This window comes from Vombatus ursinus, unplaced genomic scaffold (genome assembly GCF_900497805.2).
Source record: "Vombatus ursinus unplaced genomic scaffold, bare-nosed wombat genome assembly UNPS02011572.1, whole genome shotgun sequence".
Classification (NCBI taxonomy): Eukaryota; Metazoa; Chordata; class Mammalia; order Diprotodontia; family Vombatidae; genus Vombatus; species Vombatus ursinus.
This window is the reverse complement of record NW_020951350.1, coordinates 2,953,023-3,025,111: the sequence shown is the minus strand read 5'-3', so window position 1 is coordinate 3,025,111 and position 72,089 is coordinate 2,953,023. Positions and strand designations below refer to the sequence as shown.

The window sequence follows — 72,089 nt, the reverse complement described above, 5'->3', positions numbered from 1 at the left end:
ATTTTCATGATGTAAGTCACCTTTCACTCTTTGTTTTTCTTTATCTCCACTGTATTGTTTCTTGTCCTTATTCTACTACTGTAACTTAGATCCTCTTAGTGTTGTTTTTTAAAGCCTTAAGTATATGGAATGTACCTCTGCTCGAGAGAATCCTTAACTTCCTTCAAGACTTAGCAGCATGGGGGCAGCTAGGTGGTGCAGTAGATAGAGCTTCGGCCTTGGAGTCAGGAGGATCTGAGTTCAAATATGACCTCAGACACATGACACTTACTAACTGTGTGACCCTGGGCAAGTCACTTAATGCCAATTGCCTCACCAAAAAAAAACCCTCAGCAGCATAGTACAGGTGAAAGAGCACTCGATTTGGAGTAATAGGGCCTGGTCTTGAATTCTGTTTCTTGCCACATATTACTTGAATGGTAACCAAGGGACCTTCTAGGCTTCAGTTTCCTATTTAAAATTGTGGGGTTGGACTAGATGACATTTAAGGTCCCTTTCTGTTCTGTGTGTAATCCTGTGTTCTGTGTCTGTGCCACCTCTGGTCTGTTTTTTATTCCTTAGTTATTAGTGTTCATTCCCTTTTCAAATTATCTTCTCCTTAACAGTTTTAGTGTTAGATTCTGTAGTTGAGTTTAAATTTCTTGAGGTCAAGGACTATATTTTTCATTTTGCTTTTTTATCATCCATTCTTAACACAGTGCTTAATAAATATTTGAGTCAAATTTATTTGCAAATTGCTACTCAGAACACAAAAAATCCTGAGAATTGTTTGGGTAGATATTGTCTTAAAGGGTCAACTAACTCTAAAACAGTGCCGATCCAAATGGTTGTCATCTATAAAAGCTGTTTCAGAAATGATACGTGTCTAGATTGTCTTTATTTTTATCTTTGCTATGTATTTTGATTTTAAAAATTTGGCTAGGGCTCTATGTACTCCTAGATCATATGAATAACATTTAATTACATATGTAGGAAAAATAGTAGATTTGTATCTGTTAATCAACTGTCTACTGGGCTATATACACTTCATAAGTAGTATTTACATCTAGGTGGACCTTCCCCCAAATGTTAAAATAGCAGTTTCTTTAGGGAGTAGTGGATAAGTCTTATGAGATCTTGACAGTGCAGTGTCTTGAATTTTGCCCTTTTAGGCACAGATGATTAGTTCTTTTGAAGTCTGTTTTAAGTCTGTGTTAATTTTAAGAGAATTAGCAAGTTTTCTCAGTTAAACACAAATTCTTGTGTCTTTCAGTAAAAATGTTCCTTTCAAAATTATCCGTTCTTCCAATGGTGATGCCTGGGTAGAAGCCCATGGGAAGTTATATTCTCCAAGTCAGATAGGTGCATTTGTGTTGATGAAGATGAAGGAGACCGCAGGTAGGTAGTTGGTCCTGATTTAAAAACAAACAAAAAACAAAGTCACAGAAAGCCTCATTGTGTTTATCCTTTTTAACTTGGCTAAAATATGAATAACTAGTATTTGTTAGGCTTTATTGTGTAGATTGCTGTTGATTTTATTTTCTACTTATTAATAAAATATACTTTAAATCAAAATCATAAGTATATAACATCAGTCCTGTTAGTAACATCATACCTACATTCTGTACTTAATTCATAGCCTCTACAAATTAAAAGAATTGTCGGTTTGCTGATTTTGATATCTAGTTTAAGTCGGAGCTAGTCAGCTTTTATTTCCTTTCCTCCTTTCTCCCAGTAGGTGGGGTTGTTAGAAAAAAAAAAGAAAAGTCCTAACAATAACATCTCTGAGACCTTGTTCATGAGTCTTTGGAACGAAGGTTGAGGAAGAGAATTTCCCATTTTAAGAAATTTGTATTAACTCTAAAAGAAATTAAATATTTGTGGTTGAACTGGTCTTATATTTTGGCCTGGGAACCCATAAAAAGATATCAAAAAGAATTAAATTCAAAATAAAGAAGAAATTTTAGGACTAATGTTATATCTAATTAACTAAACAAAATAATGAACTTTGGTTCTTCACATTTTTATAGTCACATATTTCATTATATTAATATACTTCTAAATCTCAAACCATAGCTGTTAATGTATCCTTTGAATAGATAGGTCTTTAAATCTTTTTCATTGTATTTCAAGGATAATGTTATAGCAATGGATCAAAGAATCAGTCTTGTGACTTACAAACAAAAGCTTTAAAGTAATTCGAAGTCTTCACTGTTTTAATTGGCTCAGAGAGTCACATAGGAGTGATTGTTTAGTCTGAGTATATCTTGTGTAAATTGTTGTGTAGCTCAAATAAAACGCTGCCATTGATTTCAGTTCTTTGATTCTTTTCCAGAAAACTATCTTGGACATTCAGCAAAAAATGCTGTTATCACTGTGCCTGCTTATTTCAACGATTCTCAGCGACAGGTGAGGTCACACAGACTTCTCTTCCTAAAAATCAGTGATACTTTAAAATGAAGAATATAGAATTTTTTTTTCCTTTCTAGGCCACCAAAGATGCTGGGCAAATATCTGGCCTGAATGTACTTCGAGTGATTAACGAGCCTACAGCTGCTGCCTTGGCTTATGGCTTAGACAAATCTGAAGACAAAATGTAAGCAAGTTTTCCCCATCCCCAAAAAGCTTGAGTTGTCTGACCTATGGGAACAGTTATATATATAGACACACACACACTCATTTGTGTTCCTTTGGTGTTTTGAGATTTGCAGTTAGACTAAAAATTTGCCCTTTCCCTAGTACATATGAGATCTCAGTGCACATGTGTGTACATACTTTTATCTTAAGAAAATTGGATCTTTCAGAAGCAGCAGGAGATAATTTATAAATCTTGTAAATAGAATTGGTACATGTTGGGTATCTAAAAGTGTGATTAGATATTGTCAACTTTCGTTTGCTCTTAATATAATGGATTTCAATTAATTTTTTTATTGAACACCTGTTAAAACTACCAGAGTCAGAAATAAATAAATCAATATTAAAGTAATATTTTATTAACAAACATTTTGACATTTTATGCCCAGTAAAATAGCTTCACGTTCACCCATTTACTGGCAATCCACTTGCCTTGTCCAGTCTTCCTAAAATGTCTTTTTCTCTTTTCTTGCCTTTCCTTAAAGCATTGCTGTGTATGACTTAGGTGGTGGAACTTTTGATATTTCTATCCTGGAAATTCAGAAAGGTGTCTTTGAGGTGAAATCTACCAATGGGGATACTTTCCTAGGGGGTGAAGACTTTGACCAGGCCTTGCTCCAGCACATTGTGAAGGAGTTCAAGAGAGAGGTTGGTGACCAGTTTGACTAATGTTGTTACTTTAAAGAGTCTTGCACATTTTAGAGTACTACTTAGTAAAATTGGTTGGTTTGTGAACAAGAGCTGAAAAAATGTTGTACTGGCTCCCCACCCACCTTTAGGCTCAGTGAAGCTGGAAGGGACCTGGGAGGTGACCTGGTCCAATCCTTTTTACCTCCTTCAGTTTCACAAGTCAGGAAATTGAGGCATAGAAATAAAAAAAATTATACTTGCTCAGTATGACAATAATAAAAGTGTGAGGCGGTCTTTTTTTTTTCCCCCTTAAATTCTTTGTTGTAAGGGATGGTGTTTGGGAGGGGAAGGGATATGGAATATTGAAGTCCAAGGCAGAGTCTCCTTAATCAAACTGAAATATGTTGTATGATTCATCTTTTAGACAGGACTTGACCTGACCAAAGACAATATGGCTCTTCAGCGAGTACGGGAGGCCTCTGAGAAGGCCAAGTGTGAGCTTTCTTCTTCCGTGCAGGTGAGAGAAATGAATCACAGCTCACTTTGATGAACTGATTATTTGAATTTTTTTAAATATCTAGATCAGGAGTTTTGTTTATTGGAAGTGATATAGCCACTGAATTATGTCCAAAACAGCAGTGAGCTCAGGTATTGCTGATGTGTGACTGTGAGTAATGATTTTCAGCAGTACTGGCCTTTGTGAAGAGAGAATCAGAATATGTAAAATAAGCTCCTTCCCATAACTTTTGTGTCTAACGATATCATTGTACCTTGAGTAAAATGTTATCACCATCTTCAACAGAATTTTAATTTTCATATTTTAGAAACAGAATGTAGGTCAAAGGCATGCCCTCTTTGCCATTTCTGCCTGCGTGAAATAATTTATTTTAAGTCACTGGAACCCACTCTGCCTGTCCCAGGCATGAGGGCTGAGACTTACTTCCTTAACTTTTAGATATTACTTGAAAAAATAGTTCCTTTTTTAATACTGTAAGAACTACACTGTGATAGAATACTAATTGTCCAAAGTGCTATATAAAATGTACTAGATGTGGCTGCCTTGTCAGCTTTCACTCTTAACTATTCTTATTTCACTCTTAACTATTCACCCCTCAGGGTGAATGATAGTTGTTTATAGGAGAACAGTCAGTGACTACAAAAAAATAGTCATCAGTTTCTATTGTAGATCATCCTTAGAGCAAAGTGGACAAAGGCAGGTTGGTGATGTGTTTCAAAATTCTTTGCATGTAGAAATAGTGTTCAGTAATTTTGAATGTTTTTCCTTGTACTGCCTTTTTTCTTGTGACCAGTGGCATGATGTATGTATATGAAATGATGGTCAGGTTTAGAGATATCGTTGTCATAGAAGCTAACTATCTCATAGAGGATTCTAGCTCTTTTAGTACCTCCCTAGCGTTTAGGCTAATGAGCAATAGGAAAGGAAAAAAAAAGAGATTGAGAGGGGACATCATTTCTAAAAGGTTAAAGATGTTTTTGGTGTATTTGTGCTATGATGTATTTGTTTAATCCCTCATTCTGGGGGAAAAATAATTACTAGAACTGATCAAAAAATACACTTTTTTTATAAATTGTTTTCTTTGAAGGACTTCTAGTATTTTCCTAAAAATGGACAGTACTGATAAGAACCTCTGGTCTAGAAGGACCCAAGGTGCCATTCCTATAGAGAAGTAGGAAAGTCTGGTGCTTTCCTAACTGCAACTGCTTTCAGGGTGTGATCAACTGTGCCGTTTTACAATAAATTAGTAATGATAGCTAAGGCAGTTTGCACAGCACTTCATCTGTATCTTAGTTGATCTTTAGTACAACCCTGTGTAGTAAGGTATTACTACCCCCATTTTGCAGACAGAGAAACTGAGTTGTGACTAGCCCAGGATCACCACTAGTAATTGACTGAGGAAGGATTCAGTTGTTTTAAGTTTGTCAGACATGTTCTCTTGCATATTCTTGACATTAAATTCATACTGGGTTGTAATCCATTCAGTATTGATATTTTGGGAGGGAAGGATAGAGAGACAGCAGCCATAATACACAGCCCAGAATATAAGTATATATAATTGTGGCCATGCAGTTTTAATGTTGCCTGCTATTGGGATGAATGTAGCATTCTTGAGGCATTTCTATGCTGAAAGAACCAAGGACAATTGGAAATTACATCTCTGGAATCACTGCCTTAAACAGTTCAATGGAAATTATATTCCAACTTTATAGGATCTATGTGACTTTTTAAATAATCCTATTCTACTAAGCACTTTACCATTGGCTTTCTCTGCTCACATTGAATGTTAATTTTGCAGACTGACATCAACTTACCGTATTTGACTATGGATGCTTCTGGGCCCAAGCACTTGAACATGAAGCTCACTCGAGCTCAGTTTGAGGGCATTGTCACAGATCTCATCAGGAGGACTATTGCCCCATGCCAGAAGGCCATGCAAGATGCTGAAGTCAGCAAGAGTGACATTGGAGAAGTCATCCTAGTTGGTGGAATGAGCAGAATGCCCAAGGTAGCACAGAGTAAAGGGAGGGCTGGTGGTCCTTTGGGTAGGGGATATTGTAGCAATCCTAGTAAACCTTGGAATCTTCTCTAAGGTTAGGAGGGCAGTGTCTTCCATCAAGGCAGGTTCAAGAAAGAATAAGTCTTTTAAATGGGAAAAAAAATCAAGGATTTAAATCTTGTGGGATTCCCAGGGGTCTTGTTCTCCATGCTAGAGTTCCTACATATTGAGCCAAAGTAAAATTGACCCTTTCAAATTGGGATGACTATTAGGATGCTTTACACCCTCTGAGATCTAGTGTGCTTCCATCACATGGGGGAGGAGATGGAACTTGTTGTTCTCTTTAGCAGGAGTATCTGTCTGTACAGGGATGTATTTTGTCATCAGTGCCTCATTCTGAACAGACCGTTGTAGAGAACACCAGCTACCTGTTGGAGCTATGGTGTTCTTTGAGGGCTTAGCAGCAGAGCTTGATCTGTGAAGGTTAATTTTTCTTTGGAAAACGAGGAATCAGAAAAATTGTAAAGTAAAACTAAAAACTCAATCACAACCTGAAAACTTCTAAGTAAAGGCTTGTGTTAGAAGTAGCCCCTCCCACTTGGGAAGTATTTGAGGGAAATTGAAATACTGGTATGACTTCCTTTTTCCTCCCTGGAGAATTTCCTAATTCTCCAGAGGTGGATAGGTTCTGATGCAAGATGAATGACTCCCGGAGTGACCAGACTTTTTCCTTGATCCCTAGGTTCAGCAGACAGTACAAGAACTCTTTGGCCGGGCCCCTAGTAAAGCTGTGAATCCTGATGAAGCTGTGGCTATTGGAGCAGCCATTCAGGGAGGTGTGTTAGCTGGTGATGTCACCGATGTGCTACTTCTGGATGTCACTCCCCTTTCTCTGGGCATTGAGACATTAGGAGGCGTCTTCACCAAACTAATCAATAGGAACACAACTATTCCAACTAAGAAGAGCCAGGTAAGAACATTTCCAGCCTATGTTAAGGCTTTGTGGAAGAAGGTAGCTTTAGAGTGTTTTGTTTTCCCAGACAGCCCTAAGCAGTTAGACTTAGTCTGTTCTTCCCATTACAGTTTTCCTATTCCTGAACTTTTCCTGAGGTAGCCTGGCCTTGCCTAGAAATTCTTCCCTTCTTGATGACTGGCAGCAGTGGATGTTGCTTTCTGGTGATAGGGAGGAATAAGTGCCTTAGCCTACCCAGATCTTGATTTCAAAAAAAGAGATCAAGAGCTAGGCTAATTGACCAATAGTTCTTATATGCTTTGGGAAGAAAGTTATGGAGGCTGTGTCAGTGTGCTTGTTTGTTTGGCCTTTGATAGGGGTAGAGTATGAAGGAATTTTCTAAGAAACTAAAACTTCTGTTTGTGCTGTGATGTTTTTGTCAACCCTTCATTCTGAAGAAAAAAAAGTATGTGGTAACTTTTAAAACTGAGCACAAAATATAATTTTTTAAAATAAATCCTCTAAAAGTATTTCTCTAGGTCCTTGACTAAAAATTGATAGCGTGTATGTTTCCATGGTTTTTCCGTTAGTTTGACTCACATCTTGCATTTTACCCGCTTCTTCCACAATGGTTTTTGGCTGGCTCCTAAATGCTGAAGTAGCTGCTGCTTGTCTTAATGCATTCCTAAACACTTCCATTCACAATAGGGAAGAAACTGGTATATACACAGTTACTTTTGGACTTTTTGTGAAAAATAGGGGAGAAAGGGGAGCCTTAGAGCTCCTCCCTGTCATTGACTTGTATTCTTTCCACATAGGTGTTTTCTACAGCTGCTGATGGTCAGACACAAGTGGAAATTAAAGTGTGCCAAGGAGAGAGAGAAATGGCTGCAGACAACAAGCTTCTTGGACAATTTACTTTGGTGTGTAGTCCTGAAAATAGAAAAGCCTTGTATTCCACAAAGAGTAAATTCTCTCCTGAGTAAACTTAGACTGCTACCTATAAAATCTAGGTGATGTGAGGCTTCACCCAGGAGTTTGTAAGTAACAGAATCAGACATGTAAATTGGAGAAAATGGCGATATTTGTGATTAACTGGCAAACCATTTTTGGTTTCCCCAGTTTAAATTTCTTGGAGGGGGTTTGAGAATTGGCAATGGAATGGACCCCCACCATCTAAACATCCTAATCTTTTGGAAACATTCTCATTGTCTCTGACTGGATTAGTTATTTAAAGAACAATGAGTACAATTGAGAGAGGAAGACATGGGTCTCTTGCTGTTATGAGCTTACTCTAAGGTCTTGGTTATATTTCAGATTGGAATTCCACCAGCCCCACGTGGAGTTCCACAGATTGAAGTCACGTTTGACATTGATGCTAATGGAATTGTACATGTTTCTGCAAAGGATAAAGGCACAGGACGTGAACAACAAAGTGAGTCTACTTGTCTTCATATTATAAAAAGTAGAGTAAGTAAAAAGAAATTTGGCCTAGACCTGTTAGGCTGGAGTTTTCCTCTGGCCTCAGAGGCTAGTGAGTGAGTTTTGTTCTCTCCTCCAGTTACCTCATTGATGCTAAGAAGAGGTAAGGATGTGCTCCAGACCTGCCTGGTAGTGGCTTGGCCATGAAGTAGTTAAATCTGCAGGCTTTTTGATCCTAACCGAACCAAGTATCCGGCATCGAACTTTAGAGCCACTTCTAACTTCCTTTCTGATATAAAAGTTTAGGGTTAGTTTACCTGAAAGGCAAAACTTGTTTGGACCACAATATATTGCTGGTTTGTTTGTTCAATTGTTTTAGTTGTGTCCAACTCTTCTTCACTCCATTTGGGGTTTTCTTAGCAAAGATTCTAGAGTAGTTTGCCATTTCTTTCTCCATTTACCAGTGATTGATCACCTACACTGGATGTTGGTGTTGATTTCAAATTGGACTACAAATTACTACTACTTGAAGTCCATGAACAATACCACATACCTTTTGATATACTGTGTGAGGAAGAGGAAAATTAACCACTTAATGTGTTAATATGCTTTTAAACTAATATTTTTATCCTTTTTTCTTACTATAGTTGTGATTCAGTCTTCTGGTGGGTTAAGCAAAGATGACATTGAGAATATGGTTAAGAATGCAGAGAAGTATGCTGAGGAAGACAGGCGGAAGAAAGTAATTGCTTTCAACTTATTCTTGTTTTCTTGTTGGTTTTGTCTATTTCCCCTTCCTCTTTGCCAATCCATTATGCTACCTATCCTTGTAATCCTCCCTCCTGAAGTCATTTCAGACTTCTGTAATCCATTTTATCTCCTGTAGTTTATTGTCTGTACTTTGCTGGTGGGGGAAGGAGGAGGGTGATCTTGCCTAAAAATAAACACTTTTTAATAATAATATGGAACCAAAAAGGCAGCTTATCATGGTAGATAGAGAGCTGGCCTGGAAGCTTCAGTGTTTTTGGCAATTCTAAAGACAATAAATTGCATAGAAGTAGGGCTCTGCAAATTATACTGATGAAATCATGGAACTGGTATTTGTCTTTAATATTTTCTGCTGTCTTCTCAGAACCTGTTTTCTACTACTTATATTTGCTAGAGTGATTGGGAGACTATGCGTTAACATCCCCTTCTAATACTGGGACTTAATATCTCACTCAGGAACGTGTAGAAGCTGTCAATATGGCAGAAGGAATTATTCATGATACTGAAACAAAGATGGAAGAATTCAAAGACCAGCTTCCAGCAGATGAGGTGAGTTGTGTTTTTAAACCAGCGTCAGTTCAAAAAGTACTGTTTTGGTAATTACAAGAAGCCAGGAGAAAGTGAGAATGTATATAGACCAATAATTACATGTGTGTTTGCAATTTTTTTTTCCTTCAGTGCAATAAACTAAAAGAAGAAATCTCTAGAATGAGAGAGCTCTTGGCTCGCAAAGATAGTGAAACAGGAGAAAACATCAGGCAGGCAGCGTCTACTCTCCAACAAGCATCATTAAAGCTCTTTGAAATGGCATATAAAAAGGTATGGAGGTTTGGTTTGTTTTTTGAGCTTTGCTAAGGATGGTGATGAGTGGGGAGCCCCATAGGCAAAGCAGGTGATGTGATTTCTCATGGTTGAATTTAGCTAAGGTAGAAGACCCTACCAGCTATTATAGCTTTATTTATTATAACTAGCTCTTCTTGGGGAATAAATGTAAGATGATATAAATGGGGTACTAGAAGGGTGGGGAGAAGAATGTGAAATTGAAGCTATATTAGCTAAAACAAAGTAACAATGCAGATAGGACTAGGGCTTTAGTTTTAACAATTTTACAAATATTTTCTTTGTAGATGGCATCTGAGAGAGAAGGATCTGGAAGTTCTACTTCTGGGGAACAGAAGGAAGATCAGAAAGAGGAGAAGCAGTAATGTCACCAGTTAACCTTGACTGGAGCAGAAATTGGGAAAACATTTGTGAAGCTTGGGAACAAAGGGGCACAAGGACCTTCCTGAGCAGAAATGGGCAAACTTCAGTCTTACTGTGTTTTTGCAGTATTCTATATATAATTTCCTTAATGTATAAATCTAGTGAGTGTATTAGCTAATTATCATTTGACAGGTAATTCAGATGATAGAGTTCTAAATGTTCACCCCCACCTTATCTTTATTTTCCAGCTGCATGTAAGGGGCAGGGGGGATTAACTGATCATTATAAAGGCTTGACACAGTTGTCTGCAACAGTGACTGTGATTCCAAGGAGTGAAACAAAACCATGTCACAAAATCAATGGTAGGGGACCATAATCCTTAAAAGACTCAGTAGGGACAGGTCCTTCTAGTTAGCCAAGTACTGATCACCCGTGACTGATGGACTCCTTATCCATAGCCCATGCAGAGCCAGCTGCATTGCCAGAAAAGGGAGAAACTAGATTGAAAGAGATGGGGTCTACTTTGTTTGATCTAGAACTATTCTTTTGAAACAAGGTGATTAATGAGGCTCTTCAACTCACCCAAAGCATTGTTTTCTCCACCTTCTAGCTTTTGCTTTGGGTACCTACTTCCTTGATAATTGTTCTTTTGATCCATTCTGGATTTTTTAAGAAAAATAAATGTGAAAAGAACATTGTTTCATGTTTTTTTTGTGAGGAGACCCTAACCAGCCAACTAGCATCTAAGTAACTTACAGAAAACTCAGTATGGTTAGTGTGAAATAATTAAAAGTGAATGTTTTCTAGGGACCACAAAAATAGTTTTTCTTAGTGACAACTTTCAGCCTTGGGATCAGCTTGAACACTTTGTCTAACCTTTTTTTTTTTTATCACTGCACCATCATCACGTGTTGGGAAACTTATCCACTAAGATTTTTGTGGAATGTTAGAAGTGAAGATCCTAGGTGATTCTAGCAGGTAGTGTGGTCCAGATACCCTCTTCACCAGTCTGCCAGGGATCAGAGTTCAGACCTCATTGCATTCACATTTGGGAAGTTGTTTATTTCCTTAGGATTGGGCTTTGTATCCATGAGAAGATGGAATGAAGTCACAACATAGCTAGGGAAGACTCAGTGCTATGTGAATACAAACATGAAAAATAGACCCTGACCTCAAGGAACTAAAATTCAACAGGGGATAGAAAGGGGATGATTTGAAGAAGGGAGCACCAGTACAAAAAGATTTCCTGTAGAGAGTGGCAATTGATGCAGCCTTGAAGGAAGCTAAGAAGAGGTAAGGGCAGATCAGGAATGCCTATGTAAAGGGAGAGGGATTCATGTATGAGTTGGTTACTGAATAAGGGTGATGGGGGTGGGAAGTTTGGGGATAATTTTGTTTTTATATAATGAGTTTAAGATCCTCACAGAGCATATAAAATCAGGGCAGTCAGTGATCTAATCCTGCAATTTAGGATATGGAGATAAACATATATATGTATATATATTTATATATATATAGTAATTATTTGCATAGAGATATTTCATCTCATGGAACAGACAGGAATGCTTATTCCCTGGAAATGATGGGATCTTTGGGGAAAAGGGACCACTCCCTAGTATTTGTAGATGAGATGTTGACATCTATCCCAAGTTTGAGGAAGAGTAGATAGAAGCAAAGGAAGGATCCAATGAAATTAAATTCTGTAGAGGAACCTTTTAGTCCAGGTAGGACAGGAAATAAGGAAATTCTGAAGGCACAAAGGGAAACAATTCTAATGGAAAATGGGGGAATTGTGCCCACATGCAGGGAACTCAACAACTTAAGTTTTTAAAAAAGATGGAGATAAAGACAGGTAAGAAGATGAATGTAAGCATGGCAGTTCTATACAAATAACTTGGGGTACTTAAACTCAGAATGAGTTGAAACTAGTGAGGGAAGGTAAAGATTACTAATGGGTGGTTTTCATTTCAGCTGTTTTGGAAATGCCAAATATGAAAGGGGCACTGTTTGGGTTGACAACCCATGACAGGCTCCTCAATTATTTTGCTTCTGTTTTGTACGGTAGAAAAAATGTCCATAACAGTGGAAATGACAACAAAAATGGCTAACTGGGAGTTGGTAAGATAAATAAGGAGTAAATAAAAGTGCCTAGTTGTCCTTGATTGAAATAACCTTATAACAAGGAGATAAGATAGCTAAGCCCCTGATAATGATGTCAGACTAACTTTATTTCCTTTAATGCTAGTTACGAAATACATCAGGGAAATAGTATAGGTATAGCTTACCTAGAATCTTACTGTTCTGGGAAAAGAGATGCAAACTACACAAAAAAAATATAGATGCCAAATTGTTTGAAGGACTGGGCTCAAAGGCTAGTAAGAGTTCGTTGTCAGCGTGGCAGCAGATCTCCAGTCAAGTGCCATGGAGTTCAGTGTTTGGCCCTGTACTTTTTAATGTTTTTATCAGTGACTTGCATAAAGGCATAGGAGAATGTTAATTAAATATGCAGATGATAAAGTTGGGATAGCTAATAATGGATCACAGGTTCCAAAAATCTTGACAGTTGAAATTTAATAAGGTGAAATTCAATAGGGATAAATACAAGGTCTTATAATGGAGTTCAGATAATTTAAGTACATGACTGTGCAAGTATTAACAACTGAAAAAGATGTAGGGGTTACTGAGCCAGGTGTGATGGGGCAACCAAAAAATCTAATGGCTGCATTGAGAGGCAGGCTTAGTGTTCAGGAAGATGATGGTTTCTCTGTTTGGTCAGACCACAGCTGGAGTGCCCACAGTGAGCCAGAAAGCATCCAAAGGACTGAAATTAAGATGTTGAAAGGCTTTGATTCCATGTTACACAAGGACTACTTGAAGGAAGTGAGGCACTCAAGAGGGTTGACTATTTTGTTACATATTTTCTAGTTACACTTTTATCTGGTTCTGGCTATACTTGAGAGTGTTGTGAGGTGCATTCAGCCACGGACTGGATGTTTGACACCCAGATATGGAATAGCTGTTGTAGAGGTGCTGATCTTGATGAAGAGTAAACATGCTGGTGTGTAGAAATTAAAGAGCCAGTTGAGGTTGGCTCAAAGATTAAAAAAACTGAAAGGGAGGTGACACAGTGGACAGAGCACTGGCTGGCCCTGAAGTCAGGAGTACTCGAGTTCAAATCCAGCTGCAGATGCTCACTAGCTGTGTGATGCTGCCTCCAGTAATAAGACTGAAAGGGATCCTTCAGCTCCTTTATTTTACAATGAATCTGAGGCCTAGGAAGGAAGGCTGTAAACTCAAGGTCTCATAAATAGCAAGTGGCAGAACCAGAATTCAAACCATGATCCTTTGATTCCAGAGTCAGCTTATTCCTCTGCACCACACTAATCTTTCTGATCCAATTATTTACTCATGATTCAGTTTCTTTCAATGTTTATTAGAATGTCCTCACCCTTGTGGACGTAAATGAGGGTAAGACCTGTTTTAGCAAACTTGTATGCACTGTAATCACTACAGACTGCTCTGCTCATAACAGATGCTTGATAAAATGTTTACTGAAGTGATTAATAGAATCCTCAAAATGGGGAAGGACCCTAGTGATCATTTGGTCCAATTTCCTTTTATTACAGATAAGGAAACTAGGATTCAGAGAGGAAAGCAATCTGCCCAAGGTCACAACTAAGGGCAAGTAGATGGGAACCTCACCTCTCCGGACTCCCAATCAAGTGGCTGGCTGTAGTTCACTCTGTCTACATTGGTTTAGTCCTTGATCATGAATAGAATCCTTGCAAGGGGAGCTGTGAAATCTGCATTTCTCCTGTCTTGGAACCAAAAGGACTGTCCACTGGAGTGGGCAACAGTCTTCTAATAACTGAATTACCCGACCAATAGTCATGCCACTTTCCTTATCGATCACTGGAGCCTGCAGCATTGGAGAACAGTAGGAGAGAAAAGTTTGAGTGGCTTTGCTTTTTGCTGCACGTGATAGGGCATTGACTCATTCTGAAGGATAAGTATAGTGGAAACCACTGACAATAATGATATGGCCTTTACGCTACTAATGACCCAGCAACAGCCTTAGAGCCTACCACACTGAAAAAGCTAGGGGACAGTAAGAGCACCTAGAGCAGGCCTGCACAACATATGGCCCACCTCCTACACCTAAGATTGACGTTCAGTGGTGGACCTGAGACTGTAGGAAGAACGTGATGAGAAGCAGTGCTTTGTGGTTCTGACCCCAGGAGCTGAGCAGGGTTTCATTTCTAGGCTCCAGCCTAGTCTGACGCTTGCAGTAGAATAACCAGGGCAGGAATCCCAGACTAAAGGTGAGCCTACAGTTCTGTCACTCAACCTGAAGAGCTTTCCATTTGGCTGATACTAGCTGAGTTAGGAACTTACAGTTGAACAAACACTCAGTGGACACTACTGAATTTACAAAGCACTACGACAGATAACTGGGGATACAAAGGTAAAAAATGAAACTCCAGTCTACTCTCACTTCCAACCAGAGGAATGTCAAAAAGAGTGTTGCACTGGCCCAAACCCAGGTCAGGAACTTAACAGAGCTAACACCAGGATGGTAGTTGAAAAGACTTTTCTCTGAAATTAAGCTACTTTGGGAGCCATAAAAGATTTCAGGTCCCTCACCTGAGCTGTCCCTGAGATCCTGCAATAACAATACTCAATACCCCAAGAAAGCAGCAAAAGGATCCAAGAGAGAACTGATGCAAAGTGAAGTGAGTAGAACCAGGAAAAAGTTGTACACAGTTACAATACTGCACAATGAGGAACTGTGAATGACTGAGCTATTCTCAGCAATACAATGATCCCAGACAGTCCCAAAGGACTCATGATGAAGTGTCCTATCTGCCTCCAGAGAAAGAACTTATACTGTCTGAATACAGATTGAACCATGCTATTTTTCACTTTCATTCTTTTCTTTTAATTCAAGTCTTGTACAAAATGACTAATATGGAAGTGTTTTACATGATTATACAGTATTATAAGTATAACCTATATCGTAAGGAGGGAAGGGAGGGATTTGGAACTCAAAACTTTAAAACGAGCAAAAGTCCAGTCCGAACATTCTGCCTAGAACTGCGCAAAACAAAGTCTGAAGTCAGGAAGTAGGTTAGAAGAATGAGTAAACAAATCGAAAAAGAATCCTACAACAAAGAAATACTGTGGTGACAGGAACACTCGGGACACAAACCCAGAAGAAAATTACTCTGGAACAACCAATATCCAAATTTTAAAACATCTAGATTCATACTCATGACAGTAGAAGGTACATAGGAGAGTATAGGTTATAGAACTTATAACAAGATGCATATTTAGCATGCCTTGCTTTCATCTGAGTCAGGGGTTGGCATTATTATCAGATGACCTTCATGTCAACAATAATCAGTTACCAGAGAGAGTGGCTTGGTAATTGTAGATAAAAATCATGTTGGGGAAGCAAGGAAAGAAAAGCAACACATTGCTGTACATTATACTTACTCAGGTCTAAGACTCTCCATTCTTAGTTGTCGTAGGGCCTGAAGTGAGGTATAGCACAAAATCCCATTAGACAGTTAATCTGTGCTCAAATTAGGCAGCAAAGTCATAGCAACTGAATGAACTGTTGGTGAGCCATTGTGTAACTGTGAAATATATACATAGGGGAAATAGGGACTAATCATTTATACAATGTAGAAGTCCCCAAACTTACTTGGCCTACTGCCCCCTTTTCAAAACCAAAAAAAATTACTCAGTGCCCCCCTGGAAATCTACTTTCTTTTAGCCCTTTAACTTTTTTATTTTTTGAAATCTGCATCATTTCAAAAATATATAGATATATACATATATCTATATATTAAATGATACATCTTAAATTTAATATTTTATTGTAAATTTGTGGGGTTTTTCCTGCAAATTTCCTGAAATTTTGATGACGCAGTATTACATCATATAACTAGTACTGTATTGTAAACAAGTCATTACATGCACACATTCCTGCTTATGCATGCTGGACTTCGTGACAATGCACAACATGCTTGTTAAGACCTGTTGGTGGGCCAGTGTCTCTGATAAGGGCCTCATTTCTAAAATACATAGAGAATTAAGTCAAATGTGTAAGAATGCAAATCATTCCCCAATTGATAAAACAGTCAAAGGATATGAACTGGCAGTTCTCAGATGAAGAAATTAAAGTCATCTATAGTCATATGAAAAAATGCTCTAAATCACTATTGATTAGAAATGCAAATCAAAACAACTCTGGGGTATCACATCACACCTATCAGATTGGCCAACAGGACAAAACAGGAAAATGGTAAATGTTGGAGAAGACGTGGGAAAATTGGAACACTAATGCATTGTTGGTGGAATCATGAAATGATCCAACCATTTTGGAGAGCAATTTGGAACTATGCCCAAAGGGCTATAAAAATGTGACTACCCTTTGACCCATCAATAGCACTTCTAGGGCTGTATCCAAAAGAGATCATACAAATAGGAAAAGGACCCACATGTACAAAAATACTTATAGCAGCTCTTTTTGTAGTGGCAAAGAATTGGAAATTGAGAGGATGCCCATCAATTGGGGAATGACTGAACAAGTTGTGGTATATGAAAGTAATGATAAATACTACTGTGCTGTAAGAAATGATGAGCAGGCGGACTTCAGAAAAACCTGGAAAGACTTGTTTGGTCTGATGCTAAGTGAAGTGAGCAGAACCAGGAGAACATTGTACACATCAACAACCACATTGTGCAATGACTAACATTGATAGACTTAGCTCTTCTCAGCAATGCAAGGATCTAAGACATCTCCAAAGGTCTCATGATGGAAAAAGCTATCCACATCCAAAGAAAGAATTATGGAGTTTGAATGCAGATGGAAGCATACTATTTGCTATTTTTTTTCTTCTGTTTTGTTTTATTTCCTCTTTCTGGTGGTTCCTCCTATTTGTTCTAATTCTTCCTTACAACATGACTAATGTGAAAATATATTTAATAGGAATGTATATGTATAGCCTATATCAGATTGAGCACCGTCTTTGGGAGGGGGAGAAAATTTAAAACTCAGATGCCTATGGAAGCGATTGTTGATAAATCAAAACAAATTAAAAAAAAAAAAGACCTGTTGGTGGGGCAGCTAGGTGGTAGAGTGGATAAAGCACTGGCCCTGGAATCAGGAGGACATGAGTTCAAATCTGGTCTCAGACTCCTGACACTCGCTAGCTGTGTGACCCTGGGCAAGTCACTTAACCCCGATTCCCTCACCAAAAAAAAACAAAAAACCTGTTGTTGGACTTGACCACTGATAGGTTTGTATTTTGCGTGTTTATTTGGAAAATAATGTAATCACTACGACTTTAACAAACTTAATCTGTTACACAACAGATTAAACATGTACGGTTTTTCAGAATTTTCTTCTCTTCTTTCTTTATACTTCCACTGCCCCCTTATTTTTATTCGAAGCCCCCCAATTGCACCGGAGGCTACTATTGACTCCCTGGATCATTCCAGTATTCCTCAGGGGGCGGTACTGTCCACTTTGGGAACCTCGGTGCCTACTATATGTGAGGTACCATGCTAAGCACTTTACAAATGTTATCAATTTGGTCAATATTGTGAAAGCATTGAAGAATCAGTTTGAACATCAACAACTGCTACTATACGTGCCTATTTTCCCATCTACATAAAATCTTTGAGACTCATCAAGATGTGAACCAAGGGCATCCGCAATGGAGACAATAACCAGGAATTAGTAGGAACCTCTTCAATGAATTACACCATTACGATTTCACAAGTGACTAAAAAAGGAATATAAGGAATACAAAATCTCACTGTTTATTATTTGTTGATTATGAAAACATTTTATTTGATAAAGCAAAATGCTGTTTTAAAGGCTCTCTTCCAACAAGGTGTTTCCCACCCAAGATGTCCACATCATTCAAAGATTGCTTCATAACAGATCCTTAAGTAACAGAGATAATTGTTACATGGTCCTCTGACCATAAAACATCAAGCAAGGTCCAAATAAGAGAGGTGTGTTTGCCAAAAGTGTTCACAGCACTGTAATACAGATCCAATGTAGAATCCAAGCTGAAGAGGGATTCCCTGTGAATGGCCAAGTCCTCCAGATTCTCCTGTTTGCAGATGACAGACATACTCATGTCAAGCCCAGGAACAACACAGAGCATAAGAGATCTGTAACCACTCATTTTTGTGGGTTTTTTTGTTTGTTTGTGTTGACTAGGCAATGGGGTTAGGTGGCTTGCCCAGGGTCACACTGCTAGTAAGTGTTATGTGTCTGAGGCTGCATTTGAACTCAGGTCCTCCTGACTCCAGGGCCAATGCTCTATCCACCGCGCCACCTAACCACCCCTAACCACTCATTTTTGGCCTGACCATCCTCAGGATATCATGTGCATGTTCAGACAGACATGCAGTTGAACAACCTATAGGGTTTGTCTATCAGTATGCATGTCTGGAACAAACAGTGCAGATAGACAAGTTGGACCAGGAGTTGAACAGGAAGAGGAGACTGGGCTAGACTGCCTTCAAGAAACTTTAAGTCCTCTTTAAGGATGTTAGTCTTCTTAAAACAAAAGTCATCCTTTTAATATCAATACCTAATAGTGTTGTATGGCTGCATAATTGGGAACAGAACAGTCTCCAAAGAATTGAAAATATCACATAAAAGGCAATGATTCGAACAGGTATACTATGAGTATGAAAAGGCTGCAATACATAACCAATGAGGAACTTTGAAGAACAAGAGTAAAAAATGATGTCAGGAAAAGAAGAATTAATCACATGGCAAAGTCAAAGAATGTTGACAGGTGAACAGTATCCTCACAACATCAGGAAAACACGAGAAAGGCTCCGGCAAGGTGGGTAGACCTGCTGTGGTAAATAAACTTATGGGAGAACAGGGACGAGAGCTAGCTACACAGAATGGATGGGTAGGCATGGATGTGCTGAGGTCTGCATCACTGAAGAGAGCATCCAAGCAATGAGGTCCATTTGAGAATGGGAGTATTAAAAACATAACATTAAACACCAATACAAACAGCTATACTTAATGATTTATATTTAATTTCAATGTATAAAATGTAATACTTTCAGGTCCTTCCTCTAAGTTGTCCTCACAATTCTTTGCCTATTTGCATTCATTTTTTGCTCATGATTGTAGCTGAAGATGTAAATCTATTCTCCTGGATTTTCTTTTTCACTTTGCATTACTTCAAAAACGCCTAAACAAAAATTTTTTGGTAGTCTTCAAATGTCTTAGTTGCTTTAATGCTACCCTACAAGTTTGCAATTCTATTACCAATGAGTACTTATTTCTCCATAACCATGAAAGCACTAAATTTTGCTGCTTTTAACTATTTTTGCCAATTTAATAAATATGAGGTATCACTCCAAAATTGCCAATTTTTATCTCTTGATTAGTGAAGATGAACATTTTTTCAAGTGGCTATGAACAATCTGTTTCCTATTTTGAAAATTGTTTATTCATATTTTTTGACTATTTATCTATTGTGGACTTGGGAGTTCCTGTTAAATATTTAATAGTTCTTTATACATTTTATGCCTAGTGTCTGCCATACTATTTTTCAGTTTTCCCAGCAGTTTGTGTTAAATAGTGAGTTCTTATCCTAGAAGTTGGAGTCTTTGGATTTATCAAATAGTAGGTTACTATAGTCATTGACTGTTGTGTCTTGCATACCTAACCTATTCCACCACTCTATTTCTTAGCCAGTACCAAGTAGTTTTGATGATTGCTGCTGCATAATACAATTTAAGATTTGGTACAGCTAGGCCTCCCTCCTTCCCTTGCATTTCTTTTCATTAGTTCCCTTGATGTTCTGGACCTTTTGTTCTTCCAGATGAATTCTGTTATTTTTTCTAGCTCTATAAAATGATCTTTTGGTAGTTAGATTGGTATGGCACTGAATAAGCAAATTAATTTAGGCAGAATTGTCATTTTCATTATACTAGCTCAGCCTACCCATAAGCAATTGATATTTTTCCAGTTATTAGATCTGACTTTGTGCGAAAAGTGTTTTATAATTGTGTTCATAAAGTTCCTGAGTTTGTTTTGGCAGGTAGATGCCCAAATATTTTATAACATATACAGTAACTTTAAATGGAATTTCTCTTTCTATCTCTTGCTGCTGGGCTTTGTTAGTGATATATAGAAATGCCGATGATTTATGCAGGTTTATTTTATATCCTACAACTTTGCCAAATTTGTTTATTATTTCAAATAATTTTTTACTTGATTCTCCAGGATTCTCTAAGTATACCATCCTATCATCTGCAAAGAGTGATGGCTTTGTTTCTTCTTTGCCTATTCTAATTCCTTCAATTTCTTTTTCTTCTCTTACTGCTAAAGCTAACATTTCTAGTACAATATTGAATAACAGTGGTGATAATGGACATCCTTGGTTCACCCCTGATCTTACTGGAAATGCTTCTTGCTTATCCCCATTACATATAATGCTTGCTGATGATTTTAGATAGATACTATCTATTATTTTAAGGGAGACTCCATTTATTCCTATGTTCTCTAGTGTTTTTAATAGGAATGGGTATTACATTTTGTCAAATGCTTTTTCTGCATCTATTGAGATAATCATATGATTTGTTAGTTTTGTTGTTGATATGGTCAATTATACTGATAGTTTTCCTAATATTGAACCAGTCCTGCATTCCTGGTATAAATTTTACCTGGTCATAGTATATTATACTCCAGATAAGTTGTAATCTCTTTGCTAATATTTTATTTAGAATGTTTGCGTCTATATTCATTAGGGAAACTGCTCTATAATTTTCTTTCTCTGTTTTGGCTCTTTCTGGCTTAGGTATCAGCACCATATTTGTATCATAAAAAGAATTTGGTAGGACTCCTTCTTCACCTATTTTCCCAAATAGTTTATATAGTTTTGGAATTAGGTGTTCTTTAAATGTTTGATAGGATTCATTTGTAAATCCATCTGGCCTTGGAGATTTTTTCTTAGGAAGTTCATTGATGGCTTGTTCAATTTCTTTTTCTGAAATAGGGTTATTTAAGTATTTTATTTCCTCCTCCATTAATGTGGGCAATTTATATTCTTGAAAATATTCGACCATTTCACAAAGATTGTCAAATTTATTACTATACAGTTGGGCAAAATAGCTCCTAATTACTGTTTTGATTTCCTCTTCATTGGTGGTGAATTCACCCTTTTAATTTTTGATGCTGGTAATTTGGTTTTTTTTTTAATCAAATTAACTGAAGGTTTATTTATTTTATTGTTTTGTTGTTTTTTTTTTCCATAAAACCAGCTCTTAATTCTATTTATTAGTTCAATAGTTTTCTTAATTTCAATTTTATTAATCTCTCTTTTGGTTTTCAGAATTTCTAATTTGGTATTTAATTGGGGGTTTTTAATTTGTTCTTTTTCTAGCATTTTTAGTTGCCTACCCAATTAATTGATCTCTTCTTTCTCTATTTTATTCATGCAAGCACTGAGAGAGATAAAACTTCCCTTAAGAACTGTTTTCACTGCATCCCATAAGTTTTGGTATGTTGTCTCTTTATTGCCATTCTTTTGGATGAAGTTATTGATTGTTTCTATGATTTGTTGTTTGACCCACCCATTCTTTAGGATTAGATTATTTAGTTTCCAATTAATTTTTAGTCTATCTTTCCATGGCCCTTAATTAATGTCATTTTTATTGCATCATGATCTGAAAAGAATGCATTTAATATTTCTGCCTTTCTGCATTTGATTGTGAAGTTTTTATGGTCAATTTTTGTGTAGGTGTCATGTACCACCGAGAAAAAGGTATATTCCTTTCTATCCCCATTCAATTTTCTCCAGAGGTCAACCATATCTAACTTTTCTAAAATCCTATTCATCTCCTTCCTCGTTTATTTTACGGTTAGATTCTTTATACATTTTAGTTGTCAAGTGTTATTGTATCAGATTTTTCCAAATCTGCTACTTTTTTAAAGTTTTTAGGGATTTTTTTTTGTACATAAGTTTTTTGACTAAGCAGGTGTAATCTTCCTTTCTACATTTTCCCATAGCTGCTTTTAGCCAACTGATAAGACTCATTACTTTGGATAAAGGAGAGAATCAGTATATTCTAGAGCAGTGGTCTCCAAAGTCAGGAAGAGAGGGTATCCTGTATCACAGGGGGGGATGGAAACTTATCCACTGGGGTGTAAGAAGAACACATTCGATTTGAGGAGTAACACAGTTGTCGGGCATCTTCAGTTGCTACCTATCCTGATACCCACCTTATCTTTCTCTGCCTACTCCCAATTTAAGCTTTGATTGACAGTCTGCTACCCTCTACTCCAGGCCTGCACACTATATGGCCCAAGGGCCTCTTTCTGCCCACCAAAGGATTCTGGGCAGCCTTCTACTGTGCAGTTTCTCTCTCTTGTTTGTCTCGTGCCCCAAGGTAACCAACCACTATCAGACTGTCTCTAGTTAACTTTACTTAGTAAGTGAACCACTAAAAACTACCCACAGCCCGAAGATTAGCCTGTTTTAATTTTGGCCCCTGCCTACTGCCAAGTTGTGCAGGTCTGCTCTACTCTATACCCCAGGCAAGTACCAAGGGCAGTTGATTGTTCCTTGCCACCCTGAGGGGCCCCTGCACTCACTCCTTCCACCCTCACTGAAACACAACTATGTTCCATAGCCCAAGTTGTACACGGGTCTTAGACCTTTTCTCTCCCCAGACCCAAGTGAATAAGGGTGGCTGCTTCAGCCTGGGAGATGTTGTGATAGAAAGTCTGAGAAAAGGCAGGATATCAGTAGCAAGACCAAGAGCAAAAGCAAGCAACACCTAGCAAGAGGCAAGAGTGACTCCTATTGTTGCCTGGAGGTTTGAGGTTCAAATAGCCAAGTGTAGAGCTCTTAGAACTGTGATCCTCATCCTAAAACCCCCTCAAACACAACAGAGAGTCTGGAAGCAAAAGAAGGCCATTCACTACCAGAAAATCAGGGCCTACCTGGGCATCTTTCCATTTGCAAGAGGGTATCTAATCTCCAAAAACTGTGCCACCCAACTTCCTACATCAGAGAAGGTGGACACTTACTAGCCAGATTTCAACAATCTTTGTGTAATTAGTGGATGAAATTAAAAATGAGTATCATGATTTATTAAAAGAAGTCAACAAAGACTTCTTCCATTTGGTCTATGTACCTTAGGTGATACCTTATTCAGTTATGAATAAAAATAGTATGAAAATATATTGAATTTAGAATCAGACTTTCAAATCATCTAGAGTAAGAAAGGACCCAAAAGTCATTTATTCCAACCCCCCCCAAACCATTTTGCAGATGAGGAAACTGAGACCTTAAAGAGGTTAAAATGACTTGCTCAAGTCATTCAGGCAGCATGCATCAGAAAGGGTTTTTGAACCTGATTGTCTGACTCCAGAGCCAGTGCTTTTTTCAATGGAACAAATTGCTATATCACAAAGGAATAAACCAAGATTTTAAAAAATAATGAAGCATATTAAATTGTGATGTCACTAAAATATTTAGTGACAACAAAAATATTTTTGTACTGTCAATAATAAAATTATTTAAAAATATTTAATCTTGATCACATCCTTTTTAATTTCTATCATATTGCATATTATCACAGTAGTACATCAACATAATTTATAACATTTATGGGTTTTTTCAAACTGATCATGATCAGTAAAAAAAGTTCGTGATCGAAGAGACTTGGTCTATTCAGGACATTAAAGAAATTGTGCTTCACCATTGCCACTGTCTCTACTGTACAGACTTCCTAGGCCAGAAAAAGGGAATAATGTAGCAAAATAAAAGGAGGGAATTCAGTCTTTCGCACTCCTGAATTTCTTGTCTGGTTCTGTCATCAACAATAATTTTGAGAAAGGGTTTACTTACATGTTGCCACTTGCAGCAAGGTTTAACGAATGTCTGTCAAAGTACAGCTTCTTTGGCAAGAAAGGATAGTACCAAAAATAAATATTTATAGAATATGCTAGGTAGACAGATAGCACCTGTCTCATAGGATGGAAAAGGAAATGCAAATGGTGGTACACCCAATATCACATGAGTTTTAGCCAGGTACTGTTCTAACTCCACTCTAGCTATCTTCTTTTTTTGTCCTTAAACTTCTTCAAACTCACCTGGCCCCATATTATGAAAAGTCTCTTTCCCCCTTCTAGACCCTCCAGTTCAACAATGGCAGAAGGTATAAAAAAAAATCCAAAAACTCTCCCCAATTTTCAAATAGTAGGCCTAACATAGATCGATATTAAAAAAAAATAACAACAACAACAAACCATTTTATAAGGGAGGTTAGGAGTTTTGCATTATTAGTTATGTAGAACAGCATGAAGCAGCTTTTACTGTAGCAACTACAGGAAACAGAAGTGCGCATTTACCACTATTGAGCTATCTTTGCTACCACAGTTCAGAAAGCAATTGTCTATGTAACTTCAACCTAAAGGGTAATACATTCAGAGGATATGAAAAAGGTATTAACCTTTTGGAATTGAAAAGTAGATGTGGGTACTAGTTAGTTCATTCTATGACCTAACAATATAAGCCATGCCAATTCAAGGAAGAGAGCCTTACTGTCACTGTTAATGATTTTGTTGGTTGGAGCACTTCCTCAACCAAGGCAGATCATTTAGCTTATAATTCAATGTCTTTCTAGCACAGTACAATATGACAATTTACATTCTGTTGGCACTGTGTTGAAGAATTAAGTTACCTTCACTAATAATGAGGCACTGGAATGGGGCTTTTGTGGAAAAATAATGTTAAAATGTAATAGAAAATAAAATGCCAAATCCTGGTTACTACATTTTTTTCAAGCAACTGATTGACCTTTCTTAACTTTTTTGTGTCATAGACCCCTTTTGGCAATCTGGTGAAGTCTATGGGTCTCTTCTCAGAATAATGTTTTTTTTTCAATGCATAAAATAAATAGCATTACAAAGAAGATCAATTATATTGAAATAAAGGTATAATTTGTCTCCCATCCACATTCACAAACCCTTCAAAATCTAACCATGGATGTGAAATGAAGTTAATATCCTTTGCTCTAGACTTAGCATTAAAATGACACTTCAGAGAGTTGAAAATTATACAGTTAAGCAAGTATGTCTGAAGCTGTGTGTTTGTGCCAAAGTAACCAAAAAAGGAAAATCCATTATATCTGAATAACATATTCAGAATCTAACTCCTAAGAACTTCAGACATCAAAAAGAACTGCCAACCAACTAATTCACCTGGTCAAAAGACTACTTTACTTCAATTCTCAGCATGCAGGGGGGGGAAAAAAAAATAAAAAACAAAGACAAACTTGAAGTTTAGTGGCACCATCTCTCTCAGCACAAGAAAAAAAAAACAGTTCAATAATAAATGCATATTGGGGCAGCTAGGTGGCGCAGTGGATAGAGCACAGGCCCTGGAGTCAAGAGGACCTGAGTTCAAATTAGCCTCAGATACTTGACACTAGCTGTGTGACCCTAGGCAAGTCACTTAACTCCAGTTTCCTCACCAAAATAATAATAATAATGATCACGATAAATGTGTATTAAGTACCTACTATGTGCCAGTTGCTATGGAAAAAGTAAAACAAAAAGCAAGAGTCCTTACCTCAAGGAATTTTACATCCTAATGGGCAAACTATAGGCAAAGAGAAAAGTAAACAAAATAATTAAGGGTGAAGGACAGCATTAAACAATTAGGAGAGATTAGTTAAAACTTAGGATCTGACACTTGAGCATCATGATTCTCAAAGAAGTTTCTATGAGGCAGAGGTGAGAAAGGAGAACATTCCAAGTACGGTGGCAAAAGTGTATTCAAACCAAGGAAGCAGGAGATGAACATATTGGGAGTATATTATATATGGGGAATAGTAAGGAGGCCAGTTTGGCTAGCGCACAATAGGCCAGTTTGTTGTATATGAGGATTAATAATGAATAATCAGCCTGTGTGGCAGATGGATTAGAAAGGAGAACTAGATACAGGGAAACCAATTAGGTTTCCAAATAGCCCAGGAGAAAGGTATAAGGCACTGTATGCACTATATAGGCTGGTCGTGTTATGAGTAGAAAGGAGAAGAAACATGATACATATTGAGGTGGTGTTAACAAGACTTGGCAACTCACTGAATATGGAGAGTAAAAGAGGATGAACATCTAAGTGGCCTCCTCTCTACAATGGGAAAGCAGAAAAAGGAATGCATCATCCCCCAAGTAATAGATGGTCAAAGGATATGAAAAGGCAGTTTCTTAAGGAAGAAATCCAAGTTATCAACAAATATATGAAAAAATGCTCCAAATTACTATTAACTAGAGAAATAAAAAACTGAAGTAATCCTAAAGTTTTGCCTCATATCCATCTGAATGACAAGCTGACAAAAAGGAAAATGCCAAATGCTAAAGGAACACTGGAAACAGGAATACTGACACACTTTTGATGGAACTGTGAATACTGATCCAGTTCATTCTGAAAAGCAATTGGGAACTATGTCCAAAAAGTTATTGCTAAATTGATCTTTGACATAGATATTTTTACTTTATTCAAGGGTTTAAGTGAACAGGCTCACAGGTATTTTGATAACATAAGGCATTTGATACATTTTATAAAGATAATCAAATACCCAATAATAAGAGTATAATATAAAACCCAAAGAGATGAACTTTACAAATGTACAAAAGAATAAAACAGATCACAAGGAAACACTAAGGAACACTGTATAAAATTAATAAGTACATATAGTCACTTCTCATTATATTCTTAACTCAAGTTCATTCTGCATACTGCCCAAACTCCAAAAACATGCTCTCTCTATACATGTCTCTGCTCCATCTGATAGAGGCTCCCCATCAACTCTGTCATCATGCTAGCATACCAGGGGCAGATTTTAATTCAGATAATACAATGTCATTAACTAGACTGCACCCTCCTATCAGCATATTACACTATGCCCTATTGCCGCCATTCCGGGCCAGATGTTGACAAAGTATTTGATATTTCTCAATTTTGCCAGCTTTGGCTGATCGGAAGGTACAATATCTGTTTTCAAAGGATAAAGTATTATCTAGCATAGCAGCAGTATAATTCTTATTGTCCAAGATCACTAAATCTAGTCTTAAGGCCTCTCCCAGTCCTGGAACTGTTTATTTGACAGTTTAACAAAAACAAATCTAAGCTTTTTTTTTCTGGTGCTTTGATGGCTTTAACCAGTAAATTTAAAACCGCATCATGCCATTGGATAACAGGCCCATTCTGTTCAGGACCACAGTGGTGGAGCATATGTGGAGTATTTAATTTCATGCTCTACTCAATGACAAAGCACATGTCTTCAGGCCAGATTTCCTGATCCCATTCAATGGGACACAATCCAGTCTGGCTCTGTGAATTTATCTTCAGTCTGAAAATTAAATAATGGATCCCCACTCCCTCATTAAAAAAAAAAAAGTGAGGCTGCAGCCATCAAAGTCACAGAATATACTTTACCTAAGTTGGGTTTGCAGACTAGCTCTGTTTAAAATAATATCTCAGTACTTGTTCCTCGCCACTACTTCTACAGCCAGTAAGACTAGACTGTCATTCATTCAGCCATAGAGCCAAGACGCCATTATTTGCTCTTCACTCAACTGTAATTTTAGCTGACAATTGTCTACTAGGCCTAGACAACAAGAAGCCCAAATAAAGAAGGTACCCCTATGTACAAAAAATATTTACAGTAGCTCTTTTTATTTTCTGGTGGCAAAAAACTGGAAACAAAAAATGTGCTCATCAATCAGGGATTGGCTGAACAAATTCTTGTATATGAATTTAATATAATAAAAAAGGTAATTGTGTACATTTTGAAAAAGGGATTAGTAGCCAGGATGTGACAAGGGGTCAAAGGATTAGAAGATAGAAACCACTCCTAAGACTGACTTCTTGGCTTCTTGACCTTTGTTTCTTTGTACTTGTAGAATGGATGAAAGAGGGGGTGAGATGGAAAATGTGTTTTTTTGGGGAAGAGTGATAAAGAAAATAAAGGAACCAATAGCAGCTTTGATATTTTTTTTTCTTCTGCTAGGTAATGGGGTTAAGTGACTTGCACAGGGTCACACTGCTAGTAAGTGTTATGTGTCTGAGGCTGGATTTGAATTCAGGTCCTCCTGACTCCAGGGATGGTGCTATATCCACTGTGCCACCTAGTTGTCCCCAGCTTTAATATTTCAGAAAGGCTTCTCATATACTTCTCTGGCTTCCCAGACTGCTACATTATTCCTTAACTAATTTCTTTGCCTTAGTCTACTGGCTTCTAATCCCATCCCTTTTTATTGAAGTTAATTCAAACAGGAATATTTTAAAAAATATTTTCATAATCCTTTCCTTTCTTGGTTTGGTTGAGACCTTCATCCCCTATAGAAAAAGCATGTTAAAAAAAAATCTCCCTTTTAGTTCAACTAAAATTATTTTTCTAGTGTGAAGTCCTTGAGGGTATGTACCTTATTTTTGTCTTTCATAATATTCTCCCTTCACTCCCTCCTTAGCACAGTTCTTGGCACATAGTATGGGCATTATTAAATTGACAGGCTGACAATGATTTTTCCAGACTTTTAGGAGAGTGTAGAAAAGGTCAAGAACAAATGCTAAGGCCTAGAAAACAAATTAAGAGTGGGAACCAAACATAAAACAAATACTTCTTGTTTAATAAATATCTCTGGTTTCTTCCACTTCCTGGTATGAGTTAAGAGCCACCTAGCTTTGTAGGTACTTACTAGACACTCTCTTCTTTCCCATTCAGGATGGATTAGGGAAGATCACTAGGAGAAAGGCTGACTCAATCTCTTCAGGAAGCCAAGGAAGGAACTGAGTAGTTTTAGGGGGAAATGACTGTTAATCTACTACTAAGTCAGAACCCTATTATAACATATTGAGACCTCTTTTACTTCCCATAAATGCTACTCTCAAATTGCCAGAGGGCACGCTAGGGGGATAGGTAGAAAGACTGTATCAGTTTGGACATTTCTCTAAACTGGAAATGCTTGGCTTTGGAAATAATGTTAAATTAATAAAATTGTTTCTTACAGGCTTGTACTTAAAACTCAAGTTTTATTTTTTCTTTGACAACTCAACCACACACACACAAGTATAATTTTTGCAAACAGATAAGCTAGAGTAGACCACCAAGGTTCATGGAGTACTCTAACTATCTGAAGACAAAATAGGCCTGCTTTCCCTCATGTGCTTAAATAGCCTTGCTCAGCTGAGAAGGCACATTCAAGATCTCTATTTTAATCTTCCCACATTTTTTCTTCCCTTGTGTGCTTCTGTCAGAGTTTGTGGCTTTATCATTTCATCAAATTACAATTGTGTATGAATATATTTTCAGAGTGTCATCAGCCAAAATTCCACTGCATGGATCAAAGATGTTCTTAGGGAGTTCCTATCAAAAAGATATTGGAACTACTAAAGAAAATGTTAACTGTTTTTAAAAACCTCAAACTCAAGCAAGATAGTCCTTTGGGAAAGGAGCTTGCATGAGTAGGATGAACATTACTGCTGGTCCTAGTAAGCAGATTCTTAAGTCATTTTTACTGAGCACCTACTGTGTGTATAAATATATATATGTAAACACAAAAATACATGCATTATATAAGTATTATGCACACAGTATATATATATATATACACATATATGTATGTGTGTGTATATGTAATATATGTTTAGCAAACAAAAAACATTTCCTTGTCCCTCCTCGCTTCAAAAAAAAAATCCCTAGGGGACATTTATAATCTAGCTGAGATGATTATGTAATCTCCTATTACATGCCAGGTATTAGTGATGCAAAGACGAAAATTTAAGCTTCCCGGTCTTCCAGCTTACATTCTATCAATATCATGTATTACATTCTATCATAGCTTTGCTAAGGTCATACAAGTTACAGTAACAATTGACAACTTACATAGATAGCACTTTCAAGAGTTTTTAAGACTTTCCACATATATTTTACTAAAACATCATAATGCTATAAAGTAGGTCCTATAAATATTTTCCCCACTAGGGAAGAGGAAATTAAGACCCAGAGAGGTTTGAGAGACTTATCCATGATCATATACAAGTCATATTAGAATTGTATCTTTATACAAGAGTCCTGCTTCCCAAGTCTAGAGCTCTACAACACTAATCCGAAAGTCAGTATTAGAAAGTAGATACAAAGGACTTGGAGAAGTCAAGGAGTGTGTAGAGGTAGTCACTTTCACTTACGGAATACGGAAGGCTTAAAGATAGAAGCAGCATTTGAGCTCTACATAAAGTGGATGTGGAACAGTAATGTATTATACCTACCACTTATATAGCACTTGAAGGTTTTCAAAGCGTTTTATACTCAATATTGTAACATAAGCACCACAATCACCCTTTGAACTATTATACATACTACCTCAAATTTACAGATGAATGAACTGAGATTTAGCGATGACCTGCTTAGCTAATACAAGTCAGAGACGGGATCAAACCCAAGCCTCCTGATCTGAAATCTCAACACTTTCATCCATCCCACCACACAAGTCTCTCAAATATCTTCATCCTCTTCTATTTCCTTCCACGCACGCCTGGGAAGGCAGTGGAGAGAACAGCCACCCATCACAGGTCAGGACCGCACAACCTCCCCAACCCTGGGGCACCCTGACCCCAGCACTTCCCATTTGCCTGACCTATGAGGTCCCAGACCCAAATTCCACCAGTCCCTCACTCTAGAGCCAGAGGCCGTGACGTCACGGAGCCCGGGGGCGACGTCACCGAGGCGGCCAGAAGCGCTTTCGTCCCAGGCCTGCAAGGCGCCATTCCCGGCGCGCAAGGCGGCGCCCGTAGCCTAATGGCTCAGCCGGGGAGCGAGCTGCGGCCAACCAACCCCGTCGATCCCCGGAGGACGCTCGAGCCGTGCCATGGGGATCCCACTCCCTGGAAATCCGGAGAGAAGCAGACGCTGCCACCTAGGACCACCATGCATTGCCCTCTAAGTACCAACTCCTCCCTGTCCTGACGCGGCACTGATCGAAAGCTCGCGAGAGTCTCAGACACAGATTCTTTTTCACTCCGGCTTCCACGCCCCGGAAGAGGTGGTAGCTCTCTCCCCTCGCCTCAACCCCCAAGACCTACCTCACAAGGCAGCGCGGCCCCGACTGCGACCAATCACCAGGCCCGTTGTTAGCGGCCGCGCGATGAGCCAATGGAGCGCAGCAGCGCGCGCCCGAGTTCCTCCAACCCCTCCCCCTTTCCTCTTGCCGCTGCCCCCCTCCGCACCCAGTCTCTTGCTGCGGAAGTGATGTCACAGGCCCCATGTGAGCGGATTGCAACACATGCAGCTGCCTGGAGAGAGGGAGCCGGTGTCCTACGTCAGAGCCGCCGCCGCTGCCGCCGCCGCCGCCGCGGAGCCGCCGCCGCCGCCGGGGAGGAGCCGCTGCCACCCGGGACTGGGCCCTTAGGTGAGGGCTGGGGGGGGCGGGAAGAGGAACCGGAGTGACTGGGGCCGCGGGGTACAGGCGGCTTTGGGGGGGGGGCCGGGGGAACAGAAGGGCCGCTCGGGGGCAGCGGGGAAGGGGGCCGCTCTGCCCCGGCGGCGGCGCTAACTCTGTGGTCTTGGTGTCTCCGGGCCCCGCCGGGCCACTCTAGGGAGGAGGAGGCGAGAAGATGGCTGACGATCCCAGCGCTGCCGACAGGAACGTAGAGATCTGGAAGATCAAGAAGCTCATCAAGAGCCTGGAAGCGGCCCGCGGGTGAGCGCCGCGCCGCGCCGCGCCCGGGGATCCCGGGACCCTCCCCCCACCCCCCGCCCGCCTCGCTCTGAGACCCCCCTTGAGAGAGCCGGCCTAGTCTTCCCCGCGCCGCATGGCCGGCTGCGGGGAGCCCGGCCCAAAAGGACTTGGCCGGCCCCGGGGGCCGCCTCTGGGTGGGGCCCCCAGCGTGGGCCTCTCCACGGCCCGGCCGCCCCGGCGTCCACCTCTTCCCTCCTTCCGGCCCGTCCGGGGCGCCGACCCCCCCATTTCCTGCCCTACCAACCTGGGCCCCCTCCTTGCCTCCCTCGGCCCCCAGAACTCGGCCGGCCTCGGGGATGGGGGCCCTGACGGCCCCCCGGGGGGTGGGGGGAGCGCCTCCCTGCCTTCGCCTTTCCTCCACTCTCACCCCATCTCCCCTTTTCCCTTCACGCTCTGAAGCCTCGGGAGCCCAGATGGGGAGGCCATTTTGACGAGACCTGGGAGAAAAGTGAAGTTGGGTCGGGGCTGTAAGGAGCAGCTAACTCCGGGGGGAGCCTCAGGCCTCCCCCTGCCCCCCATCCCCTGCCGGGGGGCTGCCGACCTTGGGCGACCTGGCAGGGGCTGAAGTTGCAATAGTGTTTGGGGGAAGGCTTTCCCCACCCCCCACCCCGGGAAGCTTTGAGGTGCTGCTTCCAGCTGCTTCGCAGGAGCTCCTAGGTGGTAGAAAGAAAGATGGAAAAAGACCAAAAAAAGGGGGGGGTTTGGCGAATATGTTTTTAAAGGGGCTCAGAGATTTTGTTAGACGCTGTGTCTAATGAAAATACCGTACAGTTGGGTCCTACTAAAACTATCCCTGTAGAGTTTGGGGTTGGCATTGGTAACAGAATGGATGTAACCAACTTCAGAATGCTCTTGTTTTAAAACAGATTGAATATAGGTTTGAGTGGGTTTTGAACGTTTACTTCGTGAAATTTGGTAGGAAGAAGAGAGTTGTTGAGTTTTCCTGGGAGAATGGGAATAGGAGTGTATTTGATTTAAAAGCTGGTATCCTTTTTTTCAGAGCACAATTTGTAAAGGTTTCTTCAGTGTCTCATTTCTTTCTTAGTTGTAAAAGAACTTTTGCAAGGGGTGAAGGTGATAATTCTTTGAAGCATGTTACGTATTTTTATGTACGTATCCAGTGTTATATGTATCAACATTTTTGGAATAGTAGCTTGACCACAGACATATGGAAAGATAGTTTTGGAGCAGGAATTAAAAGTTGTGGTTCCCAGCACTGCTCCAGTGCTGTCTGTATTCTCTAGGCATTCTGTCTTGTGTCCACATTTTCCCTTCTTGGTGGTCTTTTATGAAGTAGGAACATACTAAGGACCCAAGGCCTGCAAAAATATCTTTGTGTTAAACTTTGTTTTTAGTTTCGGCAAAAACCTATGGTCATGTCAGAATGAAGCTTTTGAAATTTAGTCCTGATAAAGTGGTTAACTGTCATGCTTTTGTTTTTTGTTTCTTTTTCTTCTTGTTGTAAAAGAAATTGGGGGCAAGAGTTAGAGGAACTGGGAATATTAGGTAACTAGATCATTGTTTGTTATTTACTAGTTTGATTTCACATCTTTGAATTTCATTGACTGTTCAAGATTAGTTATGGTTTTAAAGTAATTCTACACGAAATGATAATTCCAGGGTAGGTAAAAAAGTAAATTATTCTCCATTTATTAGGCTCTTTTAATAAACACCCATTCGGTTAATGCTAAGGATTGTGTTAATTCTTTCCTTATATTGGAATTTACTTTTAACTGATGGGCCTTAACCAATATTTTAAGAAATCTCTTGGTTTCAGAGCTGTTTTCATTGAGAAAGGTTAAAGCTGCATTTGGCTTGTAGGTTCACTTAGTCTTCACAGTTTAGACAACAATGTATTTCAGCCTATTTGCTTCCTAAATACACTGGTTTAAACTTTTTACCTGGTTTGAAGGCAACCAGAAAGTCACTTCACTGCTGTCATTTTCCTGTCTTCTGAATAATGTAACTTGACTTAGCAAGATTCGTTTAGATCACTTTCTGCTTGTTGTCAGTTCTTAAATTTGTTTCTAGGAATGTCATTCAACTACCTTAAAACTTTTTTTATAGATTGTAAATATCCCCTCTTTTTAAACTTAGAGTACGAGAGGTAGGAAGTGTTTATCTGTAGTATAATTAGTAAAATGTATAATATGAATAGCCTTTTCAACAAATGAGGTTTTCGGATCAGGGCAAAATCAATAAAATACCTGAGATGCTTCATGGTTGGAAAAGGGTTTAAGATGAGTATGAAATACCTGAGCGACAAAGGGGAGAGTCCAGAAATTAGACATAACTATTCAAAGACTTGGTGGAGGGGGTGGGGCAGCTTGGTGACTCAGTGTATAGAGTATCGGTCCTGGATCCAAGAGGACCTGAGTTCAAATGTGGCCTCAGACACATAACACTTACTAGCTGTGTGACCCTGGGCAAGTTGCTTAATCCCATTGCCTAGGCAAAAGCAAAAAAAAACAGATTTGGTGGTTTGGAATAGAACATGTGAATACTAAGTGTTGCCTTTCTAGGTCATAGGGAGAGTTAACTGACTTATCAAAATGTCCAGGTGACCACCCCACCCTCCCCAACCCCGAAAATAACAATTTGACTTGATGCCTTTTTCTTCATACATCTAGAATTTAGGCTTACTTTGACACAACAGAGTGTAAAATCTTTGACTTTGCTGGATATTAGAAGACTTGAGAGTTGTTTCTCTTTGATTTCTGATATTTGATTGTAGATACTCATTTCTTCAGGAGAATGTTAAAATTATCTTTTGTGTCATTGGCTAGATACCCCTAAAGTAAGAGATTTTTTTGAGTAATATTTGCAGAGGTAAGTATCTAACCTTGAGAAATACCTTGCCTTCTTTGCCTAAAGGTTAAAAGTTCCTAGGATAATTCTAATCAACTCATAAGAGATGACAGATGAATTGAGATTTGCCACTGTATTTGGGACAAGAATTAATGTCAAGCGTAAATTGAAACCATATACAAATGGTTTTAATGGAAAGAAACATCATGAAATTAATGGTAGGTGAATAGAAATGTTCTGGAAATTAAGAAAGAAAGAAAGCCAATTGCTTGTATTTTACGTTTGATGTTTTCATTTCTGTTGAATATTTGACACATTAATCCATAGCGGGTTTTTTTTTAATTAACTTTAACTTCAGTCTCAGTATAATGTACTGCTGTAAGTTTGAACTTCAGATAGTCGGTTTGTAGATAACCACATGACATGACACAGGTATAAACTGGCTGAAAAAAGAAGCCACAGGAAAAATAGCCTGGCAAGGCAGAGAGCTATGGCCAGTTAAAATCTAGAAACCATAGTGACCCAGCTTGTAGAATTGACCCACCTATGTGTATATTTTAGATGAACCGTGTCTGTATAAGGAGCAAAATGAGCCTTAGATGAATGGATTTTCAATACTTCAAGGATCCATATCCTAGATCGTGGCTCATAAAAACTGCTGTGGTTAAAAAATTCATCTGTTTGCAGCCAACCTGGGAAAGAGCCAGGCTGAGCCTCGGGTGGCAGTCTTGCAGTCTGTCTCACTAGATAGGGAGGAACTGCTAGCACATGCACCACACAGGTACATACGTCAAGAATCCAGAGTCAGACCCTCCGTTCTCTGAGGTGGCTTAATAGATCTGTCATTCAAGGAGCTTTCCACAGTCCTGATACTTAGCTTATAATAAAACTACTTTAAAATTTTATTTGCAGGAAAAAAGCCAGCAAGGAATAGCTTATTGAATGCTGCAGTTATAGTCATGAAGACCTGAGCATAAGCAGCTAAATGTAATATAGATGTCCTTTCTAAATAAAAGTTTTGTTTGCTTTGGATTGTACCACTTTTATTATGTTCTTTATATTATAGTTGCTCCGCAGTATTAGGGAAATGGTAATCAGAGATTGTTCCTGACATCACCAATTATATAGTGCAGAATCCAGATCAGGCCCCATTCTGAGAAGTTGTCTGGAGATTCAGAGATACTTATCCTAAATCATTTTATCTGCCATTGCTATTTCTCACATATATTCAACTGGGCCTTGTTTACCTCAAGGCTTTATAACTGGGTCCAAAACATAATAGATGGAAAAGTAGTTGTTCTCTCTTACTCATGCCCAGAGTTTGAAAACCTGTAAGTACATTTTGTAAAAATTGTGAAATTTGATCCATTTTTAATGCATTTGCTTTTACAGCTTAAAATTTTCTTCCAGATTTCAGCTTTTAACTAAAATTAATATACACTTAGACTCTTATCTGTGACAAATTGAAATTACCCAACAGAATATTGTTTGAAGCTGAAAACATTTATTTTGTGAGCCTACTGATATTTTTAGTCAAGCCTTAGTTGCTTAGTGTTTAGTGATTAAACTCTTGTTTTAAATAAATTAAAACCTGCTTTTGTGCCTTGAAGTTGGTCATTGGTCAGTAGTTGCACCCTTGCTTCAATAAGGAGAAAATGCTGATATGTATATGTATAGTACTTCATTTTATTTCACCCTCCTTTTGAGAGTGCACATAATAGTTAAATGTGATAACACCTTATGTTATTCTAATTGGTGCCCGAAACATTTATGATCCAGCTAGCAGGCTCAGTGAGAGTGAAGTCCAGATGGTGAATAAGAGAATGTATTTCAATATTTCTTCACCTATATTTTCCAAATTCTTTCCAGCTTAGTATAGGCCCTGCTGGAGTTGAACTTTACTAACATAATCTTTGAAAATCCGGGGTTACCTCCACACCACAGTAAGGTATTGGAGTGAGACATAAGTGGAGATTAGAAAATATGGATGAAAATATTTTTAAAATATCATAAAAAATGAGAGTAATGCAACATCTGAAAGCATGTACTAGTCGTGAGCAAATGCTCTTATAAACTCAGGTATCTGGTATTGAAAAATAAATACTTGTGGAAGCTCACCCAAAGAGATTGCAATTTGGGGATTTGAACATCTTTCAGCAGTATCTATGGATACTGTAAGCAATTCTAAGAAAAGCCAGGGGAAAGGGAAAAACTGGAGAGAAAAAGCAAAGTAAAAGGAAGGGGAGGAAAGAAGAGACAAAAAAGAAGGTTGTGTTGGTGAGAGAATGGTAGTGTACTTTCTTAAACCTTGCTAACTTTCCACAATATTGTTCCCAACAAACAATGTGTTAGTACAGTATGGTGGTGTTTGTGCACAGAATCTAATGAAGATTCTTCTCTGAATTTTCACTCTTACAGATTTCTCATTGTAGCAATAACATACTTAAGAGAGGCTTGCTCTGGACATAACTCCCAGATTAATGGGAGTGCCTAATTAGCATACCATTTAGGGCAGAGTTCACAGTAGGTTGGGGCTTCCACAGCTTTGGACCCTTATCTCTAGAGGTCTTATTTCTTTGATCTGTTGGGTATACATTACAGTGCCTAGTACAACACAGTGTGTCCAGTGAGTGCTTGGCAGATGTTTGAATGTTAGGATACTTGGAACTGTGCAAATTTGCAACAGAACCATCTTGGTCCTCTCTTGTTGAAGTGATAATTCCAGACAGGGAAGATAAAACCTCTTGTCTTCCTTCTGAATCTGCTATTGCCCATAACATAACATAGCTTCACCTAAGTGGGTTTCCCACTCTTACATTTTCTGATGTCTTTACTGAAGATCTTTCTGTCTTGGCTTATGCTTTTTAGACATATTTTGAAGACTTGCCTAAGTCTGTTTAGAAAATTTTCTTTCCTTTGTACCAAAACATCTTTTTTTCTTCTAGCCCAAGTAGATTGGGAGGTAAGATGTCTGGGAAGGTTTCATGGAATAGGTACCGTCTGAGCTGAGCCCTAAAGAGATTAGCAGGCAGTTCAGTGGCATTTCCTGTTACTGTACAAACTCTTGTGACTGGTAAAGATCATTTCCAAGGGTTGAGATCCAGGGATATAAAAATTAAGAGTATCCAAGTTATGTTTACCAAGATATTTCATGCCTTTGGTATATAAAATCCCAGATATTTTTATAGGAATATGTAATGTAATCTCTCAGGGAAATTGTAATTAATTCAGGAGAGATATAGCACAAAGTATTTGAATATAATAACTATAAGGGCAAAATAATATAGAAAAAATGAGTTACAGTGTAAATCAGTGATCAAGGTTAATTTCAAAAGTTTTCTTGGGAGGAGATGTTTTGAACTACTTACAGGCAATGGGTGTGGTGTTTAGAGCTGAGGTGGGACCTTAAATTTTTTTTCACAGACAGAACTCTGGCCCAGAGAGGAAACAGGTACATGTGTAATAAGTAGCAGAACCTAAGTCAGGGACTCTGTTTGTTGGGGGTGGGGGGAAGGAGAGTATCTGGACATCATCTGTCAAAACCCTTTTCAGAATTAAATGAGGGAGAAAATGTTGAGAGAAGTTAGTTGACTTGCCCAAAGTCCCACAAATAGGTTTAAAAAAAAAAGCAGCCAGGATTTGAATCCTCAACTTCTCTGGCCCCAAATTTGGCACTATTTCCCCTGCGCCGTGCTCTGACTCCAAATTCAGTATTATTACTATCGTATGTCTGCCTCTTCTGCTTACTCAGATTCTGGAACAGGTCTCCATGGCTTGAAGAGGTCTGAGTCAACCCTAGCATAGCTATGGTCACGAGATTTCTGCTCTCATAGAACTTCGTTTGAGAGTTATCTTCCCTGGCACTGGGGGTCTCCTAAAGTGTATGTGGCCCTAAAGCAGCAGCCTTTTGCTTCCACTGTTGAAGGGAATTTAGGCTATGGATAAGAATGCCCTTGTGGGTGTCAGTTATAACTTTTTGAGGCTGTAAGGCCCTGCCATACTTGGTGTCCATGTGAGCCACTCCTCCCTTTTCCTTTCTCACCTGACGACGTCCAGTATGTCGAATGCAGAACTAATTGAGATTTAGGGTGAAAGAGGCTTCATTTTCCAGATTTAGATCTGGAAGGAACCTCTGAGGCCATGTACTAAAATTCCTTCATTCCATGGATGAGGAAATTGATGGCCAGTGGGGTGGGGTAGGGTATTTGATTTATCCAGAGTCACAGAGGTAGGAAGTAGCAGAACTAGGTAGGATCTTAATCCAGATTCTCTGATCCAAATCTAGTGCTTTTTCCATCCTACTACGCCAGCCATAAGAGATAAAGGGGCAGCCACTGGGAGGAAGCACCTGCTGACTTTAGACTCTGTGCTCCCTCTCTCCACACACCCTGCCAACTAATCTTTTCATAAATTTGTGTACTGTAGTTCATCTACTAGGTAAGGTAGGTGTGATTGGCACACGGTAGGTAAAGTGGGACAGTCTACTGGGGGATTCCATAAAGGATAAAATGACTTTAAAAATCATAGAATCAAACTGCCTGATCTAGGCTTAATGGATACCAAAGGTAAAGTTTTAGAATAAAATTTTCCTGCTATAGTTCGCAAATACTACTCTGCTTTTTCCAGTAAACTGGAAACTTTTGTGGGGCTGGAACTGTTTGTATCCCTATCACTTAATGTCAGTGCCTTATTCATGGGAAGGACTAGATAAATGTTTCAATTTGAACTTATTTCCCTAGAAGAAATCAGTCATTAAATTTGTGCACCCATCGTTAATTCTAAATTAACGTTTCTGCCTCTTTCTTTCCCAGTGCCACAGAATTACAGTTCTATTTTGTTAATATAAAACTCTGGAAATAGCCTTGTTACAATGAATGGCCTGGAACTGTAACTGATTTGCAGCTCTGAGATTATAATTGAAATCCATTCTTGGTAAAAGGCCAGTTGGCCTAAAATTAGATATAAAAGCTTTGTTGGGTGAGAGTTGGTGTGCTGTCAGGGTATTGAAATATTGCAGGACTCTTGCACGTTTGTGCCCTCTTAGTTTCTGTTAATAAAATAGGCTTGACATACCATGAAAGACTCATCACGTGGTTGCCAGTGAATCAAATGCAGTGTGCTTCCAGTGACCCTCAAAGTGTAATGATTTCTCAGATGATGTTTTTTTGGAGGGAGACAATCGGGGTTAAGTAATTTGCCCAGAGTCCCACAGCTAGTAAATTTCTGAGGCCAGATTTGAACTTGGGTCTGACTCCAGGGCTGGTGCTCTATCCATTGCACCACCTAGCTTCCCCAGATGGTGCTTTTTTACCCAAAGAATTTTTATTTTCTCTCTTGGGCTATTTTGGTAGCATCTTCTGGCCTTCATAACTACTATAGGAACAGGGTGAGTTTTCAGAAAGGAACCACAAAGAGAGAGATTTGACTGAGCCTAACATCATTTAAATCAAGTTTAAGGAGCTAACTTTCTAAGGACATGAGTATCTCTGTCTCATGCTTGATAGGAACAATCTCTCCTCCCCCACTCTTTACAGAAAGGAGCACTATAGTCAAAGAAGCTTTGCATCTTAATAGAAAGATCTGGTGTTTTGGGACCTAAAATCAAAGATAAAAGAAAAACAGGAATGAAGTCTGGAAGCCTAATCTGTGTATAAAAGGGAGAAGCTTGCATATTGAGCTGGTTGATTTAAAAAAAAAAATTTAATTAGATCATGTTTTCAAGGGAAGATCTGCTTTCTAGTCTTCCCACCTTACTTCCTTCTCCCCCAATTGAAGAAGCAAGAAAAACAAACCTCTCATTGCAAACTTATGGTCAAGCAAGTCAAACTCTTGCATTGATCATGTCTGAAAAAGTGTCTCTATCTGCATTGTGAGTCCACTTTCTGACAGGCAGTGAGCAGTATGTTTTGTCATGAGTCCTGGAATTATGGTTAGTCATTGTGTTGATTTTAAGTCTTTCTAAGTTGCTTCTCTTCACAATAGTGTTGTTATGTAAATTGTTCTTCTGGTTCTATTCACTCTGCATCAGTTAATACAAGTGTTGCCAGGTTTCTCTGAAACTTTCCCTTTATCATTTCTTACGGCACAGGAGTATTCCATTGTATTCATGTACTGTAACTTGTTCAGCAATTCCCCAGTTGTTGGGTTACACCCTCAGTTTCCAGTTCTTTGTCCACAGAAAGAACTGCTATAAATATTTTTGTACTGCAGGTTGATTGTTTTTAATGAGTATCGCTAGTGAGGTAATTGTCATAGTACCTGGGTAGGAAATTTGTTTAAAGACAGCAAATTAACAAGAACTATATAATTAGTCTTTAGTTACTCTTATGTAATAGTTGGGAAATGTATATTCGGCGTCTTTATGTTGTTACTGTGTTCAGCATTACTTGTTTGCTTCAGTGAAGGGGATCCTGATAACATGGAATTTGATGAATCAGTGTTGTGGAATTCCTTGGTGCTGATGATTTCTTCTACTTGGTGGTTTAGTGCAGCACTGAGAACACCTTAGGTATTTTTCTGACTTGCTCCATTTTGGTGGAATAGTCCACTAATACCATTTTATGAAATTTGTTCTCTTGTCTTTAAAAAACAATTAGAGTAAATGGCTAGAACTCTAGAAAGGCATACACTAGTGGGTGTATTCATTGTAGTGTTGGGTGTTAGTGCAATTCTAATACTTGTGAGAAACAAGATAGAAAAAATGATGGTTCCCAACCTTTCTGCCAAAAATTTTGGGACCATTTTATTCCAATTACATACATAAGCCCCACCCCCAGCTTTCCTCGCTAACTGTTTTACCTTCATACTATCAAAAAGACTTGTTCCTGTCTCAATGGAATTGCCATTTCTGACCTTAAAGGTCACAGGTATGAATTACTATAACCTTCTGGGGTCCCTATATTTCCATTTGGAAAATTAGACACCCCCCCCCCAGAATTAAATGTTCCAGACATGTAGAGATTATGAAGTTGAGCACAGAAATCAACTTTGTCTTTGTTCGCCCAAAACCTCTCCAAACAAAAAGTATTTTGTAGATTCATGTCTCTTCTGTTGTTACCTCCTATAGTGTAGTATGTTATTTTAAAAGTAGACAAGGCTAGGAAAAGCTACTAGTTAATCTCTGGTGAGTATACTATTTAACCTTAGTCATTGAGAAACTCCTTGTTTATGGGTAAGCCGCATTATTTTAATATAGCAGTATAATTCTGGGGTGCCTGGCTACATGGAGATCATGAACATATTGTCCTGACTTTTGTCCTATTCTGTCTTTGAGGAAATTGGAGCAAGACGAGAATGAATAGAGCCTTAGAAAGCTAGGGAGCAGTGGAAAAGAACATTGAAGAAAGTGTTATTGAATAAGATTATTTGGCAATAGGATGGATATTTGAAGTCTTAGTAAGATAAATTGGAAGCAGTTAAGTCATGCAGCAATTGTATGTCAGCTGCACTTATACTATTGGTATATATATTTTGTTAGCTTTTCCCCCTCTCCCTTCTAGGGGGATTGACGGGATTTTCTAGCCCTTCTCTAGAGCAGGAGTCTTAACATTTTTTGTATCATGGACCCTTTGATGAAGCCTATGGACTCCTTCCAAAATGTTTCCAATTGCATAAAATACATAGCATTGCAAAGGAAATCAATGTTGAAATACGTTGATTAAAAAAAAAAAAACCACCACCACCACCCAAGGTCAAGGATTCCAGGTTTTTAGAAGCCATGCTGTAGAGGAGAAACAGTTTGGCATAGTAGATCTGAGAGCTCTGCAAGAAGTTTTGAGGTTCAAGTTCTACCTATGATACATACTGACCCTGGGCAACTAAGTCACTTAACCTCTCTCTTAAAACTCTAGGCAATACTCTGATAGGTTGCAGAGAAAGTGTAGGCCTGGATTGGTAGAGGGAATGTTCTTATCTGGAAGTTCCCTGCCCCAGTGAAATCACAAATCCAGTCACAGTTCCTATCTAAAGAGAGATGTAGATAGGGAGAACTGTCACAGATTTCTAGTATATCAGTTAAGGGTGAGAAATTGGGTTTTCTGGCACATGGCAGGAGTACAAACTGAGTTCAGATCACTGTCCTATTAGAAGTAGTTGATTGTCAGCTGATGAGCATCTGCTCCTGGCCTATGTCAAAATTTTGGAACCTGGCCATAAATCAAAGATGAAAGCTCTTAAATCTTAGTAAAAGAAAAGGGAAGGATAAAATTGGTGTTGACTAATTTGATACTTGTCTTCAGAGGATTCTGATAATCTCTGTAATTTCTGCCTTAGTAAAGTTTATCTAGGAAATTTCTACCCTTTCAAGATTTGTCCATTATACTTTTTGGGTGTGTCTCTAGAGGTTCTGCTAATTTTCTCATGTATGACTTTGTTACTATCCTCTTCTCCACCTCAGCCCCATCCCCACCTCCAAAAAAAAAAACCAAACCAAAACAAAAACAAACCCAAAACACTAATTCCTTCATTCTCTGCCCCAAACCCCCTTGGTCCTGTTTAACCTCGAGACATTCTTTCTCTTTCTCCCTCCTACCCCAGGTATTTGATATCAAGTAATGTAACTCTTGTTTTCCTTTTTACTAATACTGGCTATGCTATCAAATGTTTCTTTTATCCAGCCTATACCCTTGGGGCAAGGTGGAGGTGAGGGCAAACCTTTGCCCTCACCCCCACCTGGATGAGAATCTTCATGTTGATCAAAACTTGAATAAGAAAATAAGTACTTGGGGCAGCTAGGTGGTGTAGTGGATAGAGCACCAGCCCTGGATTCAGGAGGACCTGAGTTCAAATTCTGCCTCAGACACATAACACTAGCTGTGTGACCTTGGGCAAGTCACTTAACCCCATTGCCTAGCCAAAAAAAAAGAAAAGAAAATAAGAACTGTAAATTTGATATGAGGGCTTATGATAGATGTAATCATCCCCCTAAAATACAGATACTCTCCCAGCACTTTAATGCATTAAGGTGAAGTGGAGTTGTGCAAAGTCATCCCAACTCTGTCACTTAAATCCAGTTCATACATGAGTCATTGCCCGATGGTATCATTGATCCTCTTCGAAAATGAAGGATGAACAACAATTCAGTTAAGAAAATGGGGCAGAAACAGACCTCTAAAACTTGTGTAGTCATTCTTTACAGTGTTTCACTCCTAAATGAAGATTAGTGGCATATGGCTCAATCCATTATGAATTAAGGCTCAAGTTTTAAGAGGTCCTAATCTAGACAGAACAGGTTTGGAAGGAAGCAGTGGAGTTAGTCTTTGTAGCATTTTACATGGTAAGAATTCAGCTTCTTTGGGTTGCCACAGCCTAGTGAAATAATCATGGGTTCTTGTGAGAGAGCCTGGCAGTTTGTGAAATTGTGGGATTTTCTATGAGAAGCTGTCTGAGGTGGCTTTAGTATGGTTCTGCCTTAGATCCTGAATGGGGGGGATAGAACAGACTATTCAGTATTCCTTCACATCTTGTTATCCAAGAGCTATTTCATCTGTCTAGCTAAAAATTTCTGAACATTGATAGTGAAATAGAGCCAACATGACTTCGTTAAAGAATAGATTATGCCATATTGATCATTTTTTTTTTAATCAGTGACGGTCAAGGCATAGATGGTATGCTTATCAAACATGCAGTTGACTCGAAGTCATTCAGCTGGTTCAGAAATCAATTTGACACGTATAGGATGGGGAGAGAAGTATGGCTAGACAATTTCTGTGGAAAAGATCTGGGAATTTTAGTAAATTCACTGAGTCAACAATATGACAAGGCATCCACAAAACTTGATGCAATCTTAGGCTATGTTAAAAAAGGTTATAATGTTAGTCACTCCACATCTGGAGTGTTGTATTTGGTTCTGAGTGCCACATTAAGGAAGAATGTTTTAAATATTGGAGCATATCCAAAAGAGACTGGAAAGACCATGCCATAAAAAGATTTATTGAATGAACTGAGGATGCTTAGCTTGAAGAAAAGGACTTCAGATTTGATAGCTCAAATATTTGAAGGGCTGAAATATGGAAGAAGAATTAGACTTATTACTGCTTATCCTCACATGGCAGAACTGGAAACGTGTAGACTGGAAATACTTAAGTGAACTAATGGCGAATGAAGTGAGCAGAATCGGGAGAACATTGTACACAGTAACAGCAACATTGTATGAGCAACTGTGAATGACTTAGCTCTTCTCAGCAATATAATGATCCAAGACAGTTCCAAAGGACTTATGAAAAATACTATCTGCCTCCAGAGAAAGAACTGAATGCAGATGGAAGCATACTGTTTTTTTCCTTTCTTCATTCTTTCCTTTCTCCCTCTCTCTCTCTCTCTCTTGTTCTAGTTTTATTCCACAAAATGACTAATATGGAAACATGTTTTACATTATTGCGTATCTTTAACCTATGTCAGATTGCTTACCATCTCAGGGAGGGGAGGAAAAGAATTTGGAATTCAGAATTTTTTTAAAAAATGTTAAAAATTGTTTATCAATAAATTTTTTAAAATTTAAAGAAAGGAATATGTAGAACTTGCAACACCCCCCCCCCCCAAAAAAAGAGGGAGAGGGGTATCTTTAGGCTCAGTTTAAGAGGGAAACCTTTCTGATTAGATTTTTCCTGAAGTGGAATGAACTGCCTGATAAAGTACTGTGTTTCCCATTATCAGTGGTCTTAGCAAAGGCCAATTGGCCACTTATAAAAGTTCATAGATTATTTAGTGTTAGTGGGAAGCTTAGAGGTGGTTTAATCTAATTTCCCCTTTACAGATGAGGAAAGTGAGACCCAGAAAGATTAAATGACTTGTCCCAAGGTCATATTGGTAATTAGAGTTGAGATTTGGACCCAAGTCCCTTTAAATCCACATAAGTGCTTCTGTGCTACCCTAGAGGAGAGGGAGGAGGGTTCTTATTCAGGTACAAGATTATCTCTGAGGTCCCTGCTTACTCCTGCTTCTGTGATAAATCCCAAATTCCTTAGCATTAAACTGCTTGTATTTGTCTGATAGGCTATCAGTCATCTCTTCCACTTAGGTGGTTAATCTTTTACGGATTTCTCTTCATCCTTATGACCATCTCTAACAAGTCATACATTTCCCACATGAAATATATATTCCTTTGCAAACAGCAAGTTTCTTACTCTGTTTTATCCTAAACATGCTTCTGTTTCCTTCATGCTATAAACCGTGCCTGTGTATGTGTGTGTGAGAGAGATTTGTTTAGATTTATAGATTTCATAGTTGAACATACCTTAGAGATCAGCTACAACTTCAAATTATGAATGCAAACTCATACCTAAAGCATAAACACTCTTTACAACACACTCAACAGCTGTCATTCAACCTCCATTTAAAGTGACTGGACAATCTCACTAGTTGCTTTTTCTTTTTCTTTTTCTGGCCTTTTTGGGGAGGCAGTCAGGGTTAAGTGACTTGCTCAAGACCACACTGCTAGTAAGTGTCTGAGGATGAAATCGAACGTGGGTCCTCCTTACTCCAGGGCCTGTGCTCTATCCACTGTACCATCTGGCTACCCTGGACAGTCTCACTGGTTTCTGAAGCAGCCCATTCCAGTGTGGTACAGCTCTGATTATTAGGAAATTCCTTCATTACCTTACTGTCTTCCTTGTTTCTCTCAGGTTGTATTTTCTGTCCCCTTATATATTATTATTCCCATTTACCCAATAGAAGTCTTCCTTTATGACAAGAGTAGCTTTAGCTGTTGTGTCTGAAAACTTTACATATATTCTTCGTTTCCAGATTTTCCCCCACAATATCCTCCCATCTGACAAAAAGAGGAAAATTGTTTCATCCTTGTAGGGGGTAGGAGAAGAACCAAAATTGGTCACTAAAATTAATCTTGAATTCATGTACTTTTTAGTGTTGTCTTTGCTTAAATTATCATAATAACTGTGTATATTCCCTTAGTTCTGCTTTCTTAACAAAATGTTGCTGTGGATATTTTGGCATATATGGGACCTTTTCTTTTTTTGGCCAAAATTAACCTCAGTAACAGGTAGTTTAATGACTTTTGTCTCATAATTCCAAATTGTTTTCAGAATAGTTGGACCACTTCACGGTTCTACCAGTGCAGCATTAGTGCAACAGTCTTCCTGATGCTTCTCAAACACTTTCCATTTTTAAAAATCTTTGTCAGTTATCTTTGCCAATATGACAGGTAAAAACATCTGAATTATTTTAATTTGTAAGTTCCCTCATTGTTGAGTCAAAGCATTTTTTCATGTGACTATTTAAGAATTTTCATTTATTCTATTGAAAACTGTTCCTATCCATTGACTATGGATATGGGTTTTGTGTCATATCTGTGTCTTTATCTGGAATGTTGGACCTTTACCAAAGCTACTTGGTGGAAAATTTTATAGGCAGTATAGTGTGGTGGAAAGAGTAATGGATTTGGACTTGGAGAACCCAAGTCCTAATTCTCCCATTTACTACCTCGGGCAAGTCATTTAATATCTCTGAGCCTCAATTTCCTATTTTGTAAAATGAAGGGGTTGAGCTAGATGATTTATAATTTAATTTATAATTTTAGTATTCAAATCTGTGAACTTACTTTTCCCTGTTCTGCTTATTTCACTGATTATGCAAAGCTTTTTAATCTTATATTGTTTTGAAGTCAGTCTCCCAGAGTGGCTTTTTGGAGGGGGGGAGGCATTGGGGGTTAAGTGACTTCCCAGGGTCATTCTGCTAATGTGTGAAGGGTCTGAAGCCCGATTTGATTACAGAGCAGGTACTCTATCCACTGCGCCACCTAGCTGCCACCAGAGGGGTACGACTTTTGAGTAAAGATCGAATGGAATCATTCCCCTTGAACATGAACAACTAGCGATCTTGGGAGTAAAGACATTTATTATGTTTAGAACTTTGCAGGGCATATTGTTGTTTCATGTCTCTTAGTTTTCACAACAACTGCTCTACTGCATGATTCATTATCATCTCTTGAATGGGAGGGAGCTCTATGAATATGTTGAAAGGTTTGCAGTTTGCTAGTGTTGCCAACTACATATCTCATTTCTCATTTTCCCCTTAGAGGTTCAGAGCTGTAACATGAAAATTTTAGCTTCCGGAGTTTCTTTCTATGTTTACACAAACTGGTCTAACAACTTTGTAAGAACTGCCTTCAGGAAGTATTGATGTTAATCTTGTCTGTTTTCTGTGTGCAATAAAACTAAATTTACGAGAATTATCAGGTATCACAAAATGAAAGTTTTTTTTTTTAATTTCTCTACACATTTAAAAAATAATCTTTGATTTTGTAAAGATCTTGAATTTTTATTCTGGACTAGATATCCTAGAACTGAATAATGTGCAAAGTGAGTTTTTTCAGTGGAAAAATATTGATGAAATCTGTAGCAGAGATAAAACAGTGCTGCATAAAGACATTCTTTAAAGTTAGTGTTACAAAATTAGCTTTAGAGTTTGGGATTTGTTAGATTTTATGAAGACTAAAATACTCTCCATATCTTACCAAAATGTTAACAAGCTAAGTGTATATTCATTTAACATTTAACTGTCTCTACCTTCTAGTAACGTTGTGATAGTGATTCAAACTTAGTAGCCACTTGGTAATAGGTTAGGACTTAAATTATCGTACTATTAAGTATGAGCTTTTTCTAAAAAGGAATCCTGTATAGTGTAAATCCTATTCTCCTATTCACGATATAGTATACAGTGTTTTCACTACCTTGACTGTATTGGAAACGTGAGAAATTAGTGTAAGACTGCCTGATCAATACTATATACTGATAATATTGTTTATTACCTAAATTGTCTAGTGGTAGAAGTAAATTGCCATTTCTGTAAAAAACATTGCTTTGACCTGTCATACTTATTAAATTCCCACAGCCTTCCATATCCACATTTTTCTAAGTTCAAATGGCCTCACTAAGTCATCCCTCACCCTAAAGTTTATTCTCTGAAGCATTCTTCCTCAGCTCCTCCTTTAACTGCCCAGTCTACTGCCATCTTAGATTTCTTTCTGCTACATTCTGTATCCTGTAAGTTACTGTCCTTCAATAAATCCTACCTCCTAAAAAGCATTTCTGCTAAAAAGATCACGTGGTATAGTAGAAAAAGCACTGAAATTGTAGCTGACCAGCTCAGGCTTATTTTTGGTGCTTCACTTTGTTTTGTGTGACACCTTCAGCAGTCATTTATAATAATTCCCAAACTTATCAACTCCCATCCCCAAAACCCCACTTTTTTTAAACAAAAATTGTTGCAGTTCCTCATCTATACTCATCTAAAGGATTTCTTTTTTATTGGGAATTTAATAAAAATGGGCATTTAAGAGAGAGGTTTGTATTTGAAATTGTGAACTTGCATTAGGTACGATTTTAAATTGTATATTAAATGTAACATTACAACAGCAAAACTGCCCTCCTCATCTGTCCCCTTCTGTTCCCATCTTTCTTCTATTAAAAGAAATACTTCATTGATGCCCTTTTCTTTTTCATCACTATCACTACCCACCAACTCCTTCCCCAGTAGAAAGAAGCACTCTCTGGTAACAAGTATGGTCAATCAAAACAGATCAATATATTGTGTATGTCTGAAAACGTCAGTCTCATCCTGCACCATGAGTTAATCATATTTCTGCCAAGAAGTGGGAAGTGTGCTTCATAATCACTCTTCTGAAGTCTTTCAGAATTTACATTATTGTGGCTTAAGTTTGGGAGTTCTGAGCTAAGAAGCTAATTGAGAGTGTACATTTCTGGGAGAGCTAGGTAGCACATTGGATAGAATATCAGGGCTGGAAATCAGGAAGACCCAAGCTCTTGTCCAGCCCCAGATACTTACTAGCTGTGTGACTCTGGGCAATTACTTAACTTTTTTTTGCCACAGTTTTCTCATCTATAAAGTGGGAATAACAGCACCTACCTTCCAGGGTTGTTATGAGAATATTTGTAAAGCACTTAGCAAAGTGCATGGCATACAGCAGGCACTATAGAAATGCTAGCAACAGAGTACAAGGAAAGCACTAGGCTGCCTAAAGAGGTGCCCAGGTCAGAAATGGAGGTCAGAGCTTCCATTTTATTCTTTTTTTAACTGGGCAGTTAAAGGAGGAGCAGAGGAAGAATGCTTCAGAGAATAAACTTTAGGGTGAGGGATGACTTAGTGAGGCCATTTGAACTTAGAAAAATGTGGATATGGAAGGCTGTGGGAATTTAATAAGTATGACAGGTCAAAGCAATGTTTTTTACAGACCCCAGCAGTGGGGTCAGGCCTGTGAATGACCACTATACTTCCAGGCTGAGCAAGATAGAGAGGCCTAGTTCTCCCTCAGGCCCCCCCCCCCAAAAAAAGTATTACAATTTTTAAAATAACAATAAAAACAAATCTTAAATGTAACATTTCCAATTCTGATCAGTTTTATTTATTAAGCATATCTGCTGTGTGCCTGGAAATATGGTAGGCACTGGGGATACAGGCACAAAGAATAAAACGATCCTTCCTCACAAGGAGACAAGTGTGTATAGAATTACATATAGCAGGCAGGCTGATGATAAAATTCATAAGCATATATTCACTGAGATGACAGCAGGTTGGACACAAGCCAATTCAGCTTGGCTTCATTTAACATATACTAAATTAAAATAATCACTGCATTGTACTCATTGTCACTTGGAATAATTTTCCCATATTAGTCTTGCTTTTGTTGACTTTGATTTAAGTTTTGTTTCATGTTAAAAAGTGGATCTATTTATGTGAGAGTTATATTCCAAAAAATCCAGTAATATGATTCATTACTTGGGCCCCAGCATCACAACTCACAGTGTGGATAATTCCAAGTTAAACTTTTTGAGGCTCAATTTCCTCCTCTTTAAAATGGGCATGATACCTGTCTTGTCTGCTTCATAGGACTGAGAAGATCAAAGCAAGTGAAAGTGCTTTAAAAACTGTGAAAGAATGTAAAAAAAGTATTATCATCTAAGTATAACCAGAAGAAGGAGAAAACTAGTGTGACCATTATTCTGCAGTGTCTTTTGCATTTTGTCATTTTGGCATGAACTTGGAGCTCTTCTGTGAGATATTTGCATGTCTGCTCCCAGCCCAAGGTAGATCATTGGCTAAGGGAGGTTTGGAGTCATTGCAGCACAGACCAACCAGCACCACCAAGGAGGCTTCTTAAAAGAGTTTTCATCTAAACAACATAGTATTATGCTAAGTTGGTGGGAGGAAATACCCACTTTGTCATATGCTTATTGTGAAGTTCTTGTTTTCATTTGTTTGTTTGTTTTTTTCTTCAAGTAGCCTATCGAGGAATGCATTGTAATGTAGTGGAAAGAAGATTGAATTGAGGCAGTAGACCTGGATTATAGTCCCTACTCTGCTGCTCACCAGCTGTGTAATGTCAAATAAATAGTTTAACCACTGTCCCACAGTTTCCTCATTTTTAAAATGAATAGCTATAAGGCTCCTTCCAACTTTAACAGTCCATAATTGTGTGAGTCTTTCCCTTGGCATTTTTTTCATGGTGGGAATGTCAGTTTGGGGCAGCCAGGCTTTATTTTCCATAGAATAACTTTGTTATTTGGGTTTGTCATAAAAGTTCTCCTGATAGTAACTTGAGCTCTGGATTCAGCAGATAGAACTTCATATGTGTTTTAATTGATGTGTGGTCCTATACTAGATCAGCAAATTGCCTTTAAATCCCCCCTCCCCATCTGTTTCTGCTGTGAAGTTTAAAACTGAGGAGCAGTATTGTCTTAATCCTTCTTCCAATTAAGAATTTGTTAAACTCCCACCATGTGCAAGCACTGAGGATAAAAAGAAAAAAATGAAACAACTAGTCCTGCTTTCAAGGAGCTTACATTCTATTGAGGAACATAGAGACTTGTCTTAGTATATTCTAGTCTGCTGGTATTTGAAACTTTAGCTGATTTAAATAGTGATAATGGGCTCTTTAGATTATATCCAAGAAAACTTATGAATTCTTTTACTTTAGAAGAAAGTTGTCTTTGGAAGCAGCTACATATCATGGGTTCTTATTTGTGGTGCAAAATGATTTTTAAAAGTTTATAAATGAAATTTGTGATGAAAAGAATCATCCTCATTTTACAGTTTGATGTGGTATCTTGCAGCTAGAGACTGCTGTACCACTGAAATTTGTCTAAATCAGCAGGGAATATTGTTAATGAGCTCATACAGTTCTCTACCATTTGACCCACTTAAGAGCTTCCCCTTAGTTTCCTGTCCTTTGGTTTGGAGAGAAGAGCTTGTTTCACTGTCCCAGAGGGTGGCAGCAGAGGCCTGTCACACTATCCCAATGATTTTCTCCTCTCAACAGTGGTTATTGTTCAGTCATTTTTTAGTTGTGTCTGACTCTTTGTGATCCCATTTGGGGTTTTCTTGGCAAGGATACTGGAGTGGTTTGCCATTTCTTCTTCAGCTAGTTTTACAGATGAAGAAACTTGAGGCAAAACAAGGTTAAGTGACCTGTCCAGGTCACACAGCTATAAGTGTCTGAGGCTGGATTGAACTCAGGAAGATGAGTGGTCCTGATGCCAAGCCCAGCACTTTTATCCATTGTTCCACCCAGCTGGCTCCTCTACAGTGGTAGCTTTAGTTAATTTCCTCAACAAACTAACTTAGGTAGATTTTGGTGCCTAAATTTAAATTTTGAGTGCTAGCATAGAACCTTCATTTTTCACACAGCAAACAGTGTTGTGAAATTTTACATTCTTAGGCCACCTGGCAACCTGAAGACATAGAGTTCTTAGGACAAGGATGAACTAGGTACCCACTTTAACTCAGTTCTTCTTAAATAAAGCTGCTATGCCCAAGTTTCTATCAAGTTCAGCACAAAGGAAATGAATGGGAGAGATGAACAGTGAAACCTAGCTCTGATAATATTGGGGAATAGAACTAACAATAGACTGTTTTTTCCTCTATAGTAGTTTGAGGGGGCCAGGAGCAAATGGAGTTGGAACTATACTACATCCAAGTCCATGTATGTAATAGATGATACGATGGAATTCTCTTCTGCTTTCTTAGTACTACTTTTTCCCTTTCTTCTCTCTTAACCCTGTTTTACATGCTTCCTGTTTATTTTTGTTCTTTTAGTCCTTTCCTTGCCAGTTGTCTGTAAAGTATGGGTAGATGGAATTTATATTTGAAATAGGGATATTGGTCTAACAAGGAAAATGTAAACTCAGTAACTAGGGCAATATTAGGAACTTTTGACAGTGTTCCTTTTTCTTTATTCCTTTATTTTCCCCCTGCTCCATTTATAAGGGCTTCAAATCCCCAAATTTAAGAATCAGATGAGAATGTGTATTTAGCATTAAATTTAAATCAAATTTATCTTATAGTAGATAAGTGTACCTCCAGGATAGATTGGTCTAAATAGTACTAATAGCTATTGTAATAACCCCCTAGCTAATGATAGTGGCAGATTTTTATCCTGTCTGGTTTGTTATTGTAGATTGGGTCTTGTGAGGGTCACAGTTCTTTGACTTTGTAAAGAATGGGATTAGTCTAGTATAAAACATTAGTGTGGTATGCTAGTATAGATTTGGTTTCAGGCACATTTTAAAATAAAAAGAAAAGCTGTAATGGGGTGGGGTGGAGCAGGAATCAATACAATATACAAATATAACATAGAGGTATCCAGTCCCTTTGAAAGAGAACTGCCAACTTAAGGGAAACCTATGACTAGGATTTTTTTTATTTATTCACAGCTTTTCTTTTTCTATAACCTTCATTTCCCAATATACCCTTTATATGTCTTCCATTGCTTCTCTGAATTCTTAATATCCATTTCTTAGAGTAAGAATATTCCATTATATTCACACCCAATACACACATACATATGTACATACATACATATATGCAGTATTACATATACATATATAGTATAGCCATTCTCCAGTCAGTGGCCATCTACTCTGTTTCCTCAATTCTTTGTTGCTACAAAAAAGTGCCATGTGTGAGACCTTTATTTTTATCTTTGAGCTCCTTGTGGTGTATGCCTGTCAGTGGGAAGTTTAGGTCAAAGGATTATATGATTTTAACAATTGTTTCTATTAGAAGTTATAATTTTTGTTTCAGTCTTGAATCTTTGCTTCATTTATCTTAGGTTAACCCCCCCCCCCCCCAAAAAATATTGCTGAATATTCTCGACCTCTTATTAGACAAGCAAATGTAATTATAAATAAAATGGCTTCATTTAAAGTTAGAAATTAGATGAAGAAGGGAAGTTTTTTGTTGTGTGCTTTGCATAGACCATGGGAATTTCAACCTAAAACATCTTAGTGTTGAAACCTTTGGATTCTTGAAGATGTACAGATAAAAATGCTCTTAGGAGTTTCTGCTATTTTTTCTTTCATTATAATGCAAATAGTATGTGATATTTAGGACTCTAAGGAATGTTATTCTGTCTTTCTCAGCAATGGCACCAGTATGATATCGTTGATCATTCCTCCCAAAGACCAGATTTCCCGAGTGGCAAAAATGTTAGCTGATGAGTTTGGAACTGCATCCAATATAAAATCTCGTGTAAACCGCCTTTCAGTTCTGGGAGCCATTACATCTGTACAGCAAAGACTCAAACTCTATAACAAAGGTATCTTATTTATAACATGATTTCTGTCCTGTTCCCCCTCCACCCCCCACCACTTTCCTTCATTAAAAACATTTGTGATTTCTATCTACATGCACTTAACGGACTTAAAATATTTAATTCTTCTTATGACTTTTTCCCATTCTGTGTCCCTTTATAGAAAAGCACTCGTGGCAAGGTTTTTTGTTGGACTCTATAGCAAGGATGCTGCAGTAGTACTTTGGTCAGACTTGTTTCCCTAGGCTACTTGTCATCTCCTTTTCTTAGTGGTGGTAATAATAACAATAATAATAGCATTTAATAGCACTTTAAACTTTCAAAAGTGCTGTATGTATGTCATCTCATTTGATCCTCATAACAACCCTGTGAGGTAGGTGCTATTATTATTCCCATGGAATGTAGCATTATTATTTTTGGAGATTAATTTAATTAGTAGTTTTTAAGGTATTGGACTGCAAGTGTTAACATGTTCTTATAAATTTGGACATTTTTAGAGCAAGTTTCAGAATGTAGATAGACTTAAAGTTTTAAAATCTTAATCTTGTGCTATGCCTAGACTGATTACTAGTCTTCTGAAGGGAGGACAAAGGCTAAAATTCCTATCAAATCTCAAATGTTAAAATACTGGGTTTCAATGGGATTAAATGATTGTATTTTTACAGTACCTCCAAATGGTCTGGTTGTTTACTGTGGAACAATTGTGACAGAAGAAGGAAAGGAAAAGAAAGTCAACATTGACTTTGAACCTTTCAAACCAATCAATACATCATTGTATCTGTGTGACAACAAATTCCATACAGAGGTAAGAATCCAAACATTTTTCTATCGTGGGCTTTGAAAGAAAGCCATTCATTTGTTCAGTGGAGAGGGCTGGGGGTGGGGGGAGTGGTGAAAGAACAGGGTTTAAGTAGCTGTGCCTGATACTTTTTAATTCTATTTCTGATACACATTATCTCTAAAATCTATACTACTACTGTAGCAAAATACTGCTTTATACAATATCCACATGGCTTAGGGGTTTATATGAAAGCTAAAAGAATCTTGTATCTATATTTGGGGTAGGCGGGGCCTTGATTGGCAGACAAGGAGACAGGAAGTTCATGGGACATTCATTAGTCTTTAAGTAGTCTTTGTTGCCAATTTGTTCTTGCCGATTTGGTGAGGAAGTGGAATGTCACCACTCCAGATGTTCAGTGACTAAACTGAAAAGAGAGGACCCTAACCTTTTTCTGCCAAGCAGGAGGACAAACCATTCTCAGGAAAACCAAATAGAAACCAGTCTTAAGTCCTTGAATAGAAAAGGTGGCTTTTAAAAGAAGTGCAGTAAAAAGATGAGAACAAAATTCTTTGAAATAAAGCAATTTGATCAGTTGTTGCCATCATGGTAGTCATCTGTTTGGGAGCTAACATTGTTCAGTTCTGAAGACAAGAACTTATTTACAGTATGGCATCAGCCAATTCCACTTTTTTGGAAAGTGGGCTAGAATGGGCTTTGATAGGTAGGAAAAGATAGCATTTGACCTGTCTATGCCTGTTTATCAATTCTGTTTGTATATACATTTTTTCATTAAACATCTCAATAACGTATAAGCATATTGTGCACTACCACAATTTGTCTTGGGAACCTCCTTTCGGATCATGTATTTTGATGGCTTTGCAATGGTGTTAGTAATTTTAGTAGATAGAAGATCTCACTAAAGTGACCCATACCCATAGTCAGTGGGACAATCCAGAATTTGAAATCAGCTCCTGGTTCAGTTCTTTTGCCTTTCATGGACCGTGGTAGTAGAAAAAATTCTACAGTGGACTAAGAATGGGCATTCATCCAATGGATGATATTGGGTAAATTGATAGCAATTCAGGTGACTTTTGGAAATTTTGATGACACAAAACACGGACTTCTGGAAATAGTATTTTCCCCTCAATTACATGTAAAGATAGTTTTCAACATTCATTTTTTTTTTTTTAATAAAGTTTTGAGTTCCAAATTTTTTCTCCCTCCCTTCCATTCCCCCTCCCCAAGATGGCAAGCAGTCTGATATAGGTTATACGTAGGCAATCATGAAAACAGGGACTTAATCTCCTTTGCTGCATCTCTTAATGATATAACACAGACTTGGAAAATATTTTTTGTCAGAAGTTTCTAACAAGAAGTCACCATCCTGTTACACTTTACCTGATTATGGCTTAATCATGCCACAGTTTGAATTTTGTGGTTTTCATTGTTTCCTGACACCCTAACTTACTTAATGAGTTTACCTTCATTAGTTTTTCTGAATCTTAACTTCTTCCCAAAGGAAGAATAATGTGTAATCTACCTTGTTCTGCTTCCTTTGGCCTTAGCAGGGGTAACTTGGTGTACAGTTCAGTTTGTTCTCCGTCAGAATCAAAGTTAAGCTAATTGTGTCGGCTAATGGAGAATACTTTGGAAGAATATGTGTTTCTCACAGGTGGCAGTATTATATTTGGTTTCCCTCAAGCCAGTGTAACAGATCACCATTAAGAATATAACTTCAGGGGCAGCTAGGTGGTGCAGTAGATAGAGCCCCGGCCCTCGGTTCAAGAGGAACTAAGTTCAAATCTTCCCTCAAGACACATAACACTCACTAGCTGTGTGACTCTGGGCAAGTCATTTAAGCCCAATTGCCTCACCAAAAAAAAAAAAGAAGAAGAAGAATATAACTTCATTAACACGTGCAACAGTCCTTCCTTGATACTAATTACTGCATGGTAGACATAGGAAAACATCTGTTCCAAGATTGATTTAAAAAAAAATAGAACAGACTCTTGATCACAGTGATTAATCTGTACTTTTCTGGTTGATATTTAAAGACACTATTTGCCTATTTCCTATTTAAAGTGAAATGTAAGAAGGTTACCACCCAACAACTGTCATTCTGCCAAGCCTGTAGGGTATAAACTATCATCTTGTCCTAAAAGCTCCTACTTTGCCATATGGGGGATGGGAAATTGGAGGTGAAAATTTTATTCTAAGAAAAGGGTTTTTCCTCCCAAACTCTTGAATCCTTGGTTTGGTTAGTTGTGTTTTTAAAACCTAAGATTGTAGGGAGTTTTGTTGATATCCAAGAAGTTTCCTTATGTTGAAGTTTGTAGCCAGATGTCATTTAAATACTATATTGCCCCCTTCTCTCTTTTTTTCCCCATTGAAAAAGATCTCATTTTTGTGGTATGGCCTAGTATATAGAGTTCTAGTCTTAGGGTCAGAGTTCACCTCTTACACATTTTATCTATTTGACCATGGACAAATCACCTAATCTTAACACCTAGTCACTAGTGCCTTCCTCCATAATTTTACCTTGTATCTATTTTTTGTATGCCTATACAGGTACATATACATATTGTTTCCTCTGACTAGATTATAAGTTCCCTGAGAACAGGGACTATTTTGATTTTACCTTTGTACCCACAGCACTGAGCACATAACCAATTTAAGAATTGCTTGTTGATTGATTACAAGTTATGGATAAGTTTTACTGATCTGCATTGGTGGAGGGATTGATCTGCACCAATGAGATCATCCCAGGTGTTCAGACAAAAATGACAAATGTATCATAGGAAATTATATTCTTGAGCCAGAAGACCACCTTTTCAGATACTTGTTCTTAATTTCACACTTCTTAGGTAGGCCTACTTCAAAGAAGGAAGATTATATGACAAGTTGTTTTCAACAATGGAAACTCGGATCCTTAATTTGTAAATTTTACAAATCATGAGTTTTCTGAGGTTTTTAGTTCTTTCCTCTGCCTTGTTTAAATAGGATTACAAAGATAAGTTCAAAATGACAATCTCCTTTTAATAAATTGGGTACTTGTTACCTTTTCTATCTTTTGGTCATGAAGTACATCGAGATGTTCCACAGTCCTCTTAATGTCCTCAGAAAACTCCAGTAAGGTTCAAAACTCTTAGAAATCAGTTACGTTATATCTGAAGTTAGCATCATTAGCCATTTTACTACAGCACCACTATCTTAAATGTCAAAAGAAATCTGTTTTGTGTGTTTATTCTCATTCAGTTCAGCAAACTTTAAAGCACCTCTCATGAGCAAAGCATGTCCTGTTGTTTATGGTATCTTAGTTCGCAGAGAATTTTTGCTCTGAGTCATTAAGATGTCTGCTTATTGTGTGATGTTCATTTTCTAGGCTCTTACAGCGCTACTGTCTGATGATAGCAAGTTTGGCTTTATTGTAATAGATGGTAGTGGTGCACTCTTTGGCACTCTGCAAGGAAACACAAGAGAAGTCCTGCACAAATTCACTGTGGATCTCCCAAAGAAACACGGTAAACTAGGAAGAGAACACGAACTCATTTGTCTTTCTCCTAACAATAATAGGAAAGCTGAAGTCGTGTGAAAAAAGAACAGCAGAGTAAAATATAGATTGTAGGCTTGGAGATATTGTTGAATGATTGAAGATGTGATTTATCCTTTCTGAAATTTTCAAAATAGTAAGCTAGAAATCTGAGGTTTAAATCTATCTTGTTAAATGCTAAAGGTTAATCATTTAATCTAGTCAAGTAATAAAGAATAATAATTTCATTTATTTGACTGCCTGTAATCCATTTGAGGAGTGAATCAGCCTGGTAAAAAAAATTTTCTTTTTTTTTTTTTTGCTTTTCTTGGAAATCATTACTCTGTCTTACTCACACTATATCTTTGTTTCAAAGGTAGGGGAGGTCAGTCTGCCTTGCGTTTTGCCCGTTTACGAATGGAAAAACGACACAACTATGTAAGAAAGGTAGCAGAAACTGCTGTGCAGCTGTTTATTTCTGGGGACAAAGTGAATGTGGCTGGTCTCGTTTTAGCTGGATCAGCTGACTTCAAAACTGAACTAAGTCAATCTGACATGTTTGATCAGGTGAGTGAAATAGAGGGGGAGCTTTTCATTATATGTGCCTTAGGGTTAAGAGTGCTCGTGAACCTTGGCAAATCAGCATTGGGACTCATGCATCTAGTATTTTTGGAAGCTAGAGAACCCAGTTTCAGTGATAGCTAGTGTAAGTATTCTGGCTTAAATAATAGAGATTTAGTGTTAAAAGGAATTGTTTCCTACTGTAGGTTAACTTCTGATTTATTCTGGGAGAAAGTAAGGAGATGTAAAGGAGATCTGGATTAGAACAGAAGATAGGAGAGATATATGGTTGAGGGAGCAACACAGAGCAGTGCTTTAGAAATTGTTTTATTCCAAAGAAACGTGTCATTTTGTAAAGGGTCACTCATTTGTGTTAAAGAGCTGTGTTTTCCCTATCTTTTTCTGGTTTGTGCCTTGCCAAGGCTGAGATCATTGTCCCTCTTTGCTGTTTCTCCCTTTCCACTTCTTATAATACCAAGGGTATTCATCCATGCTGAAATAAGGGTAAGCATTGACACATTGGATCTGAAAAAAATGAGGATTGCAAATGCCTTGAATCCTCACTAAGATGCTGGTTCAATTCAGAGAAGTTCCCTGATCAGAAAGATCTAGTTTGTGCCTGTTTTCGTGGATCATCAGGCCCTAAAACTTTTGTCACCTGGTAGCCAGCCTTCTGGGAAAAGCTTCTCTATGCTTGATTCAGCTGGACCTCAGGCAGCAGACATGCTCAGTCACTGGGACCACACTCTAAAGACTTTCTGGTTTGGTAGATACTGGCAGAACTTTCACGAACTCAAGGTCCCTTCCACACTAGAACAGGGGGGTGATTCTTGCTTGGGTATGGGTTTCCTTCCAACTCTGATTGCTCAATTGAAGTTAAGAGCACCTGGGTTCAAATCCTAGCTCAGCTATTTAGGAGCTATATGTCCTTGGACAAATCAGTTTCCTCATCTATAAAATAAAGGGGTTGGAATAAATTACCTCAAAATTCCCTTACTCTAAAGCTATGACCTTGTGATTCATTAGGTAAAACCACAGAGGTATTTTTTATTTCATCAGATAGCTTGACAGGAAGAGACAGCTTTCCCCACTCCAAGAGCAAATTCTTTTTGTGTTTAAGCTCTTTGAAGGTCTCAGAATAGGTAGAGAGACGGTCAGTTGTGGTTGACTAGGGAAGTCTCTCTAACAGTGTATTCCATAGTGAAAACAGAGCCTACACTCAGTAAACTGAACCTGTCTCCTCTCCTAAACCCCCAAATTCAAACTTACTTGACCCAGTGATCATAATGCCGTGCTTTGAAAATACTGATGATGTTTTTTTTATTTGTGTCAAAGCGATTGCAATCGAAAGTTTTAAAATTAGTTGATATCTCCTATGGTGGTGAAAATGGATTCAATCAGGCAATTGAGTTGTCTACTGAAGTCCTCTCCAACGTGAAATTCATTCAAGAGAAGAAACTAATAGGTATGGATGGAATGTAGCTAATTTCCATAGTATCCTTAGGGTTTTCCCTATACCAGTATTTTCCCATCTTTGAAGCAGGTTACTTTTTTGCTTCAAAGGTATAGGAAGGTAATAGGAAGGAATAATTAGAAAATTAATTAGGGTCCTGTTAGAATAATGTTCTTGAAGGTCCCTTTCAACTTTAAAATTCTATGAATCTGAAGATATGAACAATAAGTGTGTTTCATGGTGATCCTAGCCTAAGAATTGCTCATGTATATAAAACTGTCCCCAGAGCACCAATACTCCCTTTCGTGTATCATTCTGTAAAATTTTGACCATTGCTGGTGGGGTGGGGGAGTGGGAGGAGAATCATCTTATACCTTATCTTCAATGTGTTGTAAGCTTTCTTTTTTTCTCCAATGATTTGGGCTGCATTTGGAAGATACAAGTTAATTTATATCTTTACTGACTGTCTGCCTTCTCTGTTCCTAATTATATGCTGCTAAACACTCCTGAAGAAAATAGTATAATCATACTGATGAGTTCCACTACAAATGCTATGTTTTCTAAACCCAACTGGGCCCTCACTGTTGCATGGCAGTCCTTTTTTTCTTCCCTGATTGGCTGTCACGTTCTCTACAAGATGTCACCTTTTTCTCTGACTTCCTACTTTACTGCAAAAATGGAGACCATCCATCATGAGCTCGCTATTCTTGCCCACTCTGCACTTCCTGACAGACCCATCTTCATCTTCCATTCTCTTCTAGTCTAGTTCTGTTCTTGCCAAGCCTAAAAATGCTCCACTTATATTTCTGATCCCACTACCTCACATCTGTAGGAGCTTGCCCCTCAAGTCATTCCCCCTCTGTCCTTATCTACTCATTACTTCCCTTCAATGTGCAAACATGCTCAGATATCCCTGATCTTTAAATGTTTACTTGACTGGCATTTCTGAAAAGTTATCCTTTATCCCTCCTTTTAATATCCAAACCCCTGGAAAGGATTGTTTACACTCATCTCTGTTTTTCTCACCTCCCTCTCCTCAAGCCTTTGTAGTTTAAGCTTACATACAACTTCATTAAAACTCTTCTCTCCTGTTAACTGCTCAACTGAATAACCTTTTTAAAAGTCCTCGGCCGTTCTTACCTCTGCAGCTTTTTCACACTACTGACCATTCCTTCCTCTTAGATCCCATATATTCTCTTGGCTTCTGTGACACTGATCTTCCTTGATTCTTCCCTGACCTGACTCATCCTTCTTGGTCTCCTTTACCAAATCATCCTTTCCCCTCCTATATCCACCAAAACTCTATCCTGGACCCTCTTTGTTCTCTCCTTTGGTGATGACTTCTATAGCTATATATATATATATCTAGCCTTACACTGTCTTCTGAACTCCCATCTTTATAACCAGCTGCCTGCTAGACATCTCTAACTGGTTATCCTACAGGCATCCCAAATTCAAAATGTTTTCAATAGACTTGTTGTTCCCTGCCCCCCTTCCTTCCCTTCTCTAAACTTTTTTTTTTCTGTCACCACCATTTTCCTAGTCACCCAAGTTTAAAACCTTAGGATTGTTCTTGATTCCTCTCTTCCTCAATATCTATATCCAGTCAGTTAGCGGTCTATAATATTTCATGCATCCATCCCCTTCTCTCCACTCAATCTCTTCCTTATCACTCTCCTGGACTATTGTGAAAGCCTTCTGATTGATTTCCCTGATTTTAGTCTCTTCCTTCTCCAGTCCTTTCTCCATCTAGCTGCCAAATTGTTTCTAAAAACAGATCTAACCATGTTATTCCACTATCGAAAAATCTTCAATGGCTTTCTATCACATTGAGGATAAAGTAGAATTCCTTTAGTATGGCATTTAAAGTTCTTTGCAATCTGGCTTCTACTTATCTTTTGTAATCTTATATCAGTTCCCTTCATTTTCTTTCCATTAGAGGCAAACTGCTTGCTGTTCTCAGTTCATAGTGGTCCACCTACCACATCCTCCTTATCCTTGCCTTGTAGAATTATTAGCTTCCTTCAAAGCATAGTTCAGGTGCTACTTCCTGACACCTTTCCTGATCCCCCTCTTAAAATTACTTTGTGTATATATATATATATATATATATATCTCGTATTAATTGTTATACATGATGTCTCCCCCAGTAGAATGGAAGCCCCTTGAGGGTAAGGATGGTTTTATTTTTATCATTCTATCCCCAGCATCTAGCCAATACTTTATACATAGTAGGTGTTTAATAAATGTTTGTTGGACCATTCAATTGACTTGTCCTCTTGGGCATCTTCTAATTATAGGAAGATACTTTGATGAAATTAGCCAAGACACCGGGAAATACTGTTTTGGAGTTGAAGACACACTAAAGGCTTTGGAAATGGGAGCTGTAGAGATCCTGATAGTCTATGAAAATCTAGATATAATGAGATATGTTCTTCATTGCCAAGGCACAGAAGGTAGGATAAGTTAATAGAGTAATGGAATTATTCTTTTTTAGGAATTCAGGGTGGCTGGGACAGTCTTAAAGGTCCACTGAATGGTTTCATGCGCATCAAGAAAGCAGACTTTATTGTCACTGCCTCTCTTCCACCCCTTCTATCTTTTCTTTCTCAAAAAAAAAAATGTTCTTTCTGAAATAAGTACATAGACACACCTATGGATTATTCTCAGTAATTATATTCTTTTTGAACCAGTGAGGTAACACAGTGGGCTCTATCTAGCGCTAGTCAGAGAAGTCCTGAATTCAAATCTGACCTGAGATGCTTCATAGCTATGTGACTCTGAGCAAGTCACTTAACTTCTGTTTCAATTTTCTCATCTGTAAAACAGGGATCATAATAGCACCTACCTCCCAGGATTATTGTCAGGATCAAATGAGATAATAATTGTAAAATGCTTAGCACAGTGTCTGGCACAAAGTAGGTGGTATTTAAATGCTACTTATTATTATCTCATTAAGGACAGGAATAATTTTTTCTTTGAAGTTTTGTTTGTTTTATGTATTTCCCTTTAACCCATTCCCACATTGCAAGTTCTTAATACATCCTAAATGGGTGTTTAGGTTAATCTATACAGCAGTTTCAGAACTTCTCCTTCACCTGGTAGATCAATAATTTTGAATCCATCAAGACTAGACTTATTTTTATCCTTTTTATTTTTTCCTTCTGTCTCCTAAAATCTATAGAAGAGAAGATTCTGTATTTGACTCCAGAGCAAGAGAAGGATAAATCTCACTTTACAGACAAAGAGGTATGTATAGGTCTTTGGTTCCGAACTCTTGTCATAACTAGCTATTTGACCTAAAGTGACTCTTTGGGCCTCAAATTTCCTAATCTGTAAAAATCAGAGGATTCCAGCTCTAACATTCTCATTGTTTCTTGGGTTAGTAAACACTGGATTATTAAAATGCCAGCTTCAGCCCTTTCATTTAATATAGTGCAGTCTTGTTTATGAGACAGCAGTGTGAGGACTTAAACCTGAGTCTTTTTGTGGTTTAATTTTGTTTTTCAACTGGAAACTGTCAAAACAATTTGCAGAAATTAACTTGAGGCCAACATCTTACACTGTATGCCACAATAAGCTCAAAGTGAATATAGAACCTGAATTTTAAAAGTCATGTCATAAAAAAATTTAAATGAAAACCAGATCAGGTATTCGTCACAGCTTATCACTAATGGCAAAGTTCTTAACCAAACAAATGAAAGAAGCAATCACAAATTGAAAAGCTGTTGCATCAATGAATTTGTGAGAGCAAGTGTATGATAAGGAAAAGCTATTGATTAGGGGAAATCTGCATCAACTATGTGATGGACCTGATATCTAAACTAGTGAACTGACACAAATATGTAATACCTCAATGGATAAGTAGTAAAGGATATAAACAAAAAAAGAATTATAAACTATGTACCATGTGAGATTGCCCTGCACACTAATACACTGATAATGTAGCTGTGGATGGTTTAGCCATTCTGGAAAGGAATTTGAGTTGTGGAAAGTCGCTTGGAAAATGACTAAAATGTGTACCATTTAAACCAGAGATCCTAAGTTAGGCATGCACCCCAATGAGGTCAAAGTTATAAAAGTCTCATGTACATGAAAAAGAAGTAACACTTTTTACTAGAAATTATGAAAATGGAGAATTCAGAGAACATAGAAGGCTTATGTTAACTGATACAGAGTGAAGTAAAGAGAACCAGAGGAAAATATACACAATAAATACAACAGTGTAAAAGGTTTTCAAAATTATATATAATAACCAAACTGAATGCTGCTCCCCAAACTTGGTTTTGAAGAAGAGATGGGAAAAAGAACTTCTTTGCAGAGTTGGAGGACCGCAGGGATGGAATATTGCATATAATGTCACACAAAGTTAATGGTTAGTTTTGCTTAACTATTTTCTTTTTTTCTTCTCTTTGTTACAGGGCTGGCTTGCTTTGGGTGGGAGGAGAAATATATTCAAAATTAAAGGTTATAGAAAAAAAAGATTTCATTAAAGAATTTTTTTAAATGATGAAATCTTTTTTTTCTGTCACCTTCATTTCTGAATACACCCCACCTCTTCCCCTACCCATTGAACACTTGTAACAATAAAGAGAAAAAAGGAGGGCAATTCAGCATAACAAATCAACTGAGTCTGATAGTCTGCTAATACTCTATATCCGTAGTCCCCTATCTCTACATCAGTTTATATCATATCCTTTCCCAAAAATAGGAAAATTTAATCAAGTCATACAATAAGTTCTTCATTCCTCTTTATCTTGGTCATCTGAAAAACTAAGTCTTGGACTGACTTCTTCGAGTTGGGTATACATATATCCTAAAGCCTGAGGTGTTTGATCTGGTATCAGCTTCACAGTCTGGTTTCTCTCAAAGAGCTCCTTCTTCAATTCTGAGTTTGAGGGTCTTATTCTTCTGTGTGTTTCTAGAAAAGTGGCCTGGTAGAGCTGCTCTGGGAGTGTCTTAGTGCTTCCTGGGACTCTTTAAGTAGTTTGACTTACGAAGCAAACAGTAAAGAATCATAATTTGCAGTTATAAATTACGAAATTTTATAAATTATAAAAAATTATAAATCATAATTTGGAAATCTAATACTGTCGTGTGTGGTGTCCAAACTATTGAAGCTAAAAACTAGGAGATATTGTTTTGAGATCTTAGAGTATCTTTTGATGTGGTAAAACTCAAGAAAAGTTTTGTGTAACAAATTTTCAGGTTTAGGAATCTAGCTGTCAATGGAGCTGACATCAAAGCCAGACTAACTTCATGTGATTGTCTTTGTATTCCTCGTTCTGTCTTCTCCCACAGACAGGACAGGAACATGAGCTGATAGAGAGTATGCCACTACTGGAATGGTTTGCTAACAACTATAAAAAATTTGGAGCAACATTGGAAATTGTTACAGACAAGTCACAGGAAGGATCCCAGTTTGTGAAAGGATTTGGTGGAATTGGAGGTAAGCAACAAATTTTAAACATGATATTAAGGTCTCTGAAATGCTTATTCAGTGTCCCAGTTTCAGGTATTGTTCAGTGTCTTTGGACAGTTGACTTAGCCTGAGGGAACCTAGCTCTTTCTCTGCCATGTTTTCATCTTAATCAGCCTTGGTGTGGGGGTGGGAGTGGCTTATGGCAGTTTCGTTATTTCATGCAAGCGTCCAAACCGAACAAGAGCCTAAAGGAGCGAAGGAGGAGTTGGAAATTTGGCTTGGGGTTCTTCCCTTTGGCTAATTTGGGCTTCTCTGATTCCATAGCAAAGCTAGGCTTACCTATTTTTCATGTTGTCTGGAAACAATAGCTTATTCTTTGTTTGTTCCCCCCCAGGTATCTTGCGGTACCGAGTAGATTTCCAGGGAATGGAATACCAAGGGGGAGATGATGAATTTTTTGACCTTGATGACTACTAGGTAGTCGACCTGGGTCCGGCAAAACGTGCCTCGCCCTCCAGCATCCAACCCAAGGAGCAAATGCGTGGTGGAAACAAAACAGATCCCTGCCTTATGATTGGAACATTTCCAGAACTTGATCCATGAGCATTGGATATTGAAAACAAAACAGAAACAAAAAAACCCAACCTTACACTTTGATTTGTCATGGTGTCAGTGCAGCAGCAAACTACTAAGTTCCTAAATGCCACTTTGGACTAATTTAAAAAAGAATCGCAGTTTTTACTTTTACTCAATGGTGAAATTGGTTGCTCTTGTATTTTATGAAAAAAAAAAATGATTTTTTTAACCTTCATACATAGAAGCAAAAATACTTTAACTGCTGTAAAACCTTCAAAAGTTAATAGAAGTAAGATCATACTGGTTTGTTTCTTATTTTGATTGGAGAAAATTTCAATTGCTGCATTTCGCGGTGACCCATTTACATGGCATTCTCAGCTTAGACTGCATAAGAAGAAATATATGTGGTGAAATATTGGAACCATTTCTCTCTTGGTCTCTGTTTAATGTTGAAAGGGTAAAATAACAGAAGGCAACGTCAGCTTCTTTCCCCTAAACCCACACCCCACATACCCCAAGCGGTCAGTTCAGAGGGTACAAGTTGCACTGCACATTCAAACTGACTTAGGAATCACTGGGTCACTGGACTGTTTACTCACATCCATTGTGCAGAAGCATTTGTGCCCAAGTTTCAGGAGCTGTCATCACTGTATGCTCTAAGGAGGGTGCCCAGGATCTTAGCCTGCTAGAAACTAGTTTGGGGGTAGCGGGGGGGGGGGGGGGTGGGGAGGGGAGTAATGGGGCACCTGTGCTGGGATTGTGAGAAATAAAACATGCAACTTAAGTGGAAGCAAAGTAATTTAAAGAAATTTTTATTTTTTACACTCGGGTCTATTCCTTGGTAAAGGGAGGTGGTTGTGTTTTCCTTGTGTTGGGACAGCATGAGATTATGTGAATTTTTTGATTTAAAAAAAAAATTGAAAGATGTTTCACAGGGACAACAGATAAGACGTGTATGCCCGTGCATGTGATTAGAAACCCTCAAAACTTTCTGGTGGGCCTGGAGCTTCTTTTTAGAATTTGGGACGCACAAGCATCACTCACATGGGAAGTCGGGACAAGGGGGCTGGGAAGGGGCAGGACCCAGCTCCTGGCATCAAGGACTTAACCATGTTGGATTCAAAAATGGCCCCCAAAATATGAAGCCTGAGCTTGGCTGCTGGGGAGTAAGTTGGACTTGTACCCAGCTCACGTGCAGTGCTGTGGAATACCCAAGAAAGTAACAGTGGATAAAGTGTAGAATATACCCCCGTGATAGCAATGAATAAAGTGTACCAAATGGACTTTCAGCCAGTGGTTTTAAAAGTCAATGTGGTATATCCCCCACATACTGATGGAGAGTAGTGGGGTTCATTTGGTTTCCTGACTGGGTACTTTTCACACTTTCGTGCCTGACTGCTTCTTCACTGACTTTTGACTCAGTCACTCGTAGCTTTACTGGTCTGAACCAACTTCTTGTTCCAAGGTTGCAGACTTGCATATCGTTCCAATAATCCTGTTTCACTTGAATGAAGGGAGTATGTCTTAAAATGTAACGCTTCTGGTTCTCACACTGTACTCTGAGGTCCAAATGACTTGTCTGTCAATGTGTAACCTGATGTGTCAATCTCCCAGTAAGAGTAAATGTTTGGGTGTTCACTGGATTGGGAGGCTTCACCAGAACAGGCTTTTGCTTTGGGCTCTGCTGTTTATTTGCAGAAAACCCAAGTGTGAACAAACTTGCTCTCTTCGCAGCAGTACCTTAGGGTTTTGCCATTGTAAATGGGTCTAATGTGATATGACAAGACCAGAAAAATTGGATGTAAATTTACATATTTGAATATACTGCTTGTTGTTTCACATGATACATTTAGGGTATGCAGCTCCTTTTTTTGTAGTTTTTATTTTTACTATTTAAGTTTGGAAATGATGCCAAATTTTTGTATTTCTTTAATCAATGTGTTCTCTTCGGTGATATATATTGCATTATATATTGATGTGTGTATCAATATATACTGATATGTATTACACTTACACATACACATATGAGGGGGTGAAAATCGTAGCCTTCGCATTCTATATAGCCTCTGCAGAGAGATCCTAAGCAGCGAAATCTTGGTGTTGTGATGTACAGAAATGGAGAAGAGTATTAAACCATATTTAAGAATATAATCTGTGTGCTTGAGATTTTTTAGGACTGGTACTGGGTGCCATTGTGGTAGGGGGGTGGGGTATTAACTCTGTTGAGACCCACATTCCAGTCAGTCCATGGTCACTGGTGTATTGGCTTCTCTCCAGGTTTTGGGTTGAGTGACCCTGTGGTTGGGCAGGTAGAGAACTGTCCTGCTGAAGTTCATTGGTTGGGGAAGGATGGCTACAATTCTTTAAAGTCTCTTTAGAATCTGGATTTTTTAACAGACCCAAGTAATTCCAGACTGCCTCTTATTTTACAATATGGTCCTCTTCATAGACATAAGTGCTAGTCTTTGGGAATATTAGGGTAAAGTTTTCCTACCCACCCCAATTTCAAGCTTTGTCTAAAGGTTCTAACTGTTGAGAACGAAATACTCTTCAGTACCATTCCCAGGGGTTAAGAGTGGGAAGAAGGGCTCTTATCTAAGTTCATTTGGTAGTCAAACAAAATTCTTTAGTCCACGATTCTGAGATACTTCCATAGGCTAACTTTACATAATGTGTGGTTTGGCCTTCTCCCAGTCTCAGATGTAAGCAAGAATGAGTGCTCCGGACTCCTGAAAAATGAAATACTTAGAATCCTTAAGAGTTCACAAGCTGGCTTTGGTATGAAAATATTGGTCTTTTTTTTTTTTTGTGGAGTGGAGTTTCAGAAAAACTTGTTTCTAAAGTCCATTTAGAAATGTGCTTTTTCTTTTTTAAAAAGTAAATTATATCGTATTTCTCACTGTATTTCTCCTTCCCCTCACAGCAAGCCATCCCTTATAAGGAAGTACAAAGATGTGTGAAAACATCAAAAAAGTCTAATGTATTCAGTATCTCACATTCATTAATTTATTTTGACTTATCAACAATCATTTCCATAAGCTTTTGAGTTTTAAAATTTTTCTCCCTCTCTCTCCCCTCTTCCCTCTCCAAGATGTTGAGCAATCTGCAGTATCTCTCATTCACGTGGTTCCCCACCTTCTCAAGGGTGGGGGAAGTTGGGGAAATTGTCTCCTCATCTCTTTTTTGGGGCCAGCTTGGTCATCATAATTTTGGAACCTTTTTCAATTTGTTGGCCTATTTACATTGTTGGAATCACTGTGTATAGTTTTTCTGGTTCTACTTCATTTTACTTTAGTTCATATAAATCCATACTTATTTTATGTTTTTTTTCAAGGTGTTTTCCACACATTTAGTACTTAACAATAACACAAAAATTGATAATGGTTTCTTGGTTTGAGATCTGAATTTTGATTGGCTAATTTTACCTAAAGATTTTTTTCCTCATTGAAACCATGAAACTTACAGACTGGTTCCTGAGACCCAGAAAGTCCCACATGCCCAGGACCAGAATAGGGGAAAAAAAATCCTTTTTAAGAATGGCATTGCACATGGAGGTTCACTGTCAGGAAACCACACTAGTCCAATATATAGGTCATGGCTTGTGGTACACTCTTGGAAATCTTACGGCACTTACAGGTCTGTTCCCTGGCTCATGTTGCTTCCAGCCTGGCACTGTCTACATGGCTAGAAGCCAGGATGAAATTTCAACCCTGGGCCAGCTTCACTCTTGCTGCCAATTAGAATGGGTGCCAGCTGTGTGGCCTCCCTTTTCTCACCTGTCAAGCTCCACCCCTATGGTGTGACATCTCTTCCTCAAGCTACAACAAACCTGGCTGTTGGCCTGGAAGACGGCTCTCTTTGGAGGACTACAAAGGTCTCATAAGTCAGTGAGGAAGCCCAGGTTATCAGCAAATACCCAAGAATAGTTTGCACAGGTAAAAGCTTATGTTGTGGAGGAATTTAACTATATATGTGTATATATGAGATATGTACATATTTTAAGCCTCCTTGTGTCTTTTCCCAAACTGGTTCCTAGCACAGAACTTTGCAGATAGGTACTTAATAAAAAGGGCAGCTAGATGGAACAGTGATAGAGTGTCAGGTCTAGAGTCAGGAAGATCTGAGTTCAAATTCGGCCTCAGACATGTGCTGTATGACCCTGGGCAAGTCACTTAACCCTGTTTGTCTCAGTTTTCTCATTGGCAGAAGAAGCTGGACAAGGAAATGGCAAATCAATCCAGTATCTCTGCCAAGAAAACCCCAAATGGATTGAATGTGACTGAAACAAATGAGAAACAACAAAACTTAATAAACTTCTAATTAAATAAGAGCTAACACAAAGAATTTAGGGTCTGCAAAGCACTTTACATACATTATCTCATTTGATTTTGGCTTCAACCCTTTTTATCTCAGGTAAAGACCAAAGGCTTCTGGGAGACTGTCCTACCCCAGGAGCTTCTGTTTGACACAAGTGACATTGCTCTGGGGGGCCACTAGATGGCGCTGCAGCTAAGGATAATGGAGGTGTAAAGAAAGGCATTAGAGTGGAGCAGTGGTTCTCAAACTTTGGTCTCAGGAGCCCTTTACACTTAAAAATTTTTGAGGACGGCAAAGAACTTTGATTTGTGTGGGTTATATCTATCGTTATGTACCATATTGGAAATTGAAACAATTTTTAAAACAGTTAAAAATAAACCCATTGCATAGTAACAAATAATATTTTTTACAGATTTCCAAAAAAAATTTAGTGAGAAGAATAGCATTCTTTTCCGTATTCTTGCAAATTTCTTTAATGTCTGCTTCATTCAGTCTTTTGTGCTATGTTTTGGTTGAAGTACGTGAATATCTGGTGTCATAGAAATGTGATTGGAAAAAGGAATTTTTAGAGGCAAATAAAATCTTACTATTGTGAAAAATATTTTTAACATCTCAGACTGCCTGCAAGTGTCTTGGGGACTGTGGACTACACTTTGAGAATCTCTGGGGTAGAGGAATCCAAAATGATCAGTCACTAAACATTTAAGTGCTTACTGTATTGCTCTGTAGAGTTACAAAGAAAGATAAAAGACAATCCTAATCTCTAGGAGTTCACAGACTAGTGGGGGAGACAGCACACTAACAAGTTATGTACAGGATTAAACTGGAAATAATCAACAGAGGGAAATTTTAGTCAACTAAAAAGAGATTGGGATCTTGTAAAAGATGGAATTTTAGTTGGAACTTGAAGAAAACTAGGGCAACCGGGAGATGGAGATGAGGAGGGGAGTATTTCTGGTATGGGGACAGGCACTGACAATGCCCAGAGATGTTGTGTCCTGTTTGAGGAGCAATAAGGAGGCCAGTGTCACTGAATTACAGAGTGTGTACGTTGTGGGTGGGGAGAGAGGGTAAGGTGCAAGAAGACTGGAAAGGGGGGGGGGGGGAGCAAGGGAGAATGGGTTATGAAGTGCTATAAAAGCCAGAAAGGATTTTAGGTTTGATCC

General features: G+C 38.3%; 2 protein-coding genes and 1 non-coding gene across 3 annotated transcripts in view; all 3 read left to right on the top strand.

Annotated features, from left to right (window-relative positions):
* HSPA9 (heat shock protein family A (Hsp70) member 9) overlaps positions 1-10,797 on the top strand; it is a 17,577-nt gene extending 6,780 nt beyond the window's left edge. Inside the window, exons 5-17 of the mRNA XM_027856577.1 lie at positions 1,253-1,377; positions 2,315-2,388; positions 2,469-2,575; positions 3,099-3,261; positions 3,668-3,760; positions 5,559-5,768; positions 6,502-6,729; positions 7,530-7,634; positions 8,029-8,146; positions 8,781-8,875; positions 9,358-9,450; positions 9,580-9,720; positions 10,029-10,797. Coding sequence (XP_027712378.1) covers positions 1,253-1,377; positions 2,315-2,388; positions 2,469-2,575; positions 3,099-3,261; positions 3,668-3,760; positions 5,559-5,768; positions 6,502-6,729; positions 7,530-7,634; positions 8,029-8,146; positions 8,781-8,875; positions 9,358-9,450; positions 9,580-9,720; positions 10,029-10,106 — 1,630 coding nt within the window. The 3' untranslated portion in view covers positions 10,107-10,797. The remainder of the gene's footprint in view (positions 1-1,252; positions 1,378-2,314; positions 2,389-2,468; positions 2,576-3,098; positions 3,262-3,667; positions 3,761-5,558; positions 5,769-6,501; positions 6,730-7,529; positions 7,635-8,028; positions 8,147-8,780; positions 8,876-9,357; positions 9,451-9,579; positions 9,721-10,028) is intronic.
* Positions 7,134-7,206, top strand: LOC114039032. The gene has a single exon (XR_003568616.1). It is a non-coding gene; the product is annotated as a small nucleolar RNA SNORD63 (small nucleolar RNA).
* Positions 10,798-31,523: 20,726 nt separating the features above from the next.
* ETF1 (eukaryotic translation termination factor 1) lies at positions 31,524-68,757 on the top strand. Its single transcript, XM_027856547.1, has 11 exons — positions 31,524-31,582; positions 31,770-31,873; positions 54,115-54,290; positions 54,950-55,089; positions 58,448-58,586; positions 58,971-59,161; positions 60,491-60,620; positions 62,909-63,064; positions 63,793-63,857; positions 65,910-66,057; positions 66,425-68,757. Exons 2-11 carry the CDS (start codon positions 31,788-31,790, stop codon positions 66,505-66,507), a joined length of 1,314 nt encoding a protein of 437 aa, XP_027712348.1. The 5' UTR covers positions 31,524-31,582; positions 31,770-31,787; the 3' UTR covers positions 66,508-68,757.
* The last annotated feature ends 3,332 nt before the right edge of the window (positions 68,758-72,089 follow it).

Bases quoted from the DNA above. Each gene is read 5' to 3' on its own strand.
- ETF1 (XM_027856547.1), top strand. From the start codon at position 31,788: ATGGCTGACGATCCCAGCGCTGCCGACAGGAACGTAGAGATCTGGAAG. The intron at 58,587-58,970 runs GTAAACTAGGAA...TTTGTTTCAAAG, and splicing joins GGATCTCCCAAAGAAACACG to GTAGGGGAGGTCAGTCTGCC. The intron at 66,058-66,424 runs GTAAGCAACAAA...GTTCCCCCCCAG, and splicing joins AGGATTTGGTGGAATTGGAG to GTATCTTGCGGTACCGAGTA.